The sequence below is a fragment of the Lycium barbarum genome, chromosome 2 (assembly GCF_019175385.1).
Source record: "Lycium barbarum isolate Lr01 chromosome 2, ASM1917538v2, whole genome shotgun sequence".
Classification (NCBI taxonomy): domain Eukaryota; kingdom Viridiplantae; phylum Streptophyta; class Magnoliopsida; order Solanales; family Solanaceae; genus Lycium; species Lycium barbarum.
Window position 1 is genome coordinate 138,589,894 of NC_083338.1, and position 72,089 is coordinate 138,661,982.

Consider the following 72,089-nt stretch of genomic DNA (forward strand, 5'->3'; position numbering starts at 1 on the left):
CTGAATTTTCACCTTGTTGGTGAGGGTTCGAATCTCAGGTTGTAATCCCCTCCCCCATTTTCCCTTTTGAAAAAAAAATCCTTGGGTTAAAGGCCTAGACTCCGTCTGTGTGGTATGCCCTTAGGCTTGAGGCTCGGACTCCGTCTAGTGCAAGTTGACCATAGGCAGAGCCGTAGGACTGGGGTTGTCTCCACGTGTTGTTTATATTTTTGCGTGAGGTCTATCTTTGTATTAGGTCTGGAGATCGTGTTTCGATTGACGCTCCACGTATGTATAATTTTTACCACTTTAGTGCCTTTATCATTATTGTTTGAAATTTTAGTTGTTTAATTTTTCATTAGTTCTTTCATTTTGATTATTTCAATTTTCATACCAGTGGTAAATATTTAATCAAAGATCCACAAAATTTTCAACACCTTTACAAAATCTAGGCTTGCAAGTTGATGTTAGTGGCAAAACTTTGTCGTCAACACCTTTGTGACAAAACTTTGTCGTCACTAAGTCGCATGTTGATTAGTGGCGATAAATTGTTCGTCACCAATTGTATTTTTAGTGACAAACACTAAGGTCACAATTAAATATAAAATTTGTGGCTAAAGCTTACAATATTTAACTACAAACTATAATTTGTCGCTATTGTAAAAACATACTTTTTGTGACGAAATTTTTTTCGTGTCCAAAATTTAAATATTTGTAAGACAAATAATGATTTGTCACAAATTGGGTGTATTATTAGTGACAAAATATTTTTTCACTGATAACTTAAAATTCGTGGATGATGTTACTCAAGAATTGGCGTCAACCCATTTTTTGGTGGGAAACATTAATGGACAAAATTTTTGCTACGAATTTTTGTGTTTCGTCACTAAAAGTATGTGGCTCATGTATTTAGCGATGAAATGTAATTTTTGTGGCAAAATGTGAACAATTAGTGACGAATTTTGCGTTGTAGCTAATAATTTCGTAGCTACATAACACATTTGTTGTAGTGTTCATTTGAAGTATAAAAAAAGAAAATATAAAAGAAAAACGGAATAGAGAATAGAAGAATGTATACGTCAATTTCCTATAGCTATACAACAAAAATATTTGCATTTTTTAATATAATTATATATTATGTGTCTTGTTAAAGAGTGAAGCTAATTAAGTAAGACTCCTAATATTTGTGTATACATAGTACTATAATATTAGCTTGCAGATCAAGATTGAGAAGCCCACTCGTGTACTAATCTACATATATACTTACGCCATTTATTTTGTACCTTATGTTTGCCAATAGGAAAGGAAACCAGACAGCTTTGATTTGTACCAAGACACAGAAACACTCTTCAGACACGCACTGGTTTCCTTCGAACCTGAGATTATAGCCATTTGCTTTGTCCTTTTATTGTATTTAATTTGGTAAAAAAAAAAGAGAGAGAGAAATATACATTAGATCTATAATTTAGTAATATTACAGTTCAATGGTCACCTCACAACTAGTCATGATTTGCCATTGATGCCTTACAATCGCCGTTGTTTATGATATGACATTAAATATTCAATGGCAACTTGCCATGCATGAAGCTACTAGCTATATTAAACTCACTCTATTTAATTTTATGTGGTACTATGTATCTCGTTATCAATCCGTTCAACAAATAATGATATCTTTCTTACTTTGGAAACAATTTAAGTTTTAAACATTATATGTTAACCATAATAGCATGTTATTATAGCCACATAAGTTATCTTTAGTTTTTTTTTTTTTTTCTAAATTTCATGCTCAATTAAATTACGTCACATAAATAAAAATAGAAGAAATAATGTATATCCAAATATCTCGTAAACGAAAAGGTTTAAAGTACTTTTGAGTGACCCAAGCAAGAGGCAGAAGATGTTAATTACTTTGGGGGCAAGCCTATAACAGTTGGTCCTACCCAATCCTATATATTTCTCTTGATTTTATTTGTAAAGAAAGTCAAAACCTCTACACATGTGGGTACGTAGTAGATGCGATTAATGAAGCTTGAAGTCAACATATGTATGAGAGGTCTAACGTTCTGTCTATCATCTTCCCTTCTATGAACTTTCTCTCAGGAGAATTACACTCTACACACAAAGAGCCAACAGAATTATAATAAAGAAAATGTTAATGCTTTAAGATTTAAAGTATATCATAAACTTCTACAGCGAACTCAAATTAATATATAATAATAATTTAGGTCGTAATAATTACGTACCTAAAAAGAGGGAGTGGTTGGGAAAAAATTACTAAGGGGTGTTTGGTAGCTAGTTAGCATTATGCAGTTATTAATAATAAAGGGATTAGCTATGAGAGGAACTTATGTATTATTTTATGCAGAGATTACTTATTCACGGTTTGGTTATTAATGAATTAGTTATTCTTTCTTCTATCCTGGGTGAAATAAAACATAGATTCCCTTGTAACTTATACATGTATTAGTTATGCGAATTTCTTAATTACAAACCAAATATCGTATTAGGTGTGTTGAATATTATACATAGCAAAAGAATGCTACCAAACATAGTACTTTACTTAAGTAGATTTAATACATAAATAACTTAGCTTCTAACCAGCTAAAAAAAAAAACCCTAAGTTCATATGAAGACACATATTATATGTTAGATCCACCTCTTGAATAAAGATTCCAAATACAGGCACAGTCGTGCAAGACCTCTTTGCGTAGTCAAATGAAAGACAGCTTAATAAATGCATGCATATCCAAATCTCACGTAGCAAATCAAGTTTCAAAATGGACAAGGCCACTCGTGCAACCTATCTAAGCAACTATATTTCTACGCTATATTTGCTAGCATGAAAGGAAACATGAAAGTTTTTATTCAGACAGAGAATTAAACTAGATTTCTTCTTTTTTCTCCTTTTCTTAAGGTACAGACAGAAACACACCTTTGATTAGACCACGGATTTAGCCATTGCAAGTGGAGAAAGAACCAGAATTTGACTTCTAACATTAACAACTCGTCGCACTGTGAAGTGCTGAATGCAATATAATTGATTATATAACTCAAGATCCTTGGATGGATACATTTTAGTTATTGTTTAATTTTTATAAAATATGAATGTAAAGTTTAGTTACTGTAATCAGAACTCTCTCAATAATAGGTTTGACAGCGTTTGCTCAACTTCTGATTTTCTCTCTTCGTAGGTGTGCAACCTTTCTTCATGGCATGACTTGAATATTTATAGCTCTAGGTTTGCCTCAAAACTACTGAACTCAATCCCTATTAGGTAAGGCCCATAATTAGAAGTAGGGTTTGAGTTGGCTTGGGATTCTTGCTTTCAATGCGGCTTCAGTGTTATTGTAGAAGTCTGAAGTATCTTAATAATTATGCCAAGAACTCCTGCAAACTTGTCCACCAAATTTTTACCATAAAACACAAATTCTACTCGCAATAGGACTCTGAGATGGAACATGTTCTTGGGCCTGATTCAAGCACCTGGTTCTTTTGCCTCTGAATCTTCTCACTATCTGAGATGGAGCATGTCCATAAACCTGTTTCATTCATTTTTGTCCAGAAGCAGTCTTTGACTTAATGACACACAGAGCATATCTGTAGACCTGGTTTGGTTCACTTGATTTGTCTCGATGGAACATGGGTGTAGACCTAGTTTACACATATCTTGTTCATTTGCTTTGTCAATTATCAAAACTCTCATGTTATGTGACAGCAACAAGAAGCTCAAATAAATATGTAATAGTAATAATTGAGGTTATAATAAATTACGCAGACATTTATTAAGTTTTTATATAACAAAGAGAGATTATTTGAGCAAATATTACTAGTTCATATGAAGCCACATATTATATGTTAGATCCGCCTCTTGTATAAAGATTCTAAATACAGGCAAAAGCGTGCAGGTGCTCTTTGCTTAGTCAAATTAAAAGCAGCTTATTAAATGCATGCATATCCAAATCTTATGTAGCAAATCAAGTTTCAAAATCGACAAGGCCACTCGTGCAGTTTACATATCTAAGCAACTATATTTCTACGCTATATTTGCTGGCATGAAAGGAAACATGAAAGTTTTTATTCAGACAGAGAATTAAACGCGACTTTTTTTTTTTTTTTTTTCTTTTTCTTTTTCCTCCTCTTCTTAAGATACAGACAGAAACATACCCTTGATTAGACCACAGATTTAGCAATTGCAAGTGGAGAAAGAAACAGAATTTGACTTCAAACATTAACAACTCATCGCACTGTGAAGTGCTGATCATGAATGCAAGATAATTGATTATATAACTCAAGATCCTTGGGTGGATATATTTTAGTTACTGTTTAATTTTTATACAATATGAATGTAAGGTTGAGTTACATATCTAGTCATTTTAAACTTAATTGCATGTAATTAACCATTCGTAGCAAGCGAAATTAATTAATAACTTAAAGGGAAAAGGGTCAAATATACCCCCTCTACTTTAGTTTATTGGCTAACTTTGCTCTCCGTTAGCCAAAGTAGCACTACAAGAAAAAATATATGTGGCAACATAATTTAATTTTGTTGCCATAGTATTGATTATTGTTGCAAAAAGTACTTTTGGCAAAAAAAAAAAAAATTATTGCATGAACTTTTCCCAACGGCTGTTATTGCAACAACGTGCAACAATTTTTTTTTTGTGCCAAAAGTAATTTTTGCAACAATAATCAATACTATGACAATAAAATTAAATTCTTTAGCAACAAAAAAATCATTTGCCAACAATAAAACTAAGTTGTTGCCAAATCTAAAACTTTTTGTTGCGATATCTATCTTTTCTTGTAGTGTAGTCAAATATACCCCTCCCTTTAAAAGTTGGGCCAAATATACCCCTACCGTTAGCAAAGTTTCAAAAATACCCCTCATTTCTAACATATTCGCACATAAGCAAGTCTAGTGACATGAACGCCACATGGCATTTAACTTATTCTATGTGGTGCCTACGTGATAATTTTTTTAAAAACAATTTAGAAAATTGTTTTATTAAAAACAAATCTGGAAAAAAATGGTTGTTATTAAAAATCTGAAACTTTTTTGTTTTAATAAAACCCATTTTTAAAAAATATATTCTCGAAAATTGGATATTTTAGTCAATAAATCTGGAAAGTGGTTTTTTTTTTTTTAATTTGGAAAACTGTAAAGTATTTTTTTCTTTTAAAAAAAGTGTCCTATTTTTTTTTTAAATCTAGATTAATTTAAAAAAAAAATCTAAAAAACTGATTTTAAAAAATATCATTTTCCAGATTTATTAGTAAAAAATTCCAATTTTCCAGAATATTTTTTTTAAGAAGCGGGTTTTATAAAATAAAATAAAATCAGATTTTTAATAAAAGCCATTTTTAACAGATTTGTTTTTAGAAAAATCAATTTTCCAGATTGTTTTTTTTTAAAAAAAAATTGCCACGTAGGCACCACATAGAATAAGTTAAATGTCATGTGGCGTTCATGTCACCCAATTCCAATGATTAGACTTGTTTATGTGGAAATATGTTAGAAATGAGGGTATTTTTGAAACTTTGCTAACGGTAAGGGTATATTTGGCCCCAACTTGTAACGGGAGGGATATATTTGACTACTTTGGCTAACGGAGGGCAAAGTTAGCCAATAAACTAAAGTATAAGAGTATATTTGACCCTTTTCCCTAACTTAAATGATTAAAAAGAAAGTATATAGTCGTACATTGTGGATGTTGTTAAATGATAAGGAAAAATGCTCAATTTATAAATGTACAAAACCTTTTAGCCCAATAAAAGGATTAGCCATAGACAAAAGTGTCTATACAATACTAGTGGCAATTTGCCATGTTAGACCCGGGCCCAAACTATATTAAATTTTTAAAATAAAGATAGCATTTAAAATTAAATAATTAAAAGTCTTGAAACGGCGAAAGAACTTGAAAAGGTAATGAAGTAATTTATTTTTCTCACTCTAATCTTTCCTTGTCCTTAAAAAAATGCATGTTCCTTGTCCTTAAAAAATGCATGTTAATAAATGATGTATTTTTTTTTCTTAATTTAATTTATTTTTTAAAGAAATCTATATTGTAATTTCTTAAACGATGTAGTTTCAGTATACGTTTAACTAACCACTTGTCCTAAATTATACAAAACGTTGATTATTTCATCTTTCATAAAAATCCAATATTGAAAAATGTGAAATTATCACTCTCATTTTGAATTATTTAATTATTATAATTTGGAGACTCTTTTTTAATTTTTCTTTTTTTTTAATTTTTTTACCCCTCCCCCAGGAGCTCCTCTTCTTTTAGTCCTCGGCGACTCGAACCCACAACTTTCGGGTTGGAGCACTACTAAAAAAACAGGATTTCCCAACCTCAATTAAGGTCGGAAAAAACCAACCTCATGAGGTCGGTAAAGTCGTAATATTTATTTTTCAATTTTTTTAAAAATAAACCGACCTTATGAGGTCGGTAATTTTGTACCAAAATTCGAAAACATAATGTACCGACCTCAGTAGGTCGGAAATTTATTTGATGCCTAATATTATAATTTTATTTTTAATTTAAAAGAATACCGACCTCACGAGGTCAGTTCATTAAAAATAATTTGAAATTATTTTTAATAAACCGACCTCGTGAGGTCGGTATTCTTTTAAATTAAAAATAAAATAATTAAATATACCGACCTCATGAGGTCGGTATAATTGGGCAAATAAATTAAATTAAATAGACCTAAATAAACCCTTCTCTCTCCATTTCCATCTCTTTCCCTCTAACGCTTTCACTCCCCTTCTCTCTCTAACCCTAATACGCCGTCGCCGTCACCATCATTGCAGGGAGTCACCGTTGCCGCCGTCCCTAATCAGTACCGCCGTCACCGTTGCCACCGTCCCTAATCAGTACCGCCGTCGCTGTCGCGTCCACAGCCAACCATTTGAGGTATGCTTTCTGTCTTTTCTTAATTAATATTGCGCTATAATTAGAAATCTCCTGATGATGGTAAATGTTCTATATTTGACATTGTGCTGTTAATTTGATGGAAGAAAGTTACGGGGAGAAAATTGGCAACAAACATTAAATATTGAGCCATATCCTTTTGCTGGATGGATTTTTATTTTCAGCTACTGGCTGGAATTTCTCAACAGTTAGTACTATATTTGTTTTATAGTTCACTACTATTCTTTTGCCACTCTGAGATAGATATATGCTCGAGTTGATATAACTTGCTTCAGAAATTGTTATTTTTATTAGCTCAAAATTTGCATTTTTTTTCTTTCTTTAGGTGATGAAGAAAACTCACTATTATTTGGTGGACAAAAGTGGTATCATTTCGGGAGCTGCAGTCTCAGAGTTGCAATTTAACATCATAAAGGAAGACCCATTCATTGTACATGATCTTGAGGTTGAGTCTTTTTACTCTACTAGTTGATTTAGTTGGTCCTATTAATATTTTTTCAAATATCTGATTGCTATTGTATATGGTACTATTTTCAGAGTTTAAGGGGATTGATGTCTTATAATTTGTATGAGCTTAAGGGGATTGATGTCCTAATTATATTTTGATGTTCTATTATAAACTTCTACATGTAACATATGTTGACACCCAATTTCGTCCCTCCTTTATTTTAATTTATTTCCCGGAGTTTTTTAAATTTATTGACGAGCTAAACACTATTATTATTATTTTTATTGCTACTACTATTAATATCGTTACTTTCATTTCACTATTTTACTATCAAAATTACTAGCATTATGTTATCACACATTTTTTATATAGTCCGTCGTCATTTCATTTCCGGATTCGGACTCGTTAAATTAAATATTTATTTTTTACACCAACCACATGATACATATTATACAAGTTATATCACAATATGCCAAACAAATGGCCCAAACTCGTCCAGCCCACAAATTCGCAACCCACATATTAAATCGGACCAGCCCAATTAATTTGTACCCAACCCGGCCCAATCTTTATTTCCTAAAAAAAACCTAATGAACAATCACCTCTTTCTCAGTCGCATACCCCCTCTGTTCTCCCTCTCTCCTCTGTCCTTTCTCTCTCGTCTCCTTGCCCTCTCTCCTCCCTCTTCTAAATCAAGAAACAAAACCCCTTTCAACCATGGCAGATGCCAACAACACCATTTTCGTGCAATACACAGCACCGTACAAGCTTTTCCTCTTACCTCTCCCCATTTTAGCAAAACGCTATTTCTCTTTAGCCATGGCAGTTTCGTCTATCCATTTTCATACCAAAATTGTCTCCACGCCTGCTCTGTCTGAGCTTTCTATCGTTGACAGGGAAAAAGCATTCCTTTTCTTACTTCAAACGTACGTTCATCCTCAAAGACCATAAATGGTCGAACCATTTACAGATAAGATCCGAATTCAGACCATTTGAAATCTGTTTGAAAATACTTTCAGCACTCAGATTCATTTCGATTCGTTTTTGGAAAACCCTAGTTCAACAGCCCGCCCAATTTCAAATCAAAAAACCTATCTTGAGACTATAAATACAAGGCATGAGACCAGTTTTGAGGGAGTTCTTCTCAGCCGCAAAAAACCCTTTGAAATATATACATTTTTCAATCACTATATCTCGGGATATTTTTGAAATATTGAGTGGTTACTCTTTCAATCCGTCTGTTACTTTGAGATTGAGGGTAGATTGGAGACCCGACACCCCTTTCACTGCACCTGAAAAAGGTCGCTGCAATCCCTTCTTTCCTCTTTTTTGGTTCGATTGGATCTTGATGCGTATTTGTGATTCTTTATTTGTGTGCGTAGAGTGTTTCCTTTAGTTTCGAAGCGATTCTGTGTTAATGATGGTATATCAAATTTCATGAAATAGGAAATTCGTATGCTTTTGATAAATGTTGGTATTTTTCTCTAAGATTAAGGTTACTACACTATGTTAAGCATTTTATTTGAAACTATGGTTTAAGATTTGCGTCTCAGTGTTGTTTTTTTTTTATAAAACACGTCTATAAGAAATTTCTTTTCCCCAAAACGTTCTTCTGTATAAGATTGGTTGTTGTCCACCATAGAATTTGCATCAGTTCTGTTCTTGGTGTGTAATATTTTAGTTTGTTTTATGTAGAGTCCAGAGTATTAGTTAAGGTTTAGTTGTCTAATTTTCAATAAGAATATGAGTTAGTCGTAGCTTTGTTTCGATTTTACGTGAATGCACATATCTCTTATGCCTGTACCGAGCTTATTTCTCTTGTCATCGAACCTGCCAGTATGCCTTGCTTATGGGAGTTTATTTGCGCAAATGATTCTGCTGTACTTGTTTAACTGAGGTTGTGCATGCTATGTATATCTTGAATTTGTTTCGTATATTACCCTATTTGTCCTAAACTGTCTGGGCGTTGTCTCTCTTTCTTACACGTGTCGTCGTTGTTTTCGGGAATTTGACTTAGAGAAACGTGGCTTCAGCTGCTGTTTGACAGCAGCAGCCCTCTCATTTTGGTCTGAAATCTGTTGAATCCTGTTTTCATAGTGTCTTCAATCTGTCGTTTGTCGGAAATCCGTTGAGTTCTGTTAAATGACATTCAGTTTACTTTTACTTATGTTCGCACGTATTGTCAATACATACATGGGGTAGTTAAAGACTCAAATCAGTCCTAGTTTGCTTTAGTTTTTTTTTTCGTGTTTGACCATCAGATTGCCTCTCTAATATTGTTTTCCCTGTTTTTATTTTCTTTATTCACATGGTAAACTTGATGAGCACTAACTCGAATTAATTGTTTGGCAGTGGGTAGTTTAAGTCACGTTGGCTGTTTAGATATTGAGTAAAATGGTTGGTCTAGTCTTAATCACTTATTAAGCGTTTTAAGCAATGAAGCCGTTGATTTACTCGTTTGAATTTTACATTATATAGCCTTATTTATTGATCATGTACTAATCTTTCTTTCCTTTTTTTATGCATGACATCTCGCATACGAGTCCAAGCGACTCGTCATCCTCCTCCGCAGTCGGCGTTAGGCTAAAATCCCAACAAAATCCTATCGTGTCCAGCCCCCTGTTCGCAGCATGAACAAGAAAAAATAAAATCTGGGCCGAAGCCCAATAGGTGATGAACAGTTCGCAGCAACATATTAAGGCTGTTGGGCTGAAGCCCAACAGTCAATGGACCACAACAGTTTTGGAAAGTGGGCTGAGCCCATTTAAATCATGTTACTCCTCCATTTTACTTTTTTTTTTCTTATGAATTTAACTCTTATTGTGTGATTGACGCGTTGTTTGTTAATTTAGACGCCGTAGTAAAATTAGTGGAGTCTAGTATTAGTAATGGGTCCTTAATTTAAGGGGACAACAAGAATTAGTTCCATAGGTTCCGTTTTTTTTCTTTTATGTTAAAACTATTTATAGTATCATACTGTTATTCTTTCTATTATTAGAATAATTGATTTTCAAAAATAGCACTACTGTATATTTTGAGTTAAGGTAATTATGATTTATGCTTACTATCTTGGAAAACTTCAAAACATCATTAATACGCAAATATAAACTTAAGTGTATTCTATAAACATTCTCATAAGCCTCATCCAATTGTACATATTTTTCTTAGTCAAATAATGCTAAATAAAAGTGATAAAAAAAAGTGAAAGAAAATTCATGCCCTTCTCATCATATTTAAAAAATAAGTCTAGGCTTTTCTACATCACAATATTTATACAATATAATTTTTATTTAAAGTTCATGTTTATTGAATCTCCTCTACAAGTATTATTTTAAACAACACTATTATACTTTCGTTTAAAGCCTTAACAATATTTATAAGTTGTATTTTTAAAATAGCATTAGAAGTACTCTTTTATACAAATAATTTCTACAAGTCCTATTTTAAATAGTATTGTTACAGGTCTATCCATAACTTTAGCCACATTTACAAAGCTACGTTCTTTTCTATAATACTACATTTACACTTAGCCTAATTAAATTTTAGTTCGGTCGGTTAACCATTGTTAATGGATCTTAGAGGATGCTTAATACCTTCCCTCTAGATTAGTTGAACCCTTACCTAGAATTTTGGTTTCGTAGATTTAAAAAAAAAAACAGAGTTAACTTTAGATATTTACTTTAACTAAATTTAGGTGTCCTAATTAACCAAAATAATTAGGTGGCGACTCCTGTACTTTAATTAACCCCGAAATTACCGGGATGTTGTAAACTATTTTGACTTCGGTTAAAATAGGGTATAACAAACATTATGGTCCATGCTCTGCAGTGAGGGAAAAGAGCCCCCTTCAACACTTATGTGGATTTTGTTCTATTTGGCTCAGGTTTGCTCATGTCTTCAATAAATATTCAGGGTTTCATGTCCTTTTCTTTGTTTCCTTTCACCTTCCTAATTGATAAAAAATATTCTTGCTGCAGCATTATGACAGATATGGACAGTATGACATTGCTCTTGTAAAAATTGATGAGGCAATAGAACATACTCCTACAGTCACAGATTTATACTGTGTCAAGGTATATTTGCTCATCTATCCATATCAAAATACTTGTGAATCTTTCATTATTCGTTTCTTTTGCCTTTACCATTTGTTTGTTGACTTTAATATTTGGCAATATCCCTGCTTGGTTCACCTTGCTGGAAATTGTTTCTTCTGGTACTGCACTTCCAATTTTCAAAATGTAGTGAAAATTAAAGTCTGCTATCAGAGCTTTTCAAAATTAATTATCTGTATTTGCATCTTAAATTGTATGCTTTTGTTTAATAGGTCCGGATAGAGAATTGGTTCAGGTATTATTTTGTTTCTGGCTTTCTGTCACATCTTGATAAGTATGGTGAATTTGGGCTTCACAATCTCTTGTATGATATATGCATATTTGGCTAGTAGTACTGTATGACCTTAGTGATGCTAGAAGACACTAGAATTGATTTTATATCGAGTCTAGTGTGCCGAGGGATATCTCTATCACCAGTTGAATTTGTTCTTTTGATGGAAAGATAGTTCATGAAACTTTGAGTGGTCACCATCTTATATCCGTGAGGTCGTGTCAGACATTTGGAGTCTATTCCAGAAAACGAGTGTGTCCAATAAAATGGGGGAAAAGGAACTTTATTAATTTGAGGCTATTCCAAATTTTGCATATTTTGATTGAATAAAATCTTCTCAATTGAGAAAACATCAGATTGAAGATCCTCTAGCTGAGGCTACAAAGTACCTGAAGCTGCTACTTAAGCACTCATCTGATTGCTTGGAGACACATTTACTGTCCTTTGAAGTAAACATGAGGAAACAGAAAATCTTCAGAGTTTCCAGTAGCAACTTGATTGCAGTTATCCCCGATTGCTCAAAGTGTTAACAGGAAATCGGGAATAGCATCCTAAGATGCATTAGATGCAAATTTTTGCCACTCATGAAGCGTTGGTTAATAGTTTCATCAAACCTATGAAAAACAGTAACCCGTTGTTAAAGAAAACTCACACTTACCCCATTTCAAAAGAAAAAATAAAACCATATGGAAAGAGACATTGTACAACACTAATCTGTAGTACAAGGTGTGCATGTACTTCTCTCGACTTGGCCTTTTTGTATTTATTGTTGCCTCTCTCACGATTTGATCCATCGGTCTTCTGTATAGTATCCCTAACTAAAAATATTTGTGCATTATAAGTTGAAATGGTTAAGTTATGATGGCTTTGCTTATTATGCTAATGGTTTCCATTGGTTCCCTACTAGATAATTCCTTATTCTCTAGCTTTGGAGTTTCATCAGCAGGCAGCAACCTAAGCGACTAATGTTTTCCTGCTTCCTATCCGGACCTGGTTTTCATAGTGATGTAAGTGATATACCTGAGGAAACTTACCCACTTCTACAGTACTGTGAACTCCTTATCATGGTTGGTCTCCCTCTCTGCCTCTCTTCCTTTGAACTCCGCATTCGTTTATCCTACAATTAGTTAATATTAAATGCTAAACCAACTAATAAATGTCTCCTGACATTTTTAGGATGCTTTGCGGCCAGATAGATCTTCCTTAACACATTTTGGACTTCCAAGGGTGAGCTCTAATCTGTTATATCCTTTTTCTCTTTTTAGGCTGAATCGAGGGTGGTGGTATCTAGAGATTTTAAAAGTTGAATAATTAAATATTTCTTGTCATTGACATATCCAGGAAAACAATTGAAGGCTCTGGATGAAGTGCGGAAAATCAAACCAAAAAGAACACTTTTCACTGGTATGTTGGTTCCTTCTTTTCCTATTTTATTTACCTTGGTTCTTTCTTTTTCTGTTTTACTTCTGCGTATGATAGGCTAGGCTTTCAGTATCTTTTTTGGCTTGTGCCTTTTAGACCTTAGTAGATCTTCAACTACCAGAGCTTTGATTTGTCTTTAAGGAAGATTTTTATACTGCAATTATATATGAATTACTTGGTAAATCCTGCTAATGTTATAATGCCGATAAATCAGTAGTAAATGAAATTTGACGCACATAAAGAACTGCTTCATAGCTAACGAGCTCATATGTTGATGTGGTTTGAAGGCATGATGCATCTCATGGATCATGAAGTAGTAAATGAAAGGCTACTGAAACTGAAGGAGACGGAAGGCATCGATGTGCAACTTAGCTATGATGGGCTTCGAGTACCAGTGAGCCTGCAGGCTTTCAGGTCTGACTCGACAAACCTGGCTATTCTTTCTGAATAAATGAAGATCATTCAGAATTTTGTAGTAGCTTAATGTCTCTTGTGAATGTAGTCTAATGTTGTAGACTAACTTAGTGTAGACTAGTTTAATGTTTTGTGGATGTTTGTAAAGGTTGAAGTAGTTAATGTCTCTTGTGAATGTTTGAATGACGTTTTGATTCAACTTTGAAGTAGTTTCGAATTGAATTTGATGTATTGGTGGTTTTTGATATATGTGTTGTAATATGTGTTTGTTGAAGTAGCTTAATATTTTGTGTATTTATAGTAGTTTGGTGAATTGTTGACAGTTATTTGAGCTGGTTTTAGTTGAATATAAAATTATTTTCATCTTGACAGGGGGGCAGCTGGAATAGCAGCTAGTTCCCACTAATTTTTTTGCAGAATACCGACCTCGTGAGGTCGGTTTTCTGCAAAATTTACCAGAAACTGCAAATTATCGACCTCATGAGGTCGATTTTCTGCAAAAAAAATTCCCATAAAATGCAAATTGCCGACCTCATGAGGTCGGTTTTCTGCAAAATTCTCCCAAAAATTGCAAATTACCGACCTCATGATGTCGGTTGTCCGCAAAATTTTCCCAAAAATTACAAATTACCGACCTCATGAGGTCGGGTTTCTGCAAATATTTTGCAGAAATTGTGAAATACCGATCTCATGACGACGGAAATCTAAAACAATATATTATATATTCATATAAATTACCGACCTCACGAGGTCGGTAAACTCATATCATTATATTATTAATATAATTTACCGACCTAGTGAGGTCGGTACTTTATCTAATTAATACCCGTCGTAAAAAAATTACCGACCTCGTGAGGTTGGGTTTTTGCGACCTCATGAGGTCGGTAATATTTCCGACCTAATTTTGAGGTCAGTTTTTGACCAAAACCGACCTCATGAGGTAGGAGATAGCCATTTTTTAGGTTGGAAAATCCTTTTTTTTTTAGTAGTGGAGGTGGGTGCTTCCATATGAGTAGCCCCCTCTTGTTATTATTCAGAGGGCTTAACTGCCTTTTTTTACTTACTATTTCAAACATTTTTAGTTATATATGAAAAATAATTTTTAATTTTATAATTAAGTACTTAGGTAGAAAGGGAATGTCACGAAACCTTGTTTACTTGTCTATAATAAATTTCATAGGAAAAAAATACTTTGAAACAAATTTAATAATCATTTCACATAAAAGAAAGACAATAATTTTTGGATTAATTTTAAATTTGGTTGAATAAATAGAGCTTTTGTGGTATCACTATCAAATCACTCCCTGTAGCATTTAAGAAAGCCATAAAGTTATTCAAATTTACCAAAATGGATGAAAACTTATAAAGTAATTAAAGAATTAGAAATAAAATGGACAAAAAATTTCATGTGAGAACTACAAAACTTTGAGATCCTTTCTTATATCTAATAATAAAATGTTTTACCTTCCTTCAATTATAGGAAAATTCAAATATTGTAAAAAATCCTACCATATTTGGAAAATTTAAATATGGTAAATATTTGGGTGACTCGGACCAACGTAGTGTCCGGGTGCTAAGAACAAGCAATTTGTGTATTCAAAAATGAAGAAGAGACTAGCTTGAAATTGCAGAGATAAAATGCTTGGTAGGTAAGGAGTGAGGCAAAGTAAACGATATTCCCACCTTGGATCCCTCTATACTTGAATGCATGCATGAACTGTATATATTCTCTCCGCCATTCAAACTGACATTTTTTTGTATTTAATTCAATTAGGTAGTGTAAAAAAAAAAATCAATTCGGTTGACAATAGAAGGTCTGTTCATGTGCTTAGCTGAAATACTACTAAGAGATTTTGCTTTGGCCAATTTATAAGCACGTATATACTCGTTTGATACACATCAGAGATACTTAAAAATTGTGTCTTTACAAGCCAAAATTAATTTAAAGTCATAAGTTAATTATCCCAACTAATGAAATTTGAGCTCATAAATAATTTTAGTCATGTAAAACGTTTTACTATTTAATTGCCAATATTTTTTATAATCCTCAAAATATTCTTTTCAAAGCAAAATTTCTAAGTCTCTTTTCATACTGTTTCATCATTCGTCCTTTTCGCGTAAAAGTAATTTTAAATCTATAATTTTTGGTAAATAATTTTAAGGACATTTTAATCTTTTAAATAAAAATTAAGAAGTGCTCACACTGACTACTTGTTATAGGTTTTAACATATCTATCCAAACACTACTATTTATTTGTATATTTAACTTAAATATCTAAAAATATTTTTCAGTATTTGATGCTTATTATTTATTTTTAATCAAGTGGCCAAATAGCTCTTATAAGTTATACGTCTCGAAAAAGACTAGCTCCCGTCTGGCCATAGATCTTGGATGTTTTTTTCAAAAATAAAATCGAAAACATTGTTTGTGCATGAATTTTGATCAACTTTTTAAAAGATTCTGAAGAAAAAATTCCAAGTTCCAAATCAGTTTTTGGGTGAAACTTTTCTTCCACTCACAATTTTTTTTTAAAGTAAAATACTTGTCCAACCACAACTTCAAGTTCCAAAAATTATTTTTCAACATAACTTCAAAAGCTCATTTTTTCAAGTTCCACAAAAACTATGGCCGAACGCTAGCTAAACATCCTAAGCAGGCGTTTGGACATGCGATTTCTCATGATGAAATCCCAAAGCATCCAAAAAGGCATGATTTGGGATTCCAAATCATGATTTCAAAATTTTTAAATGTAAAAGTTGACCCATAAATTTATATTTTGTAAAAATAGATCCATAAGTTGGTAGATATATTTATCAACCATGTTTACCAACCATTCATATCAAATATTAAAAGATTTACAAGTTGGTAGTATATTTATAACAAATTTACACTTACCAACCATGTGGGAGAATTATATTAAAGAGTAATTAAACTACAACTCATGTTCAGTTTATCATTTTATTGAATTAAAGTTTGATCAATTAATATTGTATTAATTTCGTTATGAACTATGACTTGCTCATTTGGTAAGATTGTATAAGAATTGGGGAAGTTTTGATGGTTTTTACAACTTGTGAAGTTTTATGTCTATAAAAAAAAATATAACTTAAAAAATTCAAATTACATATCCAAACAAAACTTCAATTTTAAATCATTAATGTTCAAACGGCTCCTGACGATACAATAGGGGCACAAACCAAAGCACTTGCCAGGGAATAGTATATATGAGGATAGAATATACTATGGATAATGAAATACGCAGTTGTTCACCGTAGTTATATTCGTATAGAGTTCTCCAGAAGTTCTTTTATGTAGATATAGACAAAAAGTTCCTAAATTCTTGGACCATTTACAGCTAAGATGCTGCTGGATATCATAAGCAAGCAGCAGTAGTAATTAATTAAGTTCTAATTAAAAGTACGTTCCTCGTAGACTTTTTAATTTTCTATAGTTTTTGGCTAATCTTATTTTTTGGGTCCTTTTAAGTGTTTTATGATTATTCTTTGTATAGAACTAAGGATTCTCAAAGGCTCCCTAGCCTTTGCAGCCCAAAACTTAAAAAAAAACTATTTAGTTAGCTAAGTATAAAAAAAACTATTTAGTTAGCTAAGTATGACGTAAGCAATGTTCACGAATAATTAAACAATGGCATTTTAGTACATTAGGATAGTGTTATCCACAGCTGGAAATGTTTTTTTAAGATTAAAAACAAAAGGCATCCGTGAGACACGCTGATCCTTTAGCTCCTAGTAACAGTTACCTGGGTTTTAGGGCATTGCAAGTAGACGCATAATACTATCCTTTTGGTTTTTGAATCTTTAGTATAAAATTCTTGTTATTATTTATTCTGGCTCGTGAATTTATGTACATAACTACTTTATTGACATGTCCATATATGAAGTAGTTTCAAGAATTAAATGATCAAATATTTGCGATGTAAATATTCGCCCGTATACCTCTCCTTCCTCATAATTAACGGCTCGTTCAATCACCAAAAATAAGTAGAAAGGAAAGTCATAGAAAAAAAATTAGCAAATCTTACATAACTCTATGTTCTAAATACGAGTATGAGTCAGCAATATTTCCCTCTAAGAATTTGTGGCCAAAAAAAAAAAAAAAGTCCCACGAACATCATCTCTTGGAAATTGATTAAAATACGTCAAACGCTGCACATGACAAGAATGTCTATAGTTTTCCCATGTTTTTGAATCTATGGTTCGCAACTATTTATCAAAAATATTTGTACATATAATTGTTAAGACGTAGTGCAAGGAAATTGCACTATTTTATCCGTGACTGTCCCATTATCATCTAGTAGAGTATTTAGCTTTTATCTCATTTCAACAACGCATTTTGTAAACCATTGATCTAATACAATGCAAGCTGTACTTGCTCAAGTAGCTAATTATAAATTATATTAGTATTTTAATTAATTAATTACTGTACACGCGATATATCCAAGTGTGACGGAGTGTAAGCTGACATAGTGTGCAATGTACCGGACAACTAAGAATTGGTAAGTGTGAAAATTTAAAATTAAATAAGTTGAGCATTCTTGATTTGTGGAGTTCATTGGATGCGCACATTTCTGGAAACTGACTTAGTGCAGAAAAATTAACCTAGTTTATCCATTTCACATATATATGCACATTATAATATTCTAACACCGTTACTTTATTCTGGGATTAGAGAATGGCTTCCTTGAGAACATACAATCTACATTTTATAATTAACTTAACAGCATTTTGTAATTCGATGAGTAACTTGTGGATAATAATTTTTGTACGTCAATGCATTTTTCTTGAATTTATTCAAGTAAAATATTTTCTTGAATTTTTTCTAGAGTTTGATTTTGTGTGTTTATTTTATAAAAATAAATTTATAACTGTAAAATTGATATTTTAACTAAAAAGGTGAATCTTCATATTTTATGAAGGAGTTAAATGGTCACTCAATTTATAGTAATTAGTCACTGAAAATCTGAAATCACTCAACTTTATCTAGTTACCTTCTATAATCATAACGTGTTAACCGTAAGTTTTTAGGAAAATAAATATTTAAAAAATTAAAATTAATATGTAGATTTATTTAGTTCCAAAATCATCCTATCCGACCCAGTTCTTTAACTTGACCCGCTTAAAGTATGTTTACTATTAAGAGACGTCCTTAATACTAACATTTAACTAAAGAATAGGACCGTTCTCACTTCCCAGTAAATTTCCGTAGTAGTCCGTCCTTTTATCTCACTATGAAGGGTCTAAAAGAGGAAGCACATCATATTTACAATGGTAACTTCATAGAGAATACTAGACATTTGAAGTTAATTCTCACCTATGCTCCACTATTTTGCTATGATGTGGTTTTACAATTTTTTTGTGTCTTGATCTGTTTTTTTGAAACACATAAATGCAAAAAAGAGCACTGCTAAAGCAAAGGAGCCTAAAGCATAAAAGGAAAAAAAGAAAAAGAAGAAGCGGATAAAAGCAAGTTAAAATGGAAATTACAGTTGTCACGTGATAGCTAGATCCAGCTGGATTATTCAATTTCACAGCTCTCTCTTCTTAGTATGCTGCAGCCATATATCTCACGAGACTTTTGTTGTGTCCACTTATTAACTAGCCAGTAGCCACAGCCACCTCGGATGCTTTTCTCAAGTTTTTTGAAATTAATTAAGGGCTAGGAAAATAAACTAACAACCATTAAAAATTAAAAATCGTATTTTCTCTGTTTCAATTTATGTGAATCTATTTCTTTTTTAATTCGTATCAAAATGAATAACTTTTTTCCTAATTTAAAAACAGATTCACTTTATGAAATGATTTACAGCCATACAAACATTCAAAACTTATTTTGAACTATAAGTTTCAATAACCTTTAAGCTTTCTTAAATATCGTATTAAAATAGAGAGATTATTACTACGGAGAAAAAACGAATGGCATATATTTTAAACAAGAATGCTCAGTCACATTTCTCAAAACTCCTTTTCTGGCCAGCTAGACTCTTTCCTCGTCATATTTCCACACACACACTTCCCCATAACTGCCTCTTGTTATCCAGCCTGTGCAATACCCTTTTTCTTTTTTCTCATTAAAGCCTCAACGTCTCAAATTCTGTAGTCTGTACCTTCTAAATTTCCAATATACCCTTTGCTTTTTTAGTCACTGCTGTTATTCAATTATTATCCTTCAGGCCCCACAGTAGAGCTCTCAATAGACTTTATGGACCCAAAGCAAATGCTGTAACTAAGCTGTAACGCTTTTTTTGTTATCCACTTACGTAGCACCAAATTTTCCGTCCTCACCTAAAAGTGTAATGCGTTTGATTTTAGCAAAATGTCACTTTCTCAGTAAGTTCCTCCATGACTCGTTTTAATGCTTTTTATATAGAACATTTAAATAAAAATCTCACCACCCAATTACTCTCTCACTGTTCTGTATAAATACCACCATTCCTCACAACCATCTCATCTCACTCCACAGCTCCTCTCTTCCTCTACTCTAGTACTCTTAATTTTTCAATGGCTGCCCATTTGATTTTGAAACTCTTTCTTGTAATTTCTTTCTTTAATGTGTGCTTTGCTTCAAGAAAGCTCAATGCTTTAGTCCAAGATCAGCTCTTGCAGTACCACAAAGGTCCGCTTCTTTCTGGCAAAATCTCTGTCAATCTAATATGGTATGGCAAATTCAAGCCATCCCAAAGGGCCATTGTATCCGATTTTATCACTTCCCTTTCTTCTCCGACTCCATCTAAAACCCATCCTTCAGTAGCCGAATGGTGGAAAACCACAGAAAAATACTACCATCTCGCCAATTCGAAGAACACCCTTTCCCTCTCTTTAGGCAAACAAGTACTCCTTGAAAATTATTCCCAAGGAAAATCATTGACACAAAAACAAATCGTTCAATTAGCATCAAAGGGTGAACAAAAAGATGCTATTAACATTGTTTTGACCGCCTCTGATGTTGCCGTTGATGGGTTCTGTGTCAATCGGTGTGGAACCCATGGGTCTTCCAAAGGTGCTATTATTAAGGGCAAAACTTACAAATTTGCTTATATTTGGGTTGGTAACTCAGAAACCCAATGTGCTGGTTACTGCACCTGGCCATTCCACCAGCCCATTTACGGACCACAAAGCCCTCCATTGGGTGCACCAAACAACGATGTGGGTGTTGATGGTATGGTGATCAACTTGGCTAGCTTATTGGCTGGAACCGCCACGAACCCATTTGGAAATGGTTACTATCAGGGCGAAGCAGATGCGCCTTTGGAGGCTGCATCTGCCTGCCCTGGTGTTTATGCTAAGGGTGCTTACCCTGGCTATGCAGGAGATTTATTGGTAGACAAAACTACAGGTGCAAGCTACAATGCACATGGTACAAATGGAAGGAAATACTTGGTTCCCGCTTTGTATGATCCATCTACATCTTCTTGTTCAACTCTAGTCTAGAAAATGAATAGCAGGAAACTAGTTGGGTATTGTAGTTGTACACGCTAATTCAGTATAGTGAATACTGTAATTTTTGATTCATTCATTTGTTTGAGGTTTAAAATTAAAGAGCAAATTGCTTCGGTTTGCTTTCAAAATCAATCATTGTCCAATTCTCCTTATTCTCATTACTTTCAGCAATTTTTGTTCATTAATAGTGGTTATGATTTTAGGTAATTTGTTTGATAAAACGTAACCCTTAGAACCATTTAACAATGTGCCTAAAAGAACAATATCCCAAAAAGAGTACAGTTATAAGTGTTTGCTCTGTTTCATTTTGACGTTCCTTCACCTCCTGTCACAACCCCTTTTCTAACTACGGAGTAGTAAATTTTCTTAGTGGAGAATATCAAATATCAAGTGGTACAATTTTCCCGTCAAACGAAAAAAGAGAACAAAAAATAAAGTCCGGTTAGAGTTTCATATCTAAACTATTAAGTTGGTGGATAGGTTGCTTACTATTCTTGTGGTCCGATCCGTGTAGGAATTTAATGTACTGGACTCTCTAAAACTATTAGGTGTACATAAAATTCGAAAATGATGTGTTGCGTGTGTTTTATTCTCCAATAATCGCTTTTAATCTGATAAGCGACAGTACATGTGGAATTAACTCCTCCTTTCTTCTGTCACTTGAAAATTGAAATTAATTTCCAATAAACTAATTAGCTCCTAGTTTTTAAAACAAAAAAATAAAATAAAAAATTTAAGTATACAAACAAAACTGTAAAAACAAAGACCAACTCTTACTTTTTATCTTTTGTTCCGACTTCAATTCTTAGTAACAATCATGATTCTTTGTCACATGTTCTTGCCAAAGGTCGTCGATTTCACAAGTTCGCCCACTCAAATTTATCGTGAAAGACTTGCAGGTGAACCAAGTGAAGAAGTTGAAAAAGCTAATTAGTTGTTGGTCAACGATGAACAAGATGAAGAAAATAGATCCAAGTGAAGAAGTTGAAAAAGCTAATTAGTTGTTGGTCAACGATGAACAAGATGAAGAAAATAGATGAATCCTAAAAAAAATGAAGAAGAAAGAAATAAAAGACAAGAGAGATATATAAGAAATTATATACTAATTTATAAATTAAATTATGATTAATAATAAAAATATCAGGACTAATTAGATGATGGACATTTTATCTGGATGAAAACTTACATGCGTTTTGCAAAGACTGAGATTACTTTCAATGCCAAAGGAGTCCAGCGGTATTTTAATATGAGAATAATGTAATTTATGAGGGTTCTGTAATCATCTAATAGTTTAAGTATAAAGCTAGTAAAATGGTTATATTTGGGAATTTTGATGTATTAACTCTGTTTATTGTGACTATTTGATGGGTAGATAGATCATGTCAGGAGAGATCTTATGTTTAAACAGAGGGGTTTTGTTCCTTTGCTCAACTCTAATACTGTGTCAGTAGTATCTTGTTCGTCTACAAAAAATAAGTGAGGAGACTGAAGTCGATCAATCCTAAGTTCTCAGCAAGGCTCAAAATATCATTACCTCAAGGGGACATATTTCATAATTTAAAGAATATCATAGTTTGGAAATACAAACTTGTTATGTCTAATGTCCTACCTGTTTAACTCGAATTTAGGTAACAATTGAATTTATAAGTGAGGTATAGGATATGTGATAAACTTTAATCTATTTTGGGTTGATGTGAAATATTTAAGGATTTGCGTGCCTCAGCAGTAGTATCTCTTCAAATGAGCCACATTCCAGTTATTGCGCAACCGTTGTCCGTCCATGGATTCTAGCTGGTATGACCCTTTACCCGTTATTCCTGTTATCTTGTACGGCCCTTCCCAGTTCGGACCCAACTTTCCGTCGTTGGGATTCTTAGTGTTCAAAGTAACTTTCTGAAGCACCAAGTCCCCAACTTGGAAATGTCAAAATTGGCCCTCCGGTTGTAGTAACCTTTCCATTCTCTGTTTCTGGGCTGCAATGCGGACTAATGCGTTTTCGCGAAGTTCATCCGTGAGGTCGAGTTTTATGGCCATGGCCTCCTCGTTTGACCCACCGGTGGCGTATCTGAATCGGAGACTCGGTTCACCAACTTCTACGGGGATGAGGGCTTCTGCCCTGTAGACCAACGAGAAAGGCGTTTCTCCTGTGCTTGATTTTGATGTGGTTCTATAAGCCCACAATACCTCCGGTAGAACTTCCCTCCAGTGATGCTTCGATGTTTTAACTCTTTTCCTTAGATTTTGAATGATTATCTTATTCGTGGATTCTGCCTATCTGTTTGCACTTGGGTGATACGGAGTTGATACAATTTTCTTGATCTTCAACGTTATATCCCGCATTTTCGCATATTCGGAAATTCTGAAATAGTTGTGACTCGTAAGAAATAAGGCCACATGTTGATTTTTTGTTTTTATATATATATTTGTTGTTCATGAAACATTGATGCGGGAATATCGAGGAAGGCTAAGGCAAAAATGGTAATTTTGAAAATTTGTTTCATGGATTACAAACATTAACCAATTAAGTGGGCTCAAAAAAAAAAAATGAAAAAGGGGGCCGGCCATGGAAAAAAAAAATGGTCAAGCCCATGTGAGTTAAACTATGTAATAAATAAATAGAGAGGGTCCATTATGTATCCTTCATTAGAACATTCTAGACCAAAAAAAATTTGAGAGCAAAAAGGGAAAAGGCCTCTCGGCCGAAAGAGAAAGAGAAAAAAAAAAAAAAAAAACTTGTGGAGCTCAAATCTTTGGTTCAAAAGTCATCTCTTGTGAATTCCTACTAAGCCCGAAACCCTCTTCAACGTGGTATAAACTTTGAGGCAAGAAAGTACTTTTTTTACAAAGAGGAGAATTTGGAAAAGGTAAGAATTCTACTCTTTTTAGCTTGGAAGAATTTTATATAGATGTTGTAGTATGTGGGAATGAATGTAAAGTATGAAAATTTTGTGTCATGGATATGTGTGTGTGTGGCCGAAAATGGGTATTGATGGAGGGGAATGATCAAATTTTATTTATTATGTTAATTGTGTTGTAATGGCCTTTTTATGCAAATGGAAGAATTCTAGTTTAAGTTGGCATAAAAATTGTTATTAAGTTGTTATAGGAAATTTTGTGATTTTATTGTAAATTTATGTAATTATGGAAATGGAATTGTTAAGGTGTAAATTGTGGTTGTTGTCGATGAAATGGAAAGATGAAAAATGTGTTGTGAATGTTGTGTCGAAGGTTGGAGATTTCGGATGAATTCTAGTCTTGGTGGATTTTTGTATACTTTGTAAAATGGTATGAAATGTGTTTGAATTGCACTTGAATGATCTTGAATTGGTAGTGGACATGTAAGAATCGATATCGGCTTGAAAATTCGTGATTGAGTTGAATGTTGATGAATTATGTTGGAAAGGAAGGTTACTAATGTGGAATGCGTTTTAAATTGGTTTTCGATGTTATTGGTTTGGTTGTTGGTATTGTTGGTATGGTTGTTGATGAATTTGGCCGAGTTTAATTCTCGGGGATGTTGAATTTACAGGGGAGGTGCTGCCGAAATTTCGGTAGACAAATACTAATTAGAATTAAAAATTCTAAGTACTAGTAGCTAATTTTTGAGTAATTGATAATATTATTGTAGATATTGGAGAGCTCGAGATTTGAGTCGGGATTTGTTTGGCGATGGATCGAGATTTGGTAGTGAGCGATCGAGGTATGTAAAGCTTACCGTTCTTCCTTTTTGGCATGACCTTATGAAGTAAATGAATGACATATGTATATGCTCCAAAGAAATAATCTACTCCTAGAGCCACTAGGATGGCCTATGTCTTTGATTTCCATGAAGTATTCTATATGACTTGACACATGCCTATTATGTTTGAAGTACTAGCCGATATGTTTCCGGATGTGGTTCGAAAAATATTCGTTATGGTCAAAGTTTGGATTTGTATATTTTGAATATGTGCATATGATTTTAAGGCTCCGTTGAAGTACTCTATAATGTTATTTAAAAGCTCTTTAAGAATGAATGATACTAAATTTTCAGAAAATGACCTATGATGTGTTTTTCGAAAGTTTTGTAATTTGAAAGTCCGTAACTTTTGTATACTAAATTCCGATGGACTCGATGCTTACCTTGAGCCTTCTAATATCAGTATGTATACGTATTTATCCGTCGAGTCTTGGAATTTATTTAAATATGTATATGCATATGGTTTCCGCACTACTCCGCTCGTGCTTACTACTATGGTATCGTTCGCCGGATCCCGGGCCGGTTTTGTGATCGTGCGCACTATGTGATATTCGGCAGTATGACACTACAACATAAGGCATATATAGCTACGAAATCTTAGCTATGAATTTAAAAATCGTGGCTAATACCTAGTAATAGCCACGGAAATTGGAATTCCATGGCTATCTACAAATTCGTAAAATTTCTTAGCCACGAAAATTTAATTGACAAAGCTAATTCGTCAGTTTTGCTATAATTGCTAACAATCGTGGCAATATTTACCTAAATAGCTACAAAATTTATTGCTACAGTAAATTTTGTAGCTGATCATAAGTTTTTGCCACGCGATATAAGTTACCGTAGAAATAGTAGCCTTTTAGCCACGATAAATTATTTAAAACAAAATCTTGTAGCTAAATAGATACTTTTGCTTCAAGTTCTAAAAAATTGTGGCAATAGCTAAATTATATAGCCACAGGCCTTTTGCTATAATAAAATTTCATAGCTAATCATTAATTTTTGTCACAAGTTGAAACTTACTGTAGCAATAGTAATCTTTTAACCACAAAGAGTTACTTAAAACAAAATATTATAGCTAAATAGATAATTTTGCTTCAAGTACTAAGAAACCGTGGCAATAGTAGGCTTAATATCTACAATTATTTATCATGATGACATGATATGGCCAGGAACTCATTGTTGTGATAACATTTCCAGCTAATCATTATTTTTTACCATGAGTTGAAATTTGTTGTAGCAATAGTAATCTTTTAGCGATATTAAATTATTTATATGTAGTTATTATTTAGGATATCTTCAGAAGTAATTTTCTTACTAATATATGTTACTACTTGCATTTACTTTCATTTACGTACTATTATAGAAGGAAAGTACTATTTTAAAACTTAATCGTTGTAACTCTAATTAAGAATATAAAATTAAGAATTTAATATAATTGAAATAGGACCATATGCAAAGATTAACGATATCATATATTAGTTGGTTTTTCCTATTTTACTTGATGCAAACTATACGTAGTTATTATTTAGGATATCTTCAGAAGTAATTTTCTTACTAATATTTGTTAGTACTTGCATTTACTTTCATTTACGTACACTATTATAGAAGGAAAGAAAAGTAAAATATAGTAGTGAATAAGTTAAATGGTCATAAAGGCTAGGGCAATTGTCCAAAATAAAGTCTTCAAAACCTAAACATCTTCCTCCAATCCTCTCCCTTTCCAGCCTCCACACCCCTCTATTACTTTTCCCTTTTTGTCTTCGACCAGCGATAATCGGCGCTTCTCTCTTCCAATTACAAAGATCTGTATATTGTACTTTTTGTTTTTTCATTTTGTTATATGTTAAGATTCTTGTAAAAGAATTGTCAAGACATAATCTTTTTTTTTTCTTGAGATTCTATTATCGTTACTTAGCAAACTTCATCTTTGTATTAATTTTTTTTTGGCGGGTGAGGGGGGGGGGGGGGGGGGGGCTCATTCTTATTGTGGTGATTGTTAGTTTAATTTCTGAATTTACAGATGCATTTTAATGACAAGAGTTAGAGAGGAGGAAAAATGACTTTGCAGACATTCGTGTAGCCTTTTTGTTAATGGTATGGAGATACATAAAATGTATTTATATCCGTTATTTTTATTTTATGATTCACATATAAGTTTGTGACAAAGTATTTTTGGTTCATTGTTTCAGGCTTTCAGCATATTGATGCAGGTAAAACCTACTTCATTCTTTCCCTGAATGCAAGAAGATCATCGGGAGGGTTGCAGCATCACAAATCCCAGACAAATGCCCTTTTTTTTGGGATATGAGAAACTTTAGAATTTTACGGATTGTGGTTGAAATGTATAACATACTGTACATAGTTTGTAATATTTGTTACTATCCAGCCTACCTAGTTTTGTTCTACAATCTCATTATGTATGATTTGGAAGTATTGTGTATTATGAATGCCTTGAACTTTAGTTATATATTTGTGTATTTTTTGTATGAATTAAGTCGTACCTTAAGCTTATTATGTTGTTAATGTTCATAATATGTATGGATATGGAACCATTGAAAATATTTAATCTGGAAAAATAGCAATAGATTTGCAATGAAAAGTTTTATCGCTACTAATAAATAAATTTATATCAATAATTTATAATTTAATATATAATAAAAATATATCCATGGATCTTATGCCGATTTCTAGCTATGAAATTTTGAGTTTCTAGCTAGACATAAATACATATTAATAACAAGAGGCTAATATGTAAGCATAGCTATATATTTTAATTTTTGTGGCAAAATAAATTACATCTTTTTCCACAATATATCACTTCATGGCTAAAGCATAAAGATAGCCACAGAATTTATTTTGTCGTGCAAAAGAATAAAATCACTTGCTACAAATATATTTTTCGTGGCAAAAATTTCTTACCATCATAGCTACAACACAAAAAATTCGTAGCAATAAGTATTAATCCTTAGCCACGGATCATGTAAAGTTTGTAGCTAACTTTTAGCTACGCTACATATTGCTACGAATGCTACGAAAATTTTTTTGGTGGCTAAAGTGTTTAGCCACGAAAATTTTTATATTTAGATGCAATGTATTTTGTAGCAATATATGCCTTGTGTTGTAGTGTGATGTGTTACGGTTCCCGAGACCTCGCCGTAGGGCCGGGTACCGCTTATGTACGGCGTTATGATGTGACATGGCGTATGATGTGTTCTGATGATATGATATGTTCTGATGATATGATATGTTCGGAGATTGTACGGAGATTTGAAACTTTCTGGAGTATGATGTGTTGTGGCGCCAGCGTCGGAGTGGCGACCACGTTCCTGAGCCCTATGCATGATTTTTTATTTGCATGATATACATATATATTTTCAGCACAGGTTTTGATATACCGATTCTGTATCCATATTCTGTACTCCACACTTCAATTATGATTCAGATTTCTGTATTTCATGCTTTGCATACTGAGTACATATTCCGTACTGACCCCCTTTCTTCGGGGGCTGCGTTTCATGCCCGCAGGTACGGACGCTCGTTTTAGTGATCCTCCAGTATAGGATATATATTCTGCCACTTGGATTACTCCTTTTGATCCGGAGCTCATATTTTTGGTACATATCTTCTGTTATGCATATTCTGTGTATATATATATATATATATATATATATATATATATATATATATATATATATATATATATATATATATATATATATATATATATATGGCTATTTGGGTACGGCGGGGCCCTGTTCCGTCATATGTTTCTGTTATGATTTGTAGAGGCCTGTAGTCATATATGTGGGTCATGGGTTATGTTTGTTCGTTTGTGATTATGATCTGCGTCTTAATGCGGCCCCGTTTGCTATTATGGCCAAAACGGCCCATTTGTCTGTAAATGTGTATATATCTGGCGATGTGTATTCCGCCAACCTATCAGATTTGGATATGATGTTTCTGTACGGGCGACCGCTTAAGATGATATTTGTTTTCAGTATTTGCTTAAAATGACGTATGTTAAGTTTGATTAAGTCTTTGATACGACGATCCGGTATGTAAGTCTGTTTGGGTGTCCAAGTAGGGCACCAGTCGTGGCCCACGGGGCTGGGTCGTGATAGAAGTGGTATCAGAGCAGTTTGTCCTCGGAATGTCTACAGGCCGTGTCTAGTAGAGTCTTGTTTATCGGTGTGTTGTGCACCACATCGATAAACATGAGGCTACAGGACATTTAGGGTGTTACCTTTCTTTGGATCTTAGATCGTGCGATAGAGCTGTGCTATTAGGATGACTCTTTTCTGACCGGCTGTTATATTTTTCAGTGATGCCTCCGAAGAAGGCGACGGCTGCCCATAAGGGCAATGCAGTGGCAGGAGAGACCAGTCAGATACAGAGGGTTACTCGGGCTAGTGCTCAGATTATGCCCGATAGTGTACCCCAGTCAGAGGGTTCTGCTACACCACCATCCGGGGAGCCTGGAGCGGCTCCACCATTAGCTCCAGAGGCTCCATCGCCCAAGCCTCCATCTCCTTAGCCAGGGGCGGAGGACAGGGCGATGAGAGAGGCTGTTCAGTTGTTGACGACATTGGTAGCAGGACAGGCTCGCAGACGCGGGCTAGGGGGTGATGATATGGACAGACGTGACAGTCTGAGGGTTAGGGATTTCTTGACTTGTGGTCCCTCAGAGTTTTACGGGTCAAAGCCCGAAGTGGACCCCCAGGATTTCATTCGACAGATGCAGCGTTCGTTGAGACTAGTCAGGGCTTCTGAGATCGAGTCTGTCGAGTTAGCTTCACACAGATTGCGAGATGTTGCGATCAATTGGTATGAGTCATGAGAGCTGTCCAGAGGTGAGGATGCTCCACCGGCTGTATGGGATGAGTTTGTAGCCGCCTTTCTCAGCCACTTTTTGCCCCCAGAGTTGCGGCGGGCGAGAGTTGATAGATTTCTGCAACTGCGGCAGAGAGGCAGGAGTGTCCGAGAGTACAGCTTGGAGTTTGATTCTCTGGCTAGATATGCACCTGCCATAGTAGCTGAGATGCCTGATCGGATGCACCGGTACGTTATAGTCGCTATTTGATTGACAGCTGTATGGCGATGGCATCACAGACAGGTATGGACATTGCCCGGTTACAGGCTTATGCCCAGGGGATGGAGGACCGGCACAGAGAGGATTAGACGGGCAGAGATCGTGATAGGAGACCGCCCAAGTGGGCTAGATCAGCCGGGTATTATGGAGAGTCTCGAGGCGGACAGCCTCAGCAGCAGCGGTCCAGTAGATATCCTCCTCCATCAGGCCGGAGTACACAGTCTACAGGTAGACGGTTTGGCGGGGCGGGGCAGTCTGGAGCAGGCCAGAGTTCCAGAGTCTCAGGTTCTCAGACGAGCAGAGGTCCCAGTCAGTCTAGGCCACCCCTGCTCCGGTGTTCTTATTGTGGGAGGTCGCACCCAGGAGAGTGTTATAGAGCTACAGGTGCCTATTTTTCTTGTGGCCGTCAGGGCCATATTATGAGGGACTGTCCGTTGACGAGTGGTTCTGGTGGTGCATCTCAGTCGATGGGATCAGCTGCTGGTTCGTCTTTTACTCCTTCAGCTATACGCCCTGCGGGGCGAGGTATGTCAGCACCTGCGAGCCGCAGTAGAGGCCGTGGCGGGGCTTCTGATTCCAGCGGTCCTTCGAACCGCATATATACATTGGCCAGCCGACAGGATCAGGAGGCGTCGCCAAATGTTGTCACAGGTACATTACTGGTTTTCTCTCGAGCTGTATATGCATTGATTGATCCAGGGTTTACTTTATCATATATTTCTCCCCTCGTTGCTAGTAAAATTGGGATAACACCTGAACCTATAGGGCCGTTCGAGGTAGCTACACCGGTTGGGGATTTTATTATAGTGAGACGGGTATATAAAGATTATTCTGTGACTGTATGTGGTACAATTAGATATGATGGAATTTGATGTTATTATGGGTATGGACTGGTTAGCCTCCTGTTATGCTAATGTTGATTACCAGAAAAAGGTGGTTCGTTTCCAGTTTCCAGGGGAACCAGGTATAGAATGGGCAGGAAATACAACATCGCCGAGAGGTAAGTTTATTTCATACCTCAAGGCTAAGAAGATGATCCAGAAAGGGTATATCTATCATTTGGTTCGAGTGCACGATACTAAAGCAGAAACACCTACTCTCCAGTCAGTTCCGGTTGTTAATGAATTTCCAGATGTATTTCCGGATGAGCTCCCAGGTCTCCCACTTGAACGGGAGATAGACTTTACGATTGATGTATTGCCAGATACCCAGCCTATATCTATTCCTCCTTACAGAATGGCACCTGCAGAATTGAAAGAGTTGAAAGAGCAGCTGAAAGATCTATTAGAAAAAGGCTTCATCAGACCCAGTACGTCTCCCTGAGGAGCGTCGATATTATTTGTGAGAAAGAAAGACGGGTCGCTGCGGATGTGTATTGATTACAGACAGTTGTATAAGGTGACTATCAAAAATAAATATCCCCTTTCCCGGATTGATGATTTATTTGATCAGTTGCAGGGTGCTAAATATTTTTCAAAGATAGATTTGCGTTCGGGCTATCATCAGGTGCGGGTACGAGAGGCAGACATTCCAAAGACTGCCTTCAGGACCCGATACGGGCATTATAAGTTCAGGGTGATGTCTTTTGGGTTAACTAATGCTCCAGCAGTGTTTATGGATTTGATGAATCGGGTATTCAGGCCGTTCCTCGACATGTTCGTGATTGTGTTTATTGATGATATTCTGGTTTATTCGTGATTAGCAGAGGAACATTCAGATCATCTGAAGACCGTACTTGACACACTGCGGCAGCAGAAATTATATGCTAAATTCTCCAAATGTGAATTCTGGTTAACCTCAGTGGCATTCTTGGGGCATATCGTCGGAGCAGATGGTATTCAGGTCGACACACAGAAGATTGAGGTTGTACAGAATTGGCCTAGGCCCACGACACCGACTGAGGTACGCAGTTTTCTGGGATTGGCCGGATATTACAGGAGGTTTGTGGAAAGTTTTGCTTCTATTGCGGCACCATTAACAAAGTTAACTCAGAAGGCAGCAAAATTTCAGTGGACCGATGCTTGTGAACGCAGTTTCCAGTTGCTGAAGGATATATTAATCACAGCCTCAGTTCCAGCTCTTCCAGAGGGGTCAGATGGGTATGTTATTTATTGTGATGCTTCTAGTATTGGGATAGGTTGTGTATTAATGCAGCACGATCGAGTTATAGCCTATGCTTCCTGGCAGCTCAGACCGCACGAGAGAAATTATCCCACCCATGATCTGGAATTAGCCGCGGTGATTCATGCTTTGAAGATATGGCGGCATTACTTATATGGGGTCCATGTTGATATTTATACGGATCACAAAAGCCTTTAGTATATTTTTAAGCAAAAGGAACTGAATTTGCGACAAAGAATATGGCTCGAATTATTGAAAGATTATGACGTAGATATTTTGTATCATCCTGGAAAAGCTAATGTTGTGGCAGATGCACTTAGCCGCAAATCTATGGGCAGTTTGACCGACGTGCAGCCAGAGAAGAAGGAATTAGTTCGTGAAATTCATCAGTTAGCCAGCCTTGGAGTCCGTTTGGCCGATTCTGGAGATATTGGGGTTTTTGTCTGAGAGGTTGCCGAATCATCGATAACAGAAGAGGTAAAACAGCGACAGTTCGAGGATCCTATTCTGGTACAGTACAGAGATGTGGCCCTTAATAAAGAAAAGACTCAGTTTGAAATTTCACCTGACGGGGTATTATTATACAGAGGCAGATTATGTGTGCCGGACGTTGCAGGACTGCGACGGCAGATTATGGGAGAGGCACATTATGCTCGGTATTCTATTCATCCTGGATCCACTAAAATGTACCACAATCTCAGATGCTTATATTGGTGGGATGGTATGAAAAGAAATATTGCAGAGTTCGTTGCTCAATGCCCAAATTGCCAGCAAGTTAAGATCGAGCATCAAAAGCCCGGCGGATTGTTACAGGAAATGGAAATCCCAGCTTGGAAATGGGAAATAATTAATAGGGATTTCATTACAGGTTTACCGCGCACTCCACGCAGGTATGATTCTATTTGGGTTATTGTTGATAGACTGACAAAATCAGTCCATTTTCTTCCGGTCAGGACTACTTATTCGGCTGAGGATTATGCCAGATTGTATATTAAAGAGATAGTAAGGCTTCACGGAGTCCCTATATCTATTATAACCGATAGAGGTGCTCAGTTTACAACAAATTTCTGGAGGTCATTTCAGGAGGGATTAGGGACTCAGGTGAGTCTCAGCACAACATTTCATCCTCAGTCCGACGGACAGGCCGAGCGTACTATTCAGACGCTGGAAGATATGCTACGGGTCTGTGTTATTGATTTCAGAGGTAGCTGGGATGATCATTTGCCGCTTATTGAATTTTCTTATAATAACAGTTATCACTCCAGCATCCAGATGGCACCGTATGAAGCCTTATATGGTAGAAAGTGCAGATCTCCGATTGGTTGGTTCGATGTGGGTGAAACAAAGTTGATTGGTCCCGATATGATTCAGCAAGCAGTCGATAAGGTAAAACTCATTCGGGAACGGTTATTAGCAGCTCAGAGTCGACAGAAATCATATGTAGATAAACGACGTCGACCGTTAGAGTTCCAGGTTGGTGACTGGGTATTTCTGAAAGTGTCACCTATGAAAGGTGTGATGAGATTTGGTAGAAAAGGGAAGCTCAGTCCGCGATATATTGGGCCTTATCAGATTATTCGGAAGATAGGCGAGGTTGCCTACGAGCTAGACTTACCATTCGATCTGGAGGCAGTACATCCGGTATTTCATGTGTCAATGCTCCGTAAGTGTATTGGTGATCCTTCCAGGGTATTCCCCATAGAAGATATTCAGGTAACAGAGGAATTGTCTAATGAAGAACAAGCTGTAGCTATTCTGGATCGTCAGGTGAGGAGACTGCGCACCAAAGATGTACCTTCTGTTAAGCAGTGTTTTAAAAGGCGGGGGCGTAAGGCGAGGCGTTTTATGTCTGCCTCAGCGAGGCGTAAGCCTCGAGGCACGAGGCGTAAGCCTCATGGGACTTTAATTTTAGTATTTTATAAAATGATATAATTATAATAAATACTTTTAAATTGGTTAAATAACGTAAAAAATTGAAGAAAACAATAAATAAGTGATATATATATATATATATATATATATATATATATATATATATATATATATATATATATATATATATATATATATATATATATATATATATACACACATATACATACTCCACCCCCACAAAAAAACTAATTAGAACAATCTATTATACGTACTTACAAGTATAAGTGACTGCTCGTTACTTTTTTGAGATAGTAGAAGACAAGATAAATAATTGGAAAAGAACATATATTAGGCATTCTAGCAATAAAAAAAGGTCTTGACTTTTAAATTTAATGTTTCAGTTCCTTTTTAAAATATTTGAGTAATTACATGTTGACTTTTGAAAATTTGGGCATTATACTAAGGACTTATTTAACAAATTTCGTTTTAGTTTGAAGAAGTTTTCTGGACTTACGCCCCAACAAAAAAAAACTCGCCCCAAACGCCTAGGCTTACGCCCCAACAAAAAAAAAAAACTCGCCCCAAACGCCTGGGCGTACGCCCCAAATTGCTGGGCGTACGCCTTTGGGGACTTGCGCCCCGACCCATCGCCCCGAGGCATTTTTGGTACGCCCCGCCCCGGGGCTCGCCCCGAGGCTCGCCTCAAAAACGCCTTTTAAAACACTGCTGTTAAGGTCTTGTGGCGAAACAATAACAGAGAAGAAATGACCTGGGAAGCAGAGGATGAAATGAATAAGAAATACCCTCACCTGTTTCCTATGCCTACAGGTAATTTAAATTCTGTATTTGGTTATGTTGATTAATGAATGAATTATATATGCTGTCCATATAAAGAACCTTCCCCAAAATGTTTATAATACCTATAAGGCTAATTTAACATTCAAGGACGAATGTTCTAAAAGGGGGGGGGGGGGGGGGGGAGGATGTTATATCCCGCATTTTCGCATATTCGGAAATTCTGAAATAGTTGTGACTCGTAAGAAATAAGGCCACATGTTGATTTTATTTTATATATATATATATATATATATATGTTATTCATGAAGCATTGATGCGGGAATATCGAGGAAGGCTAAGGCCAAAATGGGAATTTTGAAAATTTGTTTCATCGATTACAAACATTAACCAATTAAGTGGGCTCAAAAACAAAATAATGAAAAGGGGCCCAACCCATAAGGGGCCAGCCATGGAAAAAAAAATGGCCAAGCCCATGTGACTTAAACTATGTAATAAATAAATAGAGAGGGTCCATTATGTATCCTTCATTAGAACATTCTAGACCAAAAAAAATTTGAGAGCAAAAGGGAAAAGGCCTCTCGGCCGAAAGAGAAAGAGAAAAAAAAAAACTTGTGGAGCTCAAATCTTTGGTTCAAAAGTCATCTCTTGTGAATTTCTACTAAGCCCGGAACCCTCTTCAACGTGGTATAAACTTTGAGGTAAGAAAGTACTTTTTTTACAAAGAGGAGAATTTGGAAAAGGTAAGAATTCTACTCTTTTTAGCTTGGAAGAATTTTATATAGATGTTGTAGTATGTGGGAATGAATGTAGAGTATGAAAATTTTGTGTCATGGGTATGTGTGTGTGTGGCCGAAAATGGGTATTGATGGAGGGGAATGATCAAATTTTATTTATTATGTTAATTGTGTTGTAATGGCCTTTTTATGCAAATGGAAGAATTCTAGTTTAAGTTGGCATGAAAATTGTTGTTAAGTTGTTATAGGAAATTTTGTGATTTTATTGTAAATTTATGTAATTATGGAAATGGAATTGTTAAGGTGTAAATTGTGGTTGTTGTCGATAAAATGGGAAGATGAAAAATGTGTTGTGAATGTTGTGTCGAAGGTTGGAGATTTCAGATGAATTCTAGTCTTGGTGGATTTTTGTATACTTTGTAAAATGGTATGAAATGCGTTTGAATTGCACTTGAATGATCTTGAATTGGTAGTGGACATGTAAGAATCGATATCGGCTTGAAAATTCGTGATTGAGTTGAATGTTGATGAATTATGTTGGAAAGGAAGGTTACTAATGTGGAATGCATTTTAAATTGGTTTTCGATGTTATTGGTTTGGTTGTTGGTATTGTTGATGAATTTGACCGAGTTTAATTCTCGGGGATGTTGAATTTACAGGGAAGGTGCTACCGAAATTTCGGTAGACAAATACTAATTAGAATTAAAAATTCTAAGTACTAGTAGCTAATTTTTGAGTAATTGATAATATTATTGTAGATATTGGAGAGCCCGAGATTTGAGTCGGGATTTGTTTGGCGAGGGATCGAGATTTGGTACTGAGCGATCGAGGTATGTAAAGCTTATCGTTCTTCCTTTTTGGCATGACCCTTATGAAGTAAATGAATGACATATGTATATGCTCCAAAGAAATAATCTACTCCTAGAGCCACTAGGATGGCCTATGTCTTTGATTTCCATGAAGTATTCTATATGACTTGACAAATGCCTATTATGTTTGAAGTACTAGCCGATATGTTTCCGGATGTGGCTCGAAAAATATTCGTTATGGCCAAAGTTTGGATATGTATATTTTGAATATGTGCATATGATTTTAAGGCTCCGTTGAAGTACTCTATAATGTTATTTAAAAGCTCCTTAAGAATGAATGATACTAAATTTTCAGAAAATGACCTATGATGTGTTTTTCGAAAGTTTTGTAATTTGAAAGTCCGTAACTTTTGTATACTAAATTCCGATGAACTCGATGCTTACCTTGAGCCTTCTAATATCAGTATGTATACGTATTTATCTGTCGAGTCTTGGAATTTATTTAAATATGTATATGCATATGGTTTCCGCACTACTCCGCTCGTGCTTACTACTATGGTATCGTTCGCCGGATCCCGAGCCGATTTTGTGATCGTGCGCACTATGTGATATTCGACAGTATGATGTGTTACGGTTCTCGAGACCTCGCCGTAGGGCCGGGTACCGCTTATGTACGGCGTTATGATGTGACATGGCGTATGATGTGTTCTGATGATACGATATATTCTGATGATATGATATGTTCGGAGATTGTACGGAGATTTGAAACTTTCTGGAGTATGATGTGTTGTGGCGCCAGCGTCGGAGTGGCGACCACGTACCTGAGGCCTATGCATGATATTTTATTTGCATGATATACATATATATTTTCAGCACAGGTTTTGATATACCGATTCTGTATCCATATTCTGTACTCCACACTTCAGTTATGATTCGAATTTCTGTATTTCATGCTTTGCATACTCAGTACATATTCCGTACTGACCCCCTTTCTTCGGGGGCTGCGTTTCATGCCCGCAGGTATGGACGCTCGTTTTGGTGATCCTCCAGTATAGGATATACATTCTGCCACTTGGATTACTCCTTTTGATCCGGAGCTCATATTTTTGGTACATATCTTCTGTTATGCATATTCTGTATATTACTATATAATATAAGAGGGAATGTGAGGACTTTTGTAGTCCTCACAAGAGTTTCCCAAATTTTTAAAAACTTTTTAATTAATTACTTTTATGTCCTAATTTTATTTATTTAAGTAAATTTTTTGATTTTTTATTTTTAAGGTCTACTTTTCAAAAGCTATCGAACCTGGGGACTTTTGTAGTCCTCACAATAATTTCTAATTCTTTTAAAAAAAATTAATTAATTACTTTTAGGTCCTAATCTTATTTATTTAAGTCAATTTTTTTTATTTTTTATTTTTAAGGTCTACTTTTCAAAAGCTATCGAACCTTCTACCTCATTTTTCATGTTCTTTGATTTTCTGGTTCGTGCTCGATATCCGCATTTAAGCCCAATTAATCTAGATAATTAGCACTGTATCGCGCCTATTCGGAGGGAACGCTTCCTCCAAAGATTTTTTCCATATCCATGTTCGAACCCCTAATCCCTAATTAAGAGAGGAGCAGCTCCATCCGCTGCACAAGTTAAATTATGTATTTGTCTTAAAAGTTCATTAACTATGTATAGATTATTTATTTAGAACTAAATAACTTTAGAAAATTAGGATACATAAGTTATAAATGTCAAATTCTGGCTCCGCATTTGATTTGAAGTAAATAATTTTATCAAAATGGAAGTTAAAATATTAAAGCAGTGGAATGAAAATTTTGCTTTTATATAATTACCCACTTGTGGGACTACAATGGGTATATGGTTGTTGTTGTTGTTGTTGTACACTTGTACTAACACAGATTATATTTTTTTAGTTAAAATATCTACTTTTATATCTTGAGTTTGGGCCCGGGCTTAGCACGGGCCTCACATAACTAGTATATATATATGGCTATTTGGGTACGGCGGGGCCCTGTTCCGTCATATGTTTATGTTATGATTTTTAGAGGCCTGTAGTCATATATGTGGGTCATGGGTTATGTTTGTTCGTTTGTGATTATGATTTGCCTCTTAATGCGGCCCCGTTTGCTATTATGGCCAAAACGACCCATTTGTCTGTATATGTGTATATATCTGGCGATGTGTTTTCCGCCAACCTATCAGATTTGGATATGATGTTTCTGTACGGGCGACCGCTTAAGATGATATTTGTTTTCAGTATTTGCTTAAAATGACGTATGTTAAGTTTGATTAAGTCTTTGATACGACGATCCGGTATGTAAGTCTGTTTAGGTGTCCAAGTAGGGCACCAGTCGCGGCCCACGGGGCTGGGTCGTGACATCAACCCTTCAAGAAAATTATTGACCTTGCTGCCAACGAACTGAGGACCGTTATCACAAGTTATCTCGGTCGGGATACCGAAACGACAAATAATGTGGTCCCATATGAAGTCAATAGCTTCATTTTCTCTAATCTTTTCGAATGCCTGCGCTTCAACCCATTTGGAGAAATAGTCAGTCATAAACAAAATAAAACGGGCCTTACCTGGTGCCCATGGCAGAAGACCAACAATAGCCATTCCTCACTTTATGAAAGGCCAAGTTGATATCGCCGAGTGTAGCAACTCCCCGGGTTGATGGATCATCGGGGCATGACTTTGACACCCATCATATTTCCGGACAAAATTCTTCGTGTCCTCGTCCATCCGGTTCCAGTATTAACCGGCTCTGATAATTTTTCGAACTAAGGCGTCGATACAATTGACCTCTCTCATCACATAATCAGTTTCTCCGGAACCCAAACACTTAGCCAGGGGTTCGAAGAAAAACCGTCGATACAATTGACCGTCTATTAAACAGAACCGTGCTGCTTTTGTCCTTAATGACCTTGACTCTTTTGGGTCAATCGGGAGCTTTCCATCTTGAAAGTAGTCGATGTATTTGTTGCGCCAGTCCCAAGTTAGACCCATCGTGTTTATTTCAGCATGCCCGTTTTCTATCGCCGAATTCATCAATTGCACTATGGTTCCGGGGTTGATTTCCTCCCCTTCGACCGAAGATCCCAAATTGGCCAATGTGTCGTTGTTCTGCTCCCTGGGTACATGCTGCACGGTCCACTCTTTAAACCGATGTAGTATCACTTGAGTTTTCTCCATATACCTTTGCATTCATTCATCCTTAACCTCGAAGACGCCATTTACTTGGTTAACGACCAAGAGAGAGTCGCATTTTGCTTCGATTATTTCGGCCCCCATACTCCGAGCTAATTCTAAACCTGCAATCATAGCCTCATACTTGGGTTCATTGTTAGTCAATGTAATAGTTCTAATCGACTGTCTAATGGCATCCCCCGGGGGGGGGGGGGGGGGGGGTTAAGGACAATACCTAGCCCGGAACCTTTGAGGTTCGAGCCCCCGTCCGTGTGTGGAGACCAAATACCCAAAGCCTTTCCCGAGGTTAGCAGAAGCTCTTTCTCAACCTTGGGGATCATAGCCGGGGTAAAATCTGCCACAAAATCAGCCAAGATTTGAGACTTAATGGACGTCTGGTGTTTATATTCGATATCATATCCGCTAATCTCTATGACCCATTTGGTCAGTCTACCCGACAATTCCGGTTTATGCATGATGTTCTTTAGAGGATAAGTTGTCATTACATATATCGGATGGCATTGAAAGTAAGGTTTGAGCTTCCTTGAAGCACTTACCAATGTCAAAGCCAACTTTTCAAGGTGGGGATAAAGGGTCTCCGCATCCCCTAAAGTCTTACTCACATAATATATAGGAAATTGCGTACCTGATTCTTCTCGGACCAAAACACCACTTACCGCTACCTCGGTTACGGCAAGGTAGAGAAACAACTGCTATATCATTTTTACTTTGCAGCTGAGCTATTGCGATTCCTTCTTCGGCGATGGCGGTTCTCTGTTCCTGCAACATTTCAAAAATTAAATGTAAGTTAACCTCATCCGGGGTATCCGATACTTTCCGGCCTTGTGCCTGGGATAAAGTAATTGAATTATGAGTATTTAAGGGATCAGTGGCCGGCTGGGTGGCATTATCCCGGTTCACGGTGTTCTGCCGGTTGAGGCCTTCCCTCGAATCAACAGAATTTGGGTCGATGGGATCTGCTGGTAGGTCCCGTAGCCCACTGTTCTCGTTTTCAGCCACAATCTCGTTGTTGTTGGCATGACCAGATTATCTACTGCTTGCCATTTGGTCCGTTTTCACAAAGATTAGCAAAAGATTTCTTAATCTATCGAGTAGGAGATAGAAGCAAAGATTAAAAAACCACTATTATCCTAGCCCCACGGTGGGCGCCAAACTGTTTACCCCGAATTTAGGTAACAATTGAATTTATGAGTGAGATATAGGATATGTGATAAACTTTAATCTATTTTGGGTTGATGTGAAATATTTAATGATTTGCGTGCTATAATATATATGTGTGAATATATATATATATCGATGCCTTGAATGAATATGTTGTTATAGACGATTAAGCTAATAATGTTGAAAGAATAAACAAGCCACAGGATCCACTGTTTCGGACTAAAAAAGGAAAGAAAGAGAGAGTGCTTCAATATATTTTCTATTACAATGTTCTAGATCTCAAAAAGTCAACCCCTAAAAGTAGGAAAATGTCCTTTATTTATAGTTTTGCCTCATGGGCCCTTTCATACTACACAAAGTCCTTTTGGAATAAAGAAACCCTAAAAGGATAAGATAGGACCGTACGGTCTGACAGCCGGTCTTGACACGTGGCGGTTCCGCAGCTGGCTAACCGGACTAACGGCCACGTTCAATTCGGACACGGAGAAACTAGACTAACGGCCCCTAGAACTTAACTTGGAGCAACCGGGCTAACAACAATGCAGAGTTTGGTCCGAGGACACCGGACCAACAAATTTACTTCTCTTTTCTTGGATCAGCCACATCTGGTGCAATCCCCGGTTTGAAGAAAAGACTGATCATACTCATGCTCATTTGATCTTACTCTCAGCTCCGATGTCACCGGTCTTGCATATATTCGATTTTTATCGTATATACTACCTAAGCATTTTTAGGAAATAAACGAAAAATTCAAAGTAAATTAGGCCATTGTTAGCTGTCGTGCAACACTATAGTTTTCAAATTGTTAGGTGATAGGTTTGACCAGGGGAGTAGCGTATCTTTCTTTTGAAACGAGCTACTAGCCTATTACTAGCATGTAACTACAGTACATTGGTTTCTTTTGCTCTATTCTTTTGTCAACTGGTGCAGGTACACTATAAAACAAGTCAATGATGAGCCTGGAGAGCAGTAGTAATCCATAAGTCAAGTAGTAAAGATTTCCTTTTTCTAGTGTTAGGTAGCAGCTAGCTCCAGTTAGTGAAAATGATAACGCACTTTTTTTAAAGTTACTCAATTGGCGTTTGGACATGCGATATGAGATGAAATCATTAAATGAAATCAGCGCTTTGATTTCATCTTATAAGATGAAATCTCAAATTATTTAAAAAAGCATGATTTAAGATTTGAAATCAAGATTTCAAAAAATATAAATGTAAAATTTGATCAATATATTTATATTTTGTAAAAAAAAGATTCATAGGTTGGTAGATATATTTATCTATCATGTTTACCAATCATAAGTTGGTAGATATATTCATACCATGTGGGAGGATTATATTCGAGAGTAGTTACTTTACTATTCATGTTAAATTTTCTTTTTTATTGAACTAAAGTTTCATTAATTGATATTGTATTTTTTAGAAAGACTTTCTAGTAGAGTATTAATTTTATTATAAACTATGATTTACTCATTTAGTAAGATTGTATAACAATTATGAAAATTATGATAGTTTTCACAACTTGTGAGATTTTTATATTTATAAAAAAATCTACAACTTAAAAAATTCCAATTGCATATCCAAATATGATTTCATCTCAATCATGTCCAAAGGGCTCCTTATCCACTTTAATTCCTCTCCTGATTTCTTAGCAACTTCATTACACTTTAATTACTCTCCCTACTGTATGTATAAATAGCCCTCCTCTCTTCCCCTGTATTTCATCCAAACCACAAAGCTTTAGCTTCTCACCAGAGTCTCCCAGAGTAGTACCAACAACAAAAAAATGTCTTTCCTCAGTTGGAAGTGGACTCATTTCATTTTATCACTTTGTGTATTGATTTCTTTCTTTAATGTGTGCTTTGCTTCAAGAAAGCTCAATGCTTTAGTCCAAGATCAGCTCTTGCAGTACCACAAAGGTCCACTTCTTTCTGGCAAAATCTCTGTCAATCTAATATGGTATGGCAAATTCAAGCCATCCCAAAGGGCCATTGTATCCGATTTTATCACTTCCCTTTCTTCTCCGACTCCATCTAAAACCCATCCTTCAGTAGCCGAATGGTGGAAAACCACAGAAAAATACTACCATCTCGCCAATTCGAAGAACACCCTTTCCCTCTCTTTAGGCAAACAAGTACTCCTTGAAAATTATTCCCAAGGAAAATCATTGACACAAAAACAAATCGTTCAATTAGCATCAAAGGGTGAACAAAAAGATGCTATTAACATTGTTTTGACCGCCTCAGATGTTGCCGTTGATGGGTTCTGTGTCAATCGGTGTGGAACCCATGGGTCTTCCAAAGGTGCTATTATTAAGGGCAAAACTTACAAATTTGCTTATATTTGGGTTGGTAACTCAGAAACCCAATGTGCTGGTTACTGCGCCTGGCCATTCCACCAGCCCATTTACGGACCACAAAGCCCTCCATTGGGTGCACCAAACAACGATGTGGGTGTTGATGGTATGGTGATCAACTTGGCTAGCTTATTGGCTGGAACCGCCACGAACCCATTTGGAAATGGTTACTATCAGGGCGAAGCAGATGCGCCTTTGGAGGCTGCATCTGCCTGCCCTGGTGTTTATGCTAAGGGTGCTTACCCTGGCTATGCAGGAGATTTATTGGTAGACAAAACTACAGGTGCAAGCTACAATGCACATGGTACAAATGGAAGGAAATACTTGGTTCCTGCTTTGTATGATCCATCTACATCTTCTTGTTCAACTCTAGTCTAGAAAATGAATAGCAGGAAACTAGTTGGGTATTGTAGTTGTGCACGCTAATCCAGTATAGTGAATACTGTAATTTTTGATTCATTCATTTGTTTGAGGTTTAAGATTAAAGAGCAAATTGCTTCGGTTTGCTTTCAAAATCAATCATTGTCCAATTCTCCTTATTCTCATTACTTTCAGCAATTTTTGTTCATTAATAGTAGTAATGATTTTAGGTAATTTGTTGATAAAACGTAACTCTTAGAACCATTTAACAATGTGCCTAAAAGAACAATACCCCAAAAATAGTACAGTTATAAGTGTTTCCGCTGTTACATTTTGACATTCCTTCACCTCCTGTCACAACCCCTCTTCTAACTACGGAGTAGTAAATTTTCTTAGTGGAGAATATCATATATCAAGTGTATAATTTGGCCCGTCAAACAATAAAAGAGAGGAGAAAAGATAGTCAGGTGTTTGGAGATCCACCAATAAACTAAGTTGTAAATTGTTCCCATTTTACGAATTTCATATCTAAACTATTCGGACGGTGAATAGGTTGGTTATTCTTGTTGTCCGATCCGTGTATATCCGGAATTTAGTGTACCAGACTCTCTAAAACTATTTCGGAAATTTAGTGTACCGGACTCTCTAAAACTAGTTGTGTGTGTTTTATTCTTCAATAATCGCTTCTAATCTGACAAGCGACAGTACATGTGGAATTAACTCCTCCTTTCTTCTGTCACTTGAAAATTGAAATTAATTTCCACTAAACTAATTAGCTCCTAGTTTTTAAAACAAAAAAATAAAATAAAAAATTTAAGTATACAAACAAAACTGTAAAAACAAAGACCAACTCTTAATTTTTATATTTTGTCCCGACTTCAATTCTTAGTAAAAATCATGATTCTTTGTCACATGTTCTTGCCAAAGGTCGTCGATTTCACAAGTTCGCCCACTCAAATTTTATCGTGAAAGACTTGATAGGTGAACCAAGTGAAGAAGTTGAAAAAGCTAATTAGTTGCTGGTCAACGATGAACAAGATGATGAAAATAGATGAATCCTAAAAAAATGAAGAAGAAAGAAATAAAAGACAAGAGAGAGATATAAGAAATTATATACTAATTTATAAATTAAATTATAATTAATAATAAAAAAATCAGGACTAATTAGATGATGGACATTTTATTTGGATGAAATTATAAACTTACATGCGTTTTGCAAAGACTGAGATTACTCAATGCCAAAGGAGTCAAGCGGTATTTTAATATGAGAATAATGTAATTTATGAGGGTTCTATAATTACCTAATAGTTTAAGTATAAAGCTAGTAAAATGGTTATATTTGGGAATTTTGATGTATTAACTCTGTTTATTATGACTATTTGATGGGTAGATCATGTCAAGAGAGATCTTATGTTTAAACAGAGGGGTTTTGTCACTCTAAAACTGTGTCAGTAGTATCTTGTTCGTCTACAAAAAATAAGTGAGGAGACTGAAGTCGATCAATCCTAAGTTCTCAGCAAGGCTCAAAATATGATTACTTCAAGGGGACATATTTCATAATTTAAAGAATATCATAGTTTGGAAATACAAACTTGTTATGTCTAATGTCCTACCTGTTTACCCCGAATTTAGATAACAATTGAATTTATAAGTGAAGTATAGGATATGTGATAAACTTTAATCTTTTTTGGGTTGATGTGAAATATTTAAGGATTTGCGTGCTATAATATATATATGTGAATATATATATATCGATGCCTTGAACGAATATGTTGTTATAGACGATTAAGCTAATGATGTTGAAAGAATAAACAAGCCACAAGATCCACTGATTCGGACTAAAAAAGGAAAGAAAGAGAGAGTGCTTCAATATATTTTCTATTACAATGTTCTATATCTCAAAACGTCAACCCCTAAAAGTAGGGAAATGTCCTTTATTTATAGTTTTGCCTCATGAGCCCTTTCATACTACACAAAGCCCTTTTGGAATAAAGAAACCCTAAAATAATAAGATAGGACCGTACGGTCTGACACCCGTACGGTTGTCAGTACAAAATGACAGAATGGTCTTGACGCGTGGCGGTTCCGCAGCTGGTTAACCGGACTAACGGCCACGTTCAATTCGGATACCGAGAAACTGGACTAACGGCCACGAGAACTTAACTTGGCGAAACCGGGCTAACGGCAACGCAGAGTTTGGTCCGGGGATACCGGACCAATAGATTTACTTCTCTTTTCTCGAATCAGCCACATCTGGTGCAATCCCCCGGTCTGAAGAAAGACTGATCATACTCATGCTCATTTGATCTTACTCTCGGCCCCGATATCATCGATTTTGCATATATCCGATTTTTACCGTATACACTATCTAAGCAATTTTAGGAAATAAACGAAAAATTCAAAGTAAATTAGGCCATTGTTAGCTGTCATGCAACACTATAGTTTTCAAATTGTTAGGTGATAGGTTTGAATGGGGGAGTGGCGTATCTTTCTTTTGAAACGAGCTACTAGCATGTAACTACAGTACATTGGTTTCTTTTGCTCTATTCTTTTGTCAAGGAACCTATAGAATAAGTCAATGATGAGCCTGGAGAGCAGTAGTAATCCATAAGTCAAGTAGTAAAGATTTCCTTTTTCTAGTGTTGGGTAGCAGCTAGCTCCGGTTAGTGAAAATGATAACGCACTTTTTTTAAAGTTACTCAGTAGCGTTTGGACATGCGATATGAAATGAAATTAGCATTTGGACATGTGATTTCATCTCATATCATGAGATGAAATCGTTAGATGAAATCAAAGCTCATAAGATGAAATCTCAAATCATTCAAAAAGGCATGATTTAGGATTTGAATCATAATTTCAAAAAATATAAATATAAAATTTGACTCATACGTTTATATTTTATAAAAAAAGACCCATAAGTTGGTAGATATATTTACCTATCATGTTTACTAATCATAAGTTGGTAGATATATTCATACCACGTGGGAGGATTATATTAGAGAGTAGTTACATTACTATTCATGTTAATTTTTTTTTTATTAAACTAAAGTTTAATTAATTGATATTTTATTTGTTAGAAAGGCTTTCTAGTAGAGTATTAATTTTATTATAAACTATGATTTACTCATTTGGTAAGATTGTATAAGAATTGTGAAAATTTTGATAGTTTTCACAACTTGTGGGTTTTATATTTATAAAAAAAAATTACAACTTAAAAAATCTCAATTGCAAGTCCAAATATGATTTCATCTCATGATTTTATCGCAATCATATCCAAACGGCTCCTTATCCACTTTAACTCCTCTCCTGATTTCTTAGCAACTTCATTACACTTTAATTACTCTCCCTACTGTATGTATAAATAGCCCTCCTCTCTTCCCCTGTATTTCATCCAAACTACAAAGCTTTAGCTTCTCACCAGTGTCTCCCAGAGTAGTACCAACAACAAAAAAATGTCTTTCCTCAGTTGGAAATGGACTCATTTCATTTTATCACTTTGTGTATTGATTTCTTTCATCAATGTGTGCTTTGCTTCAAGAAAGCTCAATGCTTTTGTCCAAGATCAGCTCTTGCAGTACCACAAAGGTCCACTTTTATCCGGCAAAATCTCAGTCAATCTGATTTGGTATGGCAAATTCAAGCCATCCCAAAGGGCCATTGTATCCGATTTTATCACTTCCCTTTCTTCTCCGACTCCATCTAAAACCCATCCTTCAGTAGCCGAATGGTGGAAAACCACAGAAAAATACTACCATCTCGCCAATTCCAAGAACACCCTTTCCCTCTCTTTAGGCAAACAAGTACTCCTTGAAAATTATTCCCAAGGAAAATCATTGGCACAAAAACAAATCGTTCAATTAGCATCAAAGGGTGAACAAAAAGATGCTATTAACATTGTTTTGACCGCCTCTGATGTTGCCGTTGATGGGTTCTGTGTCAATCGGTGTGGAACCCATGGGTCTTCCAAAGGTGCTATTATTAAGGGCAAAACTTACAAATTTGCTTATATTTGGGTTGGTAACTCAGAAACCCAATGTGCTGGTTACTGCGCCTGGCCATTCCACCAGCCCATTTACGGACCACAAAGCCCTCCATTGGGTGCACCAAACAACGATGTGGGTGTTGATGGTATGGTGATCAACTTGGCTAGCTTATTGGCTGGAACCGCCACGAACCCATTTGGAAATGGTTACTATCAGGGCGAAGCAGATGCGCCTTTGGAGGCTGCATCTGCCTGCCCTGGTGTTTATGCTAAGGGTGCTTACCCTGGCTATGCAGGTGATTTATTGGTAGACAAAACTACAGGTGCAAGCTACAATGCACATGGTACAAATGGAAGGAAATACTTGGTTCCTGCTTTGTATGATCCATCTACATCTTCTTGTTCAACTCTAGTCTAGAAAATGAATAGCAGGAAACTAGTTGGGTATTGTAGTTGTGCACGCTAATCCAGTATAGTGAATACTGTAATTTTTGATTCATTCATTTGTTTGAGGTTTAAAATTAAAGAGCAAATTGCTTGGGTTTGCTTTCAAAATCAATTGTCCAATTCTCCTTATTCTCATTACTTTCAGCGATTTTTGTTCATTAATGGTAGTAATGATTTTAGGTAATTTGTTGGATAAAACGTAACCCTTAGAACCATTTAACAATGTGCCTAAAAGAACAATATCCCAAAAAGAGAACAGTTATAAGTGCTTGCTCTGTTTCATTATGACATTCGGTCTCCTCCTCTCTATTGAATAACCCCTTTTCTAACTACGGAGTAGTAAATTTTCTTAATGGAGAATATCATATATCAAGTGTATAATTTGGCCCGTCAAACAAAAAAAGAGAGAAGAGAAAAGATAGTCAGGTGTTTGGAGATCCACCAATAAACTAAGTTGTAAATTGTTCCCATTTTACGAATTTCATATCTACAAACCGTAGAAATTCTCTTGCAAAAATGCATGGTAGGCTATGTACAATACTCTTGTGATCGGATTCTTCCCAAATTTCGTACATAACGGCAGTTTAGTGCATCGGACTGCTCTACATTTGAACTAATAGGTGTTCAGAAAATTCTCATATTAAAATACTTCCTTGAAGAAAATGATATGTTGTGTTTGGTTATAATTTTTACGAATATTTGAGTTGGTTGAATGTGCTTGAAAGTGAAAAAAGATTAAAAAAAAGTGAAAATAAAATTTTAAGTGTTTTTTAATATATTTGAAATTTCAATGACCAAATGCTGATATCAAATAAAGTGGATTTGTTTTTTAAAAAAAATCTGATGGCCAAACAGGCCCTTAAGTATCATTTATCAAGAGGTATATTTGGCCCGTCAAACAAAACAAGTGAGAAGAAAAAAGAAAATCAGGTCCTTGGAGATCCACCGATAATCTAAGTTGCAAATTGTTCCATTAAACGAGTTTCATATCTAAATTATTAAGTATTCATAAAATTCTCATATACTATATTATTCTCATAAAATACCCCTTGAAGAAAATGATGTGTGGGTTTTACCCTCCAAAAATTCCTTTTAATTTACATGCATGCCAGTACATGTGGAATTAACTTCTTTTTTTATGTCACCTGAAATTAATTTCCACTACGCTAAGTTGAGCTCCTACTTTTTAAAATTAAAAAAAAAAAAAAAAAACTAAATATACAAACGAAACACTGAAACAAAGACCAACCTTAACTTTTTATCTATCTTTTGCCTCAACTTCAATTATTGGTATAAACCTGAAGTGTTCTTTTTCACGCGTTCTTGCCAAAGGTCGTCGACTTCACAGATTCGCCCACTTAAATTTTACTATGAAAGGGTTAGTCTCAACAGATGAACCAAGTGAAGAAAAAGCTAATTAGCTGTTGGTCGTCAACGATGAACAAGATGAAGAAAAGAGATGAATTCCTCAGGAGAGAGGATAAGAAATTAAGAATTATAACAAAAATATAGTTTATGGAGTAATAAACCATTAGGACTAATTAGTAGATGGGCATTTTATCTGGGCAAAATTCATAACTTTCACGCGTTTTGCAGAGATTGAAATTATTGCTTTGATCGTTACATGACATTTCAATGGTATTTTAATATCATAATAATGCAATTCATGAGGGTTCTATAAACCTCTGATAGTTTAAGTATGAAACACCTAATAGTTTAAGTATGAAATTCGTAAAATAATGATAATTTAGGAAATTTTGATGTATTAACACTACTTATTATGATATATGATGGTTAGATCGTGTCAAGAGTCATCTTATGTACAACAGGGGCTCAACTCTAATATGTCTATAGCATCTCATTCATATACAATGTTTAAGTGAGAAGGAGACTGAAGTTAACCAAACTTAGTTCGCACCATGCCTCAAAATATCATAGTTCAAGGGACATAAGTATTCCTTTTAGTTTGAGAAATACGAACTTCTTATGTCTAATATCCTACCTTGCATTTGTACTTTACATTTTACAAGCAAATGGGCTGAATAAAACACTAAACGGAAATATCTATGTGGATACTATTCCTCCATAAAAAAGAATTTTAAGGAGAATAACGAAAATTTCCAAGTAAATCAGGCAACTTGTTAGCTGTCATGCAACAATGTAATTTTCAACTTCCCGAATTATTGGTGATAGTTTTGATGGGTTATCTTTCTTTTGAAACAAGCTAGCAGGCATATCTGCATTGGTTTGTTTTTCTCTATTCTTCTGTCAAGTCAATGATGAGCCGGGAGAGTTGTAACCCATAAGTCAAGCAGTGAAGATTTCCACTTTCTTGTGTTGCGTAGCAGCTAGCTCCAGTTAATGAAAATGATTACGCGCTTTTTCTAAAGTTACTTTTCCACCTCTTGATTTCTTAGCAACTTCATTACAAACCGAACCAGGTACGCTCCCTACTGTATGTATAAATAGCCCTCATCTCTTCCCTGTATTTCATCAAAACTACAAAGCTTTAGCTTCTTACTAGAGTCTCCCAGAGTTGTACCAACAACAAAAAAAAAATGTGTTCCCTTGATGGAGAAGATAAGTGAAAATAGAGCAGAAGGAGACTGTAAACTAGAATTATTTGACTGATCATACCTTACAAAGCTGCGACTGCAGTCTTTTCTATAAGGGAAAACCATAGCAAACTTAAGCTAAAATTTAGGAACTACCCCGCAATGTTAAAAACTAGATAACAAACCACGTTAAACTACAATTTGTAAAGACTAGGACAAACCTAAAAGATAGGAATTTTATTTACTAACACGCTCCCTTAAACTAAAAGCTTTCAAAGCTTCAGTTTATCTTCATATTCTTGAGTTCTACCATGGTGCAAAGTCCCTGAAACTTCTCAGATTTTGAAAAGAACGTAACTTGAGAGGTTTAGTAAAAATATCCGCCAGCTGGTCTTCGCTTCGACATTACTTTAGCTCTATTGTCCCTTCATTGTTGAGATCTCGCAAGAAATAGTACTTCACGTCAATGTGCTTGCTTCTTCCATGTAGCACCGGATTCTTTGACAACTTGATGGCAGAGTTGTTGTCGCAAAAAATTGTAGTTGCTGTTACTTGTTTGAATTTCAGTTCTTCAAGCATTCTCCTTAACCAAACAGCTTGACAAGCAACAAATTCAGCTTCAGTACTTGACAAAGTCACTATTGATTGCTTCTTAGAAGACCACGAAACAGCCCCCGTGAATAGCATGAAAACATAACCAGAAGTGCTTCTTCTATCGTCTTCATCTCTTGTATAATCACTGTCAGTAAAACCAATTAAATCGGAAATTATCACCCCTTGACAAAGTTACTATTGATTGCTTCTTAGAAGACCACGAAACAGCCCCCGTGAATAGCATGAAAACATAACCAGAAGTGCTTCTTCTATCGCCTTCATCTCTTGTATAATCACTGTCAGTAAAACCAATTAAATTGGAAATTATCACCCCTTAGTTCCTTATGAGTAGCGAAGGATTCTCTTGGCAGCTAGCAGGTGAATTTCAGTAGGGCTCTCCATATATCTGCTTATGAGACTTACAGCGTACATGATGTCGGGCCTTGTAGCAGTAAGATACATCAAGCTACCTACAATTTGCTTGTAGAGTATGCTGTCTACCATTTCTCCTTTTCCAGCTTTGTTTAGTTCTAGGCCAAACTCAACTGGAATGTTGGCGGGATTGTAATTCTGCATCTTGAACCTGTCTAAAATTTCCCGCACATACTTCTTTTGGGAAACAAATATGCCATCATCAGATTGCACTACTTCTAAACAAAGAAAATAATGCATCTTACCAAGATGGGACATCTTGAACTCATCCATCATAGACTTCTTGAAATCAGAAAACATGGCACTATCATTCCCAATAAATATAAGATCATCAACATATAAACACACAATGAGCATTTTACCAGATTCTCCAATTTTAACAAAAAGAGAGTGTTCATATGGACATTTCCGGAAACAAACTTTTAGAAACTAAGCCTCAATGCGACTATACCAAGCTCGCGGAGCTTGTTTTAGTCCATAAAGAGCTTTTTTCAACTTGTACACCTTATGCTCATTTCCAAGTTTAATATAACTAGGAGGTTGTTCTACAAATACCTGTTCTTCCAAGTGCTCGTACAAAAATGCCGACTTGACGTCTAGTTGGAAAATAGACCAAGAATTTTGTGCCGCCAAACTAATCACCTATCTGATTATATCATGTCTCACAACCGGAGCAAATACTTCTGTGTAGTTAATTCCATTTTCCTGTTTGTACCCCTTAGCTACCAGTCGCGCTGTATACTTCTCAATTTCACCATTTTCCTCCAGCTTTGTCTTATAGACTCACTTTACACCAATTGTTTTGTGCCCCTTAGGAAGATCAACAAGCTCTCAAGTATCATTCCTTTCAATAGCTTCAATTGCAGCATCCACCGCCTTCTTCCATTGCACTTCCTTGATGGCATTTTCAAAGCTTGTAAGGTCGCAATCTGTAAACAATGCAAGGTGAGAAAATGCATCATCTTTCATATATATTCCCGTTACCTCATAGTCCAACATCCATGCAGGCCCTTTTCGAGCACAATGAAGAGACTGATTTGTTGCATCAGTTTCTTCCAAGGTTGTTGGTAAGGATTCAGCAGTTGGTAAAGTTTCAGCAGTTGGTAGAATTTCAGCAGCCGTAGGAGTGGAATTCTCTGAATTTTTAGGTATTGTAGCTACTGTTTCGGCCTTCATTATCAAATAAGATTGGAGTAGACTGCTGTATATTCCAATGCCAAGTGGTATCTTCATCAAAAATAACATCTCGGCTGGTCACAACCTTCTTTGTCAATGGATTGAAAAGCTTGTACGCCTTGGATGCCTCGCTAACACTAAGAAAAACATATTTCTCGCCTCTATCATCAAGCTTCTTTATTTTTGCATCAAGAACATGTGCATGAGCAATGCACCCATAAATTTTGAAGTGGTCTACAACAGGTTTCCTTCCGCTCCAAGCTTCCTCAGGTGTCGCATCTCGAAGAGCAAAAGTGGGACTTCTGTTCAGGATGTGGATGCTCCAATTCACTGCTTCCGGCCAAAATTGTTGTGGAACTCTTCCTCGAGTCAGCAAGGTACGAACCAATGGTTCTGTTCTTCCTCTCCGCCACACCGTTTTGTTGCGGTGTATATGCTGCTGTGAGCTCTTTTCGAATGCCACGAGTCTCACAAAATTCATGAAATACCTTAGAGCAATATTCCTCTGCGATCTATCTGAATGCTCTTAATGGTCCTTCCAGTCTCATTCTTCACACGAGCTTTGAAGCTTTTAAAGACATTAAAAGCCTCTCATTTTTCCAGCAGAGTATACACCTAAGTCTTCCTGGAATAATCATCAATAAAGGTTATAGAATATTTTTTACCTCCATTAGAAATCGAATTTATTGACCCACAAATATCCGAGTATACCAGCCCCAGTACCCTTTTGGATCTCCAGGACTTACCTTTGGGGAAATGAGAACGATGTTGTTTGCCAACAACACATTCTTCACAAACTTGGGAGGGAACAACGATTTCAGGACGTCCCGTCGCCATACTCTTCTTCTGAAGGATGTTCAAGCCACCAAAGTTCAAGTGACCATATCGAAAATGCCACAACCATGAAGAATCCTTCACTTCAGCCATCAAACAAGATTGAATACTATCAATCTTTAGCGAAAACAATCTGTTGGAACTCATCTGAACTATTGCAATAGCTCCTATCGTAGGTTCATAAATTTCACACTCACCCTTCTTAATCATAATGACATAACCCTTCTCTTGTAACTCACCAGCACTAACTAAATTGCTTTTCAAGTTAGGAACATACAACACATTAGATATTTTTTCAAAAAAACCATTCTTAGTTTTAATCATGATATCACATTTTCCCATCACTTCCACATATGAACAGTCACCAAATGTCACAGTAGAATGAAAATTTTCTTTTAGAGATGAAAAAGAAATTTACTTCGACACATATGGTTACTGCATCCGAAATCCACGTACCAAATATCTTGCTTTGTTCCATCTTGGACAGCTATTAACAAGGTTTCTCCTTCCTTGTTCTCAACAAAATTCGACTTTTTTTCATTTTCATTAGGCAGCATAGTATATCATTTAGAACGATAATGACCAAATTTATGACAACGATAACATTCTACCTTGGATTTGTCAAAATTGCAAAGGAGTTAGAAGTCTGCACTGCTGTACCCTAAAGTAAGGGTGGCAGGGGGGACGGTAGGGGACATTTTGGGGTGACGGGACGGGGACTTTGGGGGGGGGGGGGGGGGGGGGGACCGGGACTATGGGGGGACGGGATTAGAGGGGACTTTTTGGGGGGCCCATCCCGTCCCACTCCAATGGGGGACGGGACGGGCCTGGGGTACGGGGGGAGGGGGGAGGGGGGGGGACGGAGGGCCGGAGACTTTTTTTTTATATAAAACTTCAAACTTAATATTTAAATTAGTAACTTATTAGCTAATATTAAATTTTCAAGTCTTTATAAAAAATTTAAAGACTTGGATTTATTTTTAGGTATTTATATTTTATAATAGGAGAAAATAATTTCAAGTAAGAACTATTTATTTTTTATAACTTATAACTTTAAAGTCATTAAATGTAACAACGGCTATTTTTTTTAACTTCTAAGGGCTATTTATTTTAATTTATTACATAATATTAAATATACTTTCAAGTCTTTATAATCTTTATAAATAATTGCATTCTTTTTTGTAGTTATGTAAAGAAAAATAATTTCAAGTAAGAACTTTATGTTTATTTATTCAAAAATTAAAATAGATCTTTTAAATTTCATAAAACTTGACTCAAAGTCTCAAATACAAGAAGAGCACCTAATCTACACAGCCACCTTCTAAGAAGGGTTCTGTTTCAATTAGGCCTCTAAGTTACAATAAGATCACCTAATCTACACAACCACCTTCTAGGAAGGGTTCTGTTTTAACTAGGCATCTAAGCAGTTAATTATAAATTATCACACTAAAACTTGTACGGATCTATGTGCATTTTTTCTAATTGTCGTATCGCTTCTGTTGCATTCAATTCTGGATTTGGTATATCTCCTTGACGGTCCATAAGTTCTATGCCATCATCGTTATTTGTGTTGATTATCTCTTTATATTCTTCTTCTTCTTGACAGGTTAATTTTGGTAACCCACGATTTCTTCTTTCTGCGTTAATCCAATCCCTGAATAAGACAGAAATCTCCAAGCTATCTTGTGCTAATGAATGTCTGTGATCTCCGAGTTGAAATCTTGCGACGCTAAAAGCTGCCTCCGAAGCTACTGATGATGATTGAATAGTTAGGATATCTCGAGCCATTTTTTAGAGTAATGGAAATGCCTTGCCACGCTCCCTGCACCATCCTAAAATATCTTCATTGTCGTCGTCGTCCACAGTGATGCTTTCCAAACTCTGATCAAGATAAGATTCAAGATCACTTTCATTTTGAGTATTAGCAATACCAGCATCCATTGATCTATCAAATTTTCTATTGCCAAATTTAGCCTTATTTTTTTGTGAAGGACGTTGATTTCCACTTCTACTTTCTTCATTTTTATAATTATTATACATTAATTTAGCTTTTAATTCTATGCTACGTTTACACTCTTCAACAGCTGGATGTTCATTAGGAGGAATATCTAACTGCAAATAAATTTTGTCAACTAGTCCATGAGCACCTCTTAATTTTAAAGAAGGGTCAAGTATACAAGCAATCAAATAAATATCGGGAATAGGAAAAAAATACTTTTTAAATTTGAAAATCATTTCATCAACGGCTTCCTCATGTTCGTTTGATTCTCTATATTCCGCAAATAGTTTTGTAAGCCCACAAATATAAAATAACATGTTAGACCCCGTATTTTATACGTCAAGTTATTCGCGAAAGAATTGACGTGAGATAGAAACCTCGGATTTTTAATTTCTAAACTAGAACTAATCGGTTATAAATTTTACTTAGTATAAGAATGTTGTTGGAAATTAGGAACTACTTAATTGTGGTGTTAAGTAAAAATTAGTGGCAACAATGAGCCAATATGAACATTAACTTGCCATGTCCAAAAGATGACTCAAAGTCATCTAAAACAAGGCTATTATGGAAGACATACAAATATGCATTTAATGTTGATTCATCCACTACACTTTCATTATATTATGGACAATTAAATTGGAAGAAAAATACATGTGAATTTCGGCCAAGGTGGCTGAAAATAAGGCACTCATGTGAGGCATGCATTTGAATATTGAAGGCATCTATTACTTTATGAAGCATGCATTATTTTATGAAGGCATACAAGTTGGATGAGTCATTGCACATTTAAATATTGACCATTCATCTTGTATGATTACAATGGACAAAGGTTAGTGTATGAATCATCCACTACACATGCAATTGTCTTGTAAACAATTAAATGGAAAGAAGAAGAAAGAAAACAAGGAGTGAGGGTCGGCCACACTTAGCCAAAAGTGAGGGAGAAAGAAATGCAATTTAATGCAAAGTTAATTGAGTGCTCAATGTCATGAGTGGAGCATGTGTTGTGTCCAACTTGTAGGCATCATAATTTAACCAAATAATGACTAATGAATCAGCCATTACAATTCATTTCAACTTCACAACACAAAGAAAGAAAACTAGAAAACCCTAGAGAGAGAGAGAGAGAAAGCTCACGGCCAAAGGGCTGATTTTGGAGCTCTTTGTGTGTTGATCAAAAAAATATTTCTTCAAGCATTTCAACCCTTTAGAAGGTCCCTAGAAACGTGAAGATAGTCATTGGAGCAACAAGAACCATTATCATTTCAATTCACAAACTCTAGCCAAGTTGAGAAGTCGGATTGTCAAGGTAAGATCTAACTTTCTTTTACATGTGTTAAGGGTGATGTAGATGTGTGAATATAAGTTTCATGCATGAAATGATGTGTGTTGATGTTGGAACATGATAGTAGACATGAACTTATATATGTTGATGTTGAAGTATGGTTGTAACTTGATGAACATGAATTGCATGCATAAGATCATGAATGTTGGTGTTGGAATGTTAATGTGGCCGTAGGGACTGTTTTAGTGGCCATGGTGGACTGATTTTCTTTAGTAATTATGGTTGTTGCTATCATAGATTGCATGGTAAAAAGAATGAAAAGAATTGGAAGGTTAAAGGTGAAGTTGTGTTAGTATGAAAGTAAATTGAATCTATGATTTTATGTGAGTGATGTTGAAGCATAGTTAAGCCGTGTAGTGGACTGTTTTTGTAGAAGTTTGTGAACTGATTTTACTTGATATTTTTATTGTTATTGTCATGAATTTTATGATGGAAATAAAGGTGTTTAATGGTTGGAGTTGGAACTAAAGTCGTTTGTGGTTATTGTAAGGATTATAGTGATAATAACGTAGCTTAGTTGCGTATGAATTGATGATGTAGTTGTCATGTGATTGCTGGTCATAACTTACTGAAATTATATGAAAAGAAGACATGAAATAATGTGTAAGAATCATATGTGGTTTGCTTAGTATGTTCGTAAACGTTTGCAAGAATTCCGAACATTGTTATGTTGTCGGTTAGGGACTGTTTTGGACGTGTTGTTTTCATTAAGTTGGAAAAAAAAATTATAGTTAAGATTATACATCATGTTGTCATAATGGTTGGGCTGTTATAGAATCGTTTCGACGAAATATTATGACTATAGACTAACAAGAATAAATTGGATGTGTCATAATCGCATGTAAACTATTATCGAGTGTTGTAAAGTACGGGCTGTTTTGACACGTTGTTGTTGTTCTTATTGAGCTTAGAAGATTAATGATAATTAATATTATGCATTGTGTTGTATGTTGGATGGGTTGTTATAAAGTTGTCACATGCAAACGTTAAAGCTAAGAACTATTAGGAATAACTTGAGAATGTAGAAGCCGTATGTGAATCGTTATTGAATGTTGTGAATGTGGGTTGTTTGGAATGTTGTGTGGGTTGTCCGGGTTGGTATTGAACATATAATTATTGATGTTGGATTGGTTATATGTAGTTGGTTTGGATACAAGGGAAAACGTTGTCTAAACATCTAGAAAGGAGTTACTAACGTTAGAATACATTTTGAATCTCCCCGTAGCTTAACCGTAGTTGTTGGCGTCTTAATATAGGTTGAAGTATTATTGGGCAGCGTATACATATTGTGTGGCGAATAAGCGCTAAAGGTATGTAAGGCTAACCCTTCTTTCTTTTGGCATGTCTTAGATGTAAAGTGATGAATGATATGAACTTTGGGGTAACTCTATTCATAGGTTCCGAATGTGATTCATGATTCTTGTGATATTCATTCTATATGTACTCCATATGATTCCATTCTTAGACGAGTAAGGTCTAAATGTTTCTTGTGATGGCTTATTGATATTGTACTCCTATTCTGTTCCGAAGGGAACACCCATAAGGTGCCAGTTGAGTTGTGTATATGGTTTTACTAATGATTTCGAGGAAATTAGCTTTATACTAAAGGAAACATAAAGTTAGATTTTCAAAACCACTCCGAAGGGGGTGCGAGGTTTTACTATTTCATTTCATTTACGACTTATGTTTACATTCCATAGCATCATTATTAAGCCGGAAGCGGCTGCCCGAAGGGGCCATCATTATTATGCCGAAAGCAGCCGTCCGAAAGGACTATTGTGATACTAGCCGGAAGCGGCTGTCCGAAGAGACCATTTTGTTAACATGTCGGAAGCGGCATGTGTGTGAGATTGCATTATTTACTTAAAGAATGTGTGTTCGATTGCATTATTTACTTAAAGATTGTTTTGAGACTTCGTGTATACATTTATGTTTCTTCCAACGAAGGCTGCAAGTATTGAGTAGATTGTGATCTCTTCTCTCCTAAATCAAATTATGATTATGATTTGTTACAACCTTACATACTCAGTACATTGTCCGTACTGACGTCCTTTTGCCTGGGGACGCTGCGTTCATGCCCGCAGCCCCAGATTGTTTGGCAGGTTAAGTGTATAGCTAGGATGCTTGGACGTCAGTTGGGATTGGCAAGCTCCACCTCATTCTGGTGCTGTACTGAGTCATGTATAGATAAGTATGATTACGGGTATGTCAGGGCCCTGTCCTGACTCATAATGTTCAGTTCACTTCTTAGAGACTTCTGCAGACAGTGTCCTGTGGTATGTTTGTCGAGATGTCGACAAAATGATATCAGTTGAGTCATTTATGGATTTTAAAAGAGTATGTGTTTCAGATGATCTAGATTGGTCTAAAGTACTTATTGATTGAAAGTTTTCATAATCGTTACAGAGATAATGATTTCTATTTGGAAAAGTTTTATATTCCTAAAAGTCTTTGGAATGACAGGTTTTAATAGAGCGAATGTCTAAGGGTTCGCTCGACTCTGATGAGAGTCGGGTGCCCGTCATGCCCTACCATTGCTGGGGTGTGACATAACATTTGTGCAATTGTAGGATAGTAATAACCGGAAAATACTTTTGTTGCAATATAACAATTTTCTAAAAAAAATACATAGTCCTTCAAGTTCATTCCAATCATTATCTTGTATTTGTTCATGGGGATGATAATGATGTGCATTAAAAACATATTGAAGGGGTTTTTGATATTGGTGAGCAACAAGTGGCATTTCAGATAAATAATTCCACCTAGTACAAACTTCTTTTGAAATTTTTCTAACAGGCAATTTTTGCTCAACACAATATTTTTTAAACAAATTAATTCTACTTTGCTTATGAGCACTAAAAACATATTGACAAGCATATCGTATTTTTTGTAGAGAACCCTCAAATAAATCAAGACCATCTTTTACAACTAAATTAAAAACATGGCATGCACATGGGACATGAAAAATATCAAGGTTAATTGGGAAAATTCATATAGCCATAAGTTCGGCACTCTTAGTCATGGAAGAAGCATTATCAAATGTAACAGTTAATACTTTATCAACAAGACCATATAATTGCAAAATGTCTAGAACATTTGTAGAAATATAAGAACCTGTTTTTTTCTCATCAATATATTTATAACCAAGTATACACTTTTGCATATTCCAATTATGATCAATCCAATGTGCCGTAACACATAAATAATCATTGCCATTATCACTGCGACCTATATCAGAAGTGACACACACTCTAGTATCTAGGTGATGGAACACACGACACATATATTGACAATAATCACTTTGAAATTTAAAAACATCGGTTCTAATAGTGGATCTAGGAATGCCTTGAAAAGTAGCGTTATACATAGCTCTAATATAATGCACAAAACCGGGGTTAGAAGGAAAACTAAAAGCCAAGCCACAAACTGCAACCATTTTAGTTAGTTCTTCACGATCTCTATCTTTACTACAAGCCATTTGAGTGACAGCGGGGTTAGAAGGATTTAAAGTTTGTTGGACCATATTAGATCCCCTAACGGATCCACCGGGAGCGGCACTAATAGCGCCGGTCGGTGTGTTTTTTAGTCAGGCTGCTAATCCAGCATCTAAGTATGGTTTTTCAACACATGTTACCAAGTGTATGGCTAAACCACCCGTCCCACCCGCCCCTCTACCGCTTCCGTGCTTTTTAATTTCTTTACATTTGTGACAAATAGCCTTAGTTTTAGTTTCATCTAAAGTCATGAATTTCCATACGACACTAGTTCTAGGACGTTGCGCCTTAGTCGTACCCCGAGTAGGAGGTATAGGGGGACAACCAGCTCCAGACTGAGATGTAGTCTGAGTTGGAGTTTCGGTAACGGGACTAGTAGGTGTTTCATTTAAATCTAATTCCTCGCCTTCTTCTACTTTTAAATTTTCCAAATCATCAAATTCTAAATTAGCATAAGCTCTATCTAAGGCTTCAGTTTGTAATTCTAAATCTTCTGGAATAGGAGGAAAACCAGGGGAACAAAAAATTCAGTTTCATCAACATGAGTGAAATCCTCCGTATTGTTTCTAAATTCAATTTTATATTGACCAGAAGTGCCAGATTTACTAGAAGAACCAGATTTACCCTTACTACTACGGCTAAAAGGGTTAGGGATTTCAACAGTTTTACCTAGGACCGGGATCTTAACCTTTTTAGACATATTATCAAAGTATAATAAAATAAAATATGAAAATTAATTGAAAAAAAGATGCAAATAAAATGCAAGAATTAAATAAACTAAAGGATGGAACGAGCGTACCAAACGTCTGCGTAAAAGCAGACGTAATCGTAAATGTTGAAATTGAAATTATGTTACTCGAAGCTTGAAAGTTGCTCCAAAATTCAAATATTGCCCACTTCACCAAAATAATAATAATAATAATAATAATAATACTTCACCAAATATTAGAGAGAGATATAATTGATAATAAATATTAGAGAGAGAGAGAGAGAATTGGTAGATGATTTGTGCGAAAATGAATAAAATGAAGAAGTATTTATAGTTTAGAATTCGGATTAAAATGCAATTTATTAAAATTTGGGGGGATTTTTTTTTTTGGGAGAAGGGACTCCAACAGCTGAAAATCAGACCGTTTGGAGTCCTAAAATGTTAAATTGGCAACGGTCAAAGGGCAAAAGGCTGACCAGCCTTAAAAAAAAAATTAATAGTCACTTTTCCGGCGGGGCGAGACCAGTCAGCCAGTCCAGTACCGGGCCTGACCGGGAATTTTCGCCCCTTCCGCCCCCCTACCCGTCCCCCTTCCCCCTCTGCCCCCTCCCCCATCTTTGACCGGGACCGTCCCGTCCCCACTGACACCCTTACCTTAAAGTAGTTGATTAGTGGAAGTTAACTTGTAGTTAGTTAGAATAAGTTGCCATTAACACAATTAGTTAGTTCATTTATTTTACACTGACAACTATGTGCCAGCTGTACAAAGATAGTCGGTGCAACATGTATATAGTAGTAGGAGCCTGTCCATTCAAATCAAGAGAAGATATTTTCCCCAAACCATTTCTCTCTCAACTCTTCTCTTCAACTTATCTTCAATTTCTTCATTCTTGATCAATGTTTCTGCTTGTATTATGAATATTAACATGGTATCAGAGCTTTAATTAGCTGGATTTAGGGATTTTCTTCAAGGATCTGTAGAAAATCGAAGAATTCAGTTGTTGTTTGCATATTATTTCAATAATTTGACAGTTCAATTTAGATTTTTTCTTCATCAAAATAGAAATTATGGCGATTGAACCAGTTGAAACTCCAGAAGTGAATCAACAAGGAATCGATACAAACACAATCACCATCGATCATAATCATCCACTATACTTATATGCATCTGATGGACCAGGTTCGATTTCTGTTGGAATTCAACTTGTAGGAATGGAAAATTATAGTTTTTGGAATCATGCGATGAGCGAGATAAGTATGGACATAGTCAAGTTAACCAGTGGGATCGGTGCAATACAATCGTAGTTTCATGGATTATGTGTAATGTGGCTAGGGAAATGTTGAATGAAATTCTGTTTTGTTGTGATGCACATTTGATTTGGAAGGAATTGAAGGAACGATTCAATAAAGTCAATGGATCAAGGATTTACCAACTACACAAAGAAATTTTCACTCTTACTCAAGGTCTTTTCTCTATATCAGTGTATTATTCCAGATTGAAAGATTTGTGGGATGAATATGACTCTATCATTCCCCCTAGACCTTATGACTGTGAAAAGTCCAAACAGTCAGTAGCAAACCTTCATTATTAGAGACTACTGCAGTTTCTGATGTGATTGAATGAAGGACATAGCCAAGCAAGAAGTCAAATCCTTTTGAAGACAAATTTGCCAAGTATCAACCAAGTATATGCTATGTTGGTACAGGATGAGAATCAGAAAATGTTAGCAGGAGGAAACTGTGCACACATAGAACAGATGGATCCTACAACATTGTTTACTTCTAAGACTATGATGCAGCAACCTAGAAGGAAGTATACTGTTGAGTGTTAATTTTGCCACATGAAAGGCCACACCAAGGAGCAATGTTTCAAATTAATGATATGTGACTTATGTCATCAAAAAGGACATTTGAAGGAAAAGTGTTACAAGCTTATTGGATATCCAGCTGACTTCAAATCTAAGAGGAAGCCAGCTATTGGTAGTGGATATATGGTACAAGGAGAGATATCAACCAACAATTATCACTATGCAGGAAATGGCAGTAGCAATGCAGCAATTGGTAACAGTACTTATCATGGCAATGGTTTTCATAGGGGAGAGTCCAGCAAAACTTAGAATATTAAAAGGAGTGGTTGCAACTCACAGAATGTTGGAAGGAGTGGTTGGTACCAGGGAGAGTCAAGTAACATGAACATGAACACCTCTCCAGTTTTAACTCAATCCAAATATAATCAGATAATAAATATGTTGAACAATACATGAATTAACAATTCAGGACACAACACTGCAGGATCAGGACACAATGGCACAGGTCACAACACAGGTCCTGCTGGAGTTATCAATGCACAGATGGCAGGTACTTTCTTTGTTGGTACTGCTAAGAAGAATGATCATGCTTGTAGTGCAGTTTGTAATGCTATCAATAAATGGATTGTTGACACTGGAGCTACAAATCACATGATTAATAATGATAAATTTTTATTGCATGACACAAAAGTAGGAAATAGTGGACATGTACAAATGCCTACAGGGGAATCCACCAAGATTACTTACACAGGGAACTGTCCTTTATCAGTAGGTGATGTGATCAAGAATTTTTTGTGTGTTCCTTCCTTTAAATTCAATCTTTTGTCTATCTCTAAATTGACAAGGGAATTGAATTGTAATGTGAAACTTTTTCCTAGATTTTGCATATTTCAGGATCTCTTCACTGGGAGAGTGAAGAAGATTGGTAAGGAGCAAGATGGTCTATATGTTTTAGTTTCTCAATTGATTAAATGCAGAGTGCAAGAGAATAAAGTCCTTGCAGTGAAGACAGTTTCTAATCCTGCACTTTGGCATAGAAGAATAGGGCATGCTCCTATGGGAGCTTTAAGGAGAATTTCTGCATTTAAGAATAATAGTAGTTTCACTTTAGATGATTGTGCTATTTGTCTTTTAGCTAGACAAACCAGAATTCCTTTCCCTAAAAGTGATAGTAGGATGTCTGAGTCTTTTCAGTTGATTTATATGGATGTACGGGGACCATATCAAACTTCTACTTACAATGGAATGAACTATTTCTTGACTCTTGTTGATGACTTTTCCAGATGGACATGGGTTTTTTTGTTGAGAGTAAAGTCTGATGTAACTGAATTGCTTAAGAACTTCATTAAAATGGTTTCTAATCAGTTTGGTAAACAAATAAATGCTTTTAGATCAGATAATGGCTCGGAATTTTTTAATCATTCTTGTAGAGAGCTTATGAGGTTGCATAGAATAGTTCACCAAAGTTCCTTTCCATACACCCCAGGGTGGTGAAGAGGAAACATAGGCACATACTAGAAACTGCTAGGGCCATCAGGTTTCAAGGTCATTTGCCAGGCAAGTTTTGGGGATGTTGTTTAGAAGTTGCCACTTATATTATCAATAGAGTTCCCTCATCAATATTGAAATATAAGTCACCCTTTGAGTTATTATATGACAAGGTTCCTTCCTTATCCTACTTAAGGGTGATGGGTTGCCTTTGTTATGCCACTAAACTGCCTAGACAAGACAAGTCAGTGCAAGAGCTGTCAAAGTTGTTTTGCTTGGTTATGGAGTTACTCAGAAAGGATATCGATTATATGACTTGGAGTATAAGAATTGTTTTGTTTTGTTAGTAGAGATGTGGTATTCCATGAATTGGTCTTCCCTTTTCAGCAGCTCAGAAATGCTGATTGTCATCCTTGTTTTCCTGATCCTCCTCCACACTTTCTGATGGATTCTAAATCAGCTCAGGTTCCACAGTCTGTACCTGCCATACCAACTATTTCCTCCCCACATGCTGATATTCCTCATATAGAAGTTCAAAATTCCTTTTATGAAGGATCCTTCCATGATGCTGATTTATCATAAGCTGCAAATGACCAGGAGGGGCTTTTCTTGCCCACACATAATGAGGTGTTGCTTATTTCAGTTCCAACTGCTGACACTAGTAATTCCAGACCTTCAAGATCTATTAAACATGCTATATTTCATAAGGACTACATCACTACACTTGGTCCTAGGAGAAATACTGAAGAGTGGGGAAATGTGAATTCTTGTCATTATCTTATATCAGATGTTGTGAATTACAGTTGTTTAACTACCAAGTATCAAAGTTTCATCACTAAATTCTCTCTTGAGACTGAACCTCATTCATACAAAGCTGCTATTAAAGATCCCGGATGGATCCAAGCTGTAGAGGCTGAATACTAGAACTTGAAGACAATAAGACTTAGAAAATAATGTCTTTACCTCCAGGAAAGAAAGCAATTGGTTGCAAGTAGGTGTACAAGATTAAATACAAAGATACTGGTGAAGTTGAGAGATTTAAAGCTAGATTGGTTGCAAAATGTTACAATCAGAAGGAAGGTCTTGACTATCAGAAGACCTTCAGTCCTGTAGTCAAAATGGTGACTGTCAGGGCAGTACTTGCTATTGCTGCAGCAAGAAATTGGGAAATTCAGCAAATGGATGTTTATAATGCCTTTTTAAAGGGGATCTTATTAAGGAGGTGTACATGGACCTGCCCCAAGGCTTCAAGTAACAGTCAGGTCCTCCTCAAGTTTGCAGGCTTCTAAAATCTTTATATGGCCTTAAACAGGCATCCAGACAATGGAACATCAAACTCACAACAGCTCTTATCTCTTATGGATTTATGCAATGTGCACTGGATCACTCTTTATTCATTAAAAACACTGCTGGTGAGACAGTTATGGTTTTGATCTATGTGGATGATCTTCTTATCACTTGCAATGATGCTGATTTGATTCAGACTACTAAGTCTAACTTACAGTCCTCCTTCAAGATCAAAGATCTTAGTGACTTGAAGTATTTTTTAGGGATTGAGTTTGCAAGAAGTAAGGCTGGTATTCTCATGCATCAAAGAAAATATGCTCTTGAGCTAATTTTTTATCTTGGCTTGGCTGGTTCCAAGCCTGCTGGTGCTCCTATGGAACTGAACCATAAGTTCACTATATCTGAATTTGATGCTCACTTACCTATTACTACTACTACAGATGACCTTTTGTTGATCGATCCAAGTGAATACCAAAGATTAGTTGGTAGGTTGTTGTACCTGACCAACACTAGGCCAGCTATTGCCTATTCAGTTTAATGCTTGAGTCAATTCATGCATTCTCCTAAGACTTCTCACATGGCAGCTGCTATTAGACTGGTGAAGTATGTTAAACAGTCTCCTGGCATGGGGTTCTCTTCTCCGCCAATTCTTCCTCTCAACTCACTGTCTTTTGTGATGCTGACTGGGCCTCTTGCCCAAACACCAGGAGATCTATCATAGGTTATTTGGTCAAATTTGGTGATTCCCTTATCTTTTGGAAGTCTAAAAAGCAATCCACAATCTCAAGGCACTCTGCTGAAGCTGAGTATAGGAGTCTAGCCTCCACTGTTGCAGAGCTGATTTAGATCATCAATTTGTTTCAGTCTTTGGGGGTTGCAGTTCAACTCCCTGGTCCTATTCATTGTGATAGCAAATCTGCTATTCATATTGCTGCTAACCCTGTATTCCATGAGCGCACCAAGCATATTGACATTGATTGTCATTTCATCCGGGAGAAAGTTCAGTTAAAGTTAGTGCATTTGGTCTTCTTGGCTTCTTTTGAGCAGCTGGTTCATCTGCTTACTAAAGCCCTCACCAAAGTCCAACATCGCTATTTGCTATCCAAGCTATGGATGAAGAACATCTTCATTGCCCCTAGCTTGGGGGGGGGGGGGGGGGTAAAGGAGTTAGACGTCTACACTGCTGTACCCTAACGTAGCTGATTAGTGGAAGTTAACTTGTGGTTAGTTAGAATTACAGTTAGTTCATTTATTTTACACTGACAGCCATGTGCCAGCTGTACAAAGATAGTCGGTGCAACAGGTATATAGTAGTAGGAGCTTGTACATTCAGATCAAGAGAAGATATTTTCCCCAAACCATTTCTCTCTCAACTGCTTCTTTCTCTACTCTTTTCTTTAATTTATCTTCAATCTCTTCATTCTCGATCAATGTTTCTGCTTGTATTATGAATATTAACAAAAATCCCTTCCTCTCCCTTTGTTGTGGTCATCATTGGCTCTAAAATTTCTGCTGCCATCTTTATTGCCTCCCGCTCTATTTCCTCGATCTCCTCGCCCTCTTCCTCTACCTCTACCTCTACCCCTTCCTCTAAAATTGGAAGAAATAAAAGTCGAAGCCCTCAAGGCCTGCTCTTCAGTAGATGAACTGTGGTTCATCTTCTACTCATGTACCAAGAAGGAATTTTACAATTCGTCAAGCTATAACTCATCTATATCTTTTGACTCCTCAATGGAGCAAACGACACAGTCATACTTCGACGTCAGAGAGCGCAATATCTTTTCCATAATTGTGACATCAGTCATTGTTTCACCATGAAATTCCATTTTGTTGCTTATCTCCATTGTTCTAGTGCAGTAACTCGTTACGCCTTTGGAAGCTGCATCTGCTTGTCCTGGTGTATATGCCTAGGGTGCTTGCCCTGGCTACGCTGCTGATTTATTAGTGGACAAAACTACAGGTGCAAGCTACAATGTACGTGGTACAAATTAAGGGAAGGAATTGGTTCCTGCTTTGTATGATCCATCTACATCTTCTTGTTCTACTCTAGTCTAGAAAATAATCGTAGTAAACTAGTTGGTTATTATAGTACTAAGTTGTACATGAAGAAGAAGCTAATCTAGTATAGTGAATACTGTAATTTTTTATTCATTCATTTGTTTGAGGTTGAAAATTAAAGAGCAAATTGCTTCGGTTTTCTTTCACAAACATCTTTGTCCGATTCTTCTTTACTTTCAGCAATTTTACGGTTTTCATTAATGGTAATGATTTTAGGTAATTTGTTTGATAAACGTAATCGGATGAATCATTTAACAATGTGCCTAGAAGAACAATATCCCAAAAAAAGTGTACAGTTGCAAGAGCTTGCTCTGTTTCATTATCACATTCCTTCACCTCCTCTCTATTGAATAACCCCTTGTACTATTTAATATTCTTATAGAGTATATCATTTATCAAGTGGTATATTTTGCCCGTCAAATCAAAAAGAGAGAAGAGAAAAGAAAGTCAGGTATTGGGAGATCCACCAATAATTTAAGTTCTAATTGTTCCTCTTTTACACAAATTTCATAACTAAATTATTATGTGTTTATAAAAGTCCTGAATTATATTATTCTCATATCGAAATACCCCTTGAAAAAATGATGTGTTGTGTGAGTTTCACTCTCCAAAATTTCATTTTAATCTGACATGCTAGTACATGTGGAATTAGCTTCTTTTTTTATGTCACTTGAAATTAATTTCCACTATTAAAATTTTAGCTCCTAGTTTTTAAAATGAAAAAAAATTAATTATACACTCGAAACAGTGTAAAAATAAAGACCTAACTCTAACTTTTTGTCTTTTGCCTCAGCTTCCATTCTTTTTCACTAGGCCTTGCCAAAGGTCGTCGACTTCACAGGTTGGGCCACTTAAATTTTAAAGTGAAAGGGTTGGTCTCAACAGATGAACCAAGTAAAGAAATTGAGAAGCTGGTCAATGATGAACAAGATGAAGACAAGAGATGAATTCTTCCGGAAAAAAAATGAAGAAGAAAGAAATAAAAGAGAAGATATAGATATAAAAACTTAGAAATTTATAAGAAAAATAAAGTTCATAACAAAAAATGTGGACTAATTAGTTGATGAGCATTCTATTCGGATAAAATTTTAAACTTCCATGCGTTTTAAAGAGACTGAAGTCACTTTCATCGCCACATGACATTTCAAGGGATATTTTAATATGAGAATAATGTAATTCATGAGGGTTCTATGAACACCTAATTGTTTAAGTATGGAATTCACAAAATGATGATAATTTGGGGAATTTTGATGTATTAGCTCTATTTATTATGACTATTTGATGGCTAGATAGATCATGTCAAGAGATCTCATGTTACTATACAGAGGGATTTTGTTCATTTGCTCAACTCAATATGTCTCTAGTATCTTATTCATACACAAAAATTAAGTGTGAAGGAGGCTGAAGTTAAATCAATCTTCAGTTCGCACCAAGGCTCAAAATATCATATAGTTCAAGGGACATATTCCATATTCTTCTTTGTTTGAAATACAAACTTGCTATGTACCATCTAATATCCTACCTCGCATTCGCAAGGGGAAAAAAAACGAAAATTTCCAGGTAAATCGGGCTACTTGTTAGCTGTCATGCAACACTATAGTTTTCAACTTTCCAAATTGTTAGGTCATACTACTTGATAGGTTTGATTGAGGGGAGTGGGGTATCTTTCTTTTGAAACAAGCTAGCATATCTACTTTGGTTTCTTTTGCTCTATGCATCTGGTAAGAAAGTGGTGCAGGGACACTCAAGAATGAAGTCAATGATGAGCCTCAAGAATAGTATCCCATAAGTCAAGCAGTAAATGTTTCCTTTTTCTTGTGTTTGCGTAGCAGCTAGCTCCAGTTAATGAAAATGACTACGCGCTTCTTTTAAACTCACTTTTCCACCTTTATTCCTTTCTCAGCCAGCTTCATTACAGACAGAACCAGGTCCTCTACTTACTCTATAAATAGCCCTCCTCTCTGCCCCTGTGTTTCATCCAACACTGAAAAAACAACTTCTCATTGATCTCTTCCTAAAGAAATATCAAGAAGTTAAAAAAAAAAAATGTCTTCTTCCCTCAGTTGGAAATCGACACACTTGTTTTTATCACTTTTTGTATTGATTTCTTTCATTAATGTGTGCTTTGCATCAAGAAAGCTCACTGCTTTAGTCCAAGATCAACTCTTGCAATACCACAAAGGCCCACTTCTATCAGGCAAAATCTCAGTCAACCTGATATGGTATGGCAAATTCAAGCCATCCCAAAGAGCTATTGTATCCGATTTCATCACCTCCCTTTCTTCTTCAACTCCATCTAAAACCCATCCATCCGTAGCCGAATGGTGGAAAACCACAGAAAAATACTACCATCTCGCCAATTCCAAAAACACCCTTTCCCTCTCTTTGGGCAATCAAGTGCTCCTCGAAAACTATTCTCTAGGAAAATCACTGACGCAGAAACAAATCGTACAATTGGCATCAAAGGGTCAACAAAAAGACGCCATCAACATTGTTTTGACCGCCTCAGATGTTGCCGTTGATGGGTTCTGTGTCAATCGGTGTGGGACCCATGGGTCTTCCAAAGGTGCCATTATTAAGGGCAAAACTTACAAATTTGCTTATATTTGGGTTGGTAACTCAGAGACTCAATGTCCTGGCTACTGCGCTTGGCCATTCCACCAGCCCATCTACGGACCACAGAGCCCACCATTGGGTGCACCAAACAACGATGTTGGTGTTGATGGAATGGTGATTAACTTGGCTAGCTTATTGGCTGGAACCGCTACGAACCCATTTGGAAATGGTTACTACCAGGGCGAAGCTGATGCGCCATTGGAGGCTGCATCTGCCTGCCCCGGGGTGTATGCTAAGGGTGCTTACCCCGGCTATGCTGGAGATTTGTTGGTGGACAAATCTACAGGTGCAAGTTACAATGCGCATGGTACAAACGGAAGGAAATACTTGGTTCCTGCTCTATATGATCCTACTACATCTTCATGCTCCACTTTGGTCTAGAAAATCAGTAGCAGTAACAAGATGAAATTAATCTTAGTATAGTAGTGAATACTGTAACTTTTGATTCATTCATTTGTTTTAGGCTTAGTAATTAAAGAGCAAATTCATTTGGCTTGCTTTCAGAAATTCATTCGTCCTTTATCTCTTACGTACCAATTTTACTGGTTCATTGACGGACAACATTAAATTTATTTTGATAAAGTCATTAAAAGGAAACCCTAAGAACTACTTCGCAATTAATTTATTTGTTAAGCAATATCCCAAAAGTTACAAGAGTATGCTCTGTTCCATCATGACTGACAATGCATCATCTGTTTTGATTCTATAGTCCCTTTTGTAAGTAAATAATTGTGCAGTAGTACAATCTATGCTCTCTTTACAATGCCAAAGAAAATACTACAGTAAATATCCAATATTGACATAGGTGTGGCAAAGTGCTTGAGCGAGTTTATAAAATAGAATTTTTGTAAATTTTTTGTTTGGCCCAAAGTTTTTGAGATAAGGCAATGAAACACACGTACTAGAGTGAAATTGTCAATTACTCATCTTAACTATACAGGGTCTTTTTTTTTTTTTTTTTTTTTTTTTCCCTCCCATTTTAGGAGGATTTATAGTGTTTCCACACTTCCCCTCCAGTGTGACTCGAACCCAGGACCTACAGGTCTTATAACTCTCTTGGACTTAAATTTTTTTTCATATTTTTTTACCCCGGTAAAGAAATCAAGTTCAAACTTGGCCCGTGCATATAACCCAAAAAGAGGAGTTTTACGTCAAATATTTCATTTTATGCTCTCAGACCCGAAAACGATTGGACCCTTTTCCATCTCTCAACCCTTCGTTCTTTCACAATTAATCGACCAAAATCTCCTCTTTTACTTTTTTCTTTTTTAAAGTTTTTTGTGAATCAACTATACACACTCGTGTACTCAAACTTATTTATTTACTTCCAGTTGTATTTTCTGTTGAAATTTGAAGATATCGGATAATTATTTAGTGTTACATACCAGAGTACTCGACTTAAAATTGAAAGGAATAAAAAGTTGAATTTACAATAAAATAAGGGCAAAGGTGCAAATATACCCCTCAACTTTGCGATTTAGAGCAGATATACCCCTCATTACAAAAATAGTGCAAATATACCCTTGCCATTATAAAGTGGTGCAAATATACCCTTTTCGCTGATAGCATTTTTGAAAAAAAAAATTAGGTTATTTTTTAATTAAAAAAATGCCACGAGACTTTAAAAAAAAGTCTACCCATTTAAAAAGGGTATATTTGCACCATTTTTTAACGGCAAATCTTTGCACCATTTTATAACGGCGGGGGTACATATATACCACTTTTATAACGAGGGGTATATATGCTCTAAATCGCAAAGTTGAGGTGTATATTTGCACCTTTACCCATAAAATAATATTATCTCTTCAAACCAACAAGAATTCCCAACAGCCATATATATTACTACTCAATTGCCCGGAGGTTTGAGTTAACTAATCATATATAAGCCTGTCAACCGGGTCCAACCGGCCGTAACCGGAAACCGGTTAGAAAACCGACCGATTTCCGGTAAAAACCAGG

General features: G+C 35.9%; 4 protein-coding genes and 2 long non-coding RNA genes across 6 annotated transcripts; all 6 read left to right on the top strand.

Annotated features, from left to right (window-relative positions):
• Positions 1-6,730: 6,730 nt before the first annotated feature.
• LOC132622885 (uncharacterized) lies at positions 6,731-13,806 on the top strand. Its single transcript, XR_009576032.1, has 6 exons — positions 6,731-6,899; positions 7,243-11,438; positions 12,656-12,815; positions 12,925-12,975; positions 13,090-13,152; positions 13,458-13,806. It is a non-coding gene; the product is annotated as an uncharacterized LOC132622885 (long non-coding RNA).
• Positions 13,807-20,007: 6,201 nt separating this feature from the next.
• On the top strand, positions 20,008-21,174 carry LOC132627543 (protein PHOSPHATE-INDUCED 1). The gene has a single exon (XM_060342940.1). The coding sequence runs from the start codon at positions 20,104-20,106 to the stop codon at positions 21,031-21,033; it is 930 nt and encodes a 309-aa protein (XP_060198923.1). The 5' UTR covers positions 20,008-20,103; the 3' UTR covers positions 21,034-21,174.
• Positions 21,175-23,512: 2,338 nt separating this feature from the next.
• LOC132627544 (uncharacterized) lies at positions 23,513-27,221 on the top strand. The gene is made up of 4 exons (XR_009577907.1): positions 23,513-23,906; positions 24,671-24,742; positions 26,802-26,875; positions 26,971-27,221. It is a non-coding gene; the product is annotated as an uncharacterized LOC132627544 (long non-coding RNA).
• Positions 27,222-42,309: 15,088 nt separating this feature from the next.
• On the top strand, positions 42,310-43,485 carry LOC132627545 (protein PHOSPHATE-INDUCED 1-like). The gene has a single exon (XM_060342942.1). It carries the CDS (start codon positions 42,377-42,379, stop codon positions 43,322-43,324), a length of 948 nt encoding a protein of 315 aa, XP_060198925.1. The 5' UTR covers positions 42,310-42,376; the 3' UTR covers positions 43,325-43,485.
• Positions 43,486-46,682: 3,197 nt separating this feature from the next.
• On the top strand, positions 46,683-47,847 carry LOC132627546 (protein PHOSPHATE-INDUCED 1-like). The gene has a single exon (XM_060342943.1). It carries the CDS (start codon positions 46,759-46,761, stop codon positions 47,704-47,706), a length of 948 nt encoding a protein of 315 aa, XP_060198926.1. The 5' UTR covers positions 46,683-46,758; the 3' UTR covers positions 47,707-47,847.
• Positions 47,848-69,478: 21,631 nt separating this feature from the next.
• On the top strand, positions 69,479-70,659 carry LOC132627547 (protein PHOSPHATE-INDUCED 1-like). The gene has a single exon (XM_060342944.1). It carries the CDS (start codon positions 69,561-69,563, stop codon positions 70,509-70,511), a length of 951 nt encoding a protein of 316 aa, XP_060198927.1. The 5' UTR covers positions 69,479-69,560; the 3' UTR covers positions 70,512-70,659.
• Positions 70,660-72,089: the final 1,430 nt, after the last annotated feature.

What these genes read in the sequence shown, in the direction of transcription:
- LOC132627547 (XM_060342944.1), top strand. Translation starts at nt 69,561, where the DNA reads ATGTCTTCTTCCCTCAGTTGGAAATCGACACACTTGTTTTTATCACTT.
- LOC132627545 (XM_060342942.1), top strand. Translation starts at nt 42,377, where the DNA reads ATGTCTTTCCTCAGTTGGAAGTGGACTCATTTCATTTTATCACTTTGT.
- LOC132627543 (XM_060342940.1), top strand. Translation starts at nt 20,104, where the DNA reads ATGGCTGCCCATTTGATTTTGAAACTCTTTCTTGTAATTTCTTTCTTT.
- LOC132627546 (XM_060342943.1), top strand. Translation starts at nt 46,759, where the DNA reads ATGTCTTTCCTCAGTTGGAAATGGACTCATTTCATTTTATCACTTTGT.